At 36.7% G+C, this 72,089-nt stretch overlaps 1 pseudogene; it reads left to right on the top strand.

Annotated features, from left to right (window-relative positions):
• The first annotated feature begins 510 nt into the window (after positions 1-510).
• Positions 511-39,760, top strand: LOC149205406 (ubiquitin fusion degradation protein 1 B-like; annotated as a pseudogene).
• The last annotated feature ends 32,329 nt before the right edge of the window (positions 39,761-72,089 follow it).

Below are 72,089 nucleotides of genomic sequence, written 5' to 3' on the forward strand. Positions count from 1 at the left end.
CATCGTCGTAATGGACACCTAATAATTTTTCCCTATTTTTTGCTAAAATATTTACAACATATTGCAGAGGCGTTGCATATGGAAAAAAATCCAAAGACATGCTTAACCAACAATGAGCTCATCAAGTTAATTATAATTTATTCACTGCAAAAACATGGAAGCACATGAACTTGTTTATTGACAAAGTCACATGCACCAACCACCGAAACAGAGGAAAGTTAAAGTGAAGAACAAGAGGAAAGTGTTGAAACAACACCAGAAGATAGAGCAGTTACACCTCCTTGACCTTGTCGTAGAAACCCTAAGAGATGGAGTTCCATAAGAATGTCTGCTAGTACATCCATTGAAGGAAAAAGAACATGTACTAATGAACCTGCAGATATATCCAGTGGACAATATGAGGATAGTTATTATGGATGCCCTATTGAGGAAGAAGGGCATGAGGCAGAGACTGTTGAAACAAGGGAACCCAGAACAACACCAACTGAAGTAGGGGTTCCTCAAACATAAATGCCTGAGGAATCTAAGCAATTATCTGGAAAATCTACTCCCATACAAAATGTGGTGAAAAAGAGGAAATTGAAGAAGCCATTGGGTGGAAAGAATCTCGAGAAGAGAGTGCGGGTAATGGTTACACTATCAACTAAACCAGTATATGAGGAATGTATTGATACAACAGATTCAAAGGAGTCCAAGGGACAACAAAATGAAGAGAAAGAAGAATATTTTGTAAAAGAACATACCCTGACACCTGAAGTTCATGCTATTCCACCTGATTCAAAGGAACTCGAGTAACATCAGAAAGAGGATGAACTCAAAAAGGAACAAGAAGATGTCTCTTTACTAGGTAAGTCTGAAACTGACCTCCTTATTCAACAACCTGAAGTTCATGCTATTCCACCTGATTCAAAGGAACTCGAGTAACATCAGAAAGAGGATGAACTGAAAAAGGAACAAGAAGATGTCTCTTTACTAGGTAAGTCTGAAACTGACCTCCTTATTCAACAAATTAATAAATCGAAGGAGGAATAAAATGAGAATTTAAGGAAACATCTTACCATGGTTGAAGGACAACTTCAATGTAGAAAAAAAAATGGATTAGAAACCCTAGCAGAAGTGGTAGAAGTAATGCCACTTAGATTATGTAATGGATGTAAGCGAGTGCCGGAGGAAGAAAATTGTGAAAGACCAACCATTATTTTGGTTGGAATTCACGTTGGAGAGAAAGGTGAAGAACTCCAAACCATTGTTCCACAAGAACCTACTAAATATGTTGTTGTTACACAAGAACCAACAGTTGAAGCAGAGATGGATGGAGAAAAACAATGTGTTATTCCACAAGAACCTGTCTATGATGTTACTATTACATAAGGACCAATATATGAAACAGAGAAAACTGAAATAAAAATGTATGTTGCTCCACAACAACCTATCGATGATGTTGTTGTCACACAAGAATCAACCATCGAGATAGTGCAGCTAGTGGGGAAAGGGAATGAAGAGATGCTTCAGGAAACTGCTGAAATTGTCGTTGTAATAGTAACATAAACAACTTAGTTAAAAACTGCAGAGCCATTGAATTCAACATTTTGTATTGAGAAATTGGAGAACTGGAGGAAACTAACAATCTTGCTAAAAGTTGAAGCTATTCCTCTTAACACATTATAAGGAAGCTATTCAAAAAGAAATAAAGCAAGAATTGTTGCATGTGGAAGAATTGCAAAAGGAAGTACAATTGTTACAACAGGAAAATGAGTCAATGTATGAACTTGTTCGCAATATATTAGTTTACAAACCTCCTTCTCCATCCTATCCCCTTTTTTTACAAGAAAAGTGCTTCCTTTTTCAATTGACAACCCTCAAGGAGAAACAACCATATGAGGTAAGGGAAGCTTAATAATTTTTGGAAACTCTTCAGAAGGCCAATTTTTGAGAACAACATCTACTGTGTGAACTATATCTTGATGACTATGTTTGTTTTGGTGAAATATCTCTCAACCTCACACCATATGTTGGAGATGTCCAATTGAGATCCTCTGTGTATTTTGTGCAAAATCATGTTAGTTCGAAGGTTGCCCATGATACTGTAACAACTAATGAAGAAAGGGTGAAATTGATTATTCGAAATGATATAGGGTCTGTTGAAAGAGTCTTGAGGTTGTATAGAAAGATATGACAATATTTAGGCACCGAGAAGATGTTAATGGATTTCAGAAACAAGGTTTTGGAACATTGTCCTAGAAGCATAAGAGGGTTGATATTTCATGTATTGGATGGGAGCAGACTTAGATGGGATGCTTTCAGGAAGGTGTTGAAAACAGAAACAAGAAATGTTAAAAATAACATCAAGAAAGAAAATCCTAATTTAATTTGTCCTTGAATTAAGTTAGGAATTAAATTCTAATTCTAATTCTCATAGCAACTTGTAATAGTTAACTAAGTTAATTTGACTTAGTTGGCTCAGTTAATTGGAGTTGGGAGTCTATCTAGAATCATGTAGAGTTCTTCCTAAATTTTAGGGGCCTAGGTTGAGTTCTTTTGAGTTGTAATTATTTAATTAAGTTTAACTGAGTTAAATTTAGTTAAACTAGTTCCAACTGATGGAGGAATTAGTGGAAGATCCAGTAGTGGGGTGTAGCCAACACTACTCAACTAGTAAACTGAATATTCACTCATAATTAACTCATGCATGTCACCCAGTTGAGATTGGACTTCAGGGACAATGTACTATCAATTGTAAAATCATCTACATTAAACAGATGGTGCATGCAATCAGAAGAAGGCCTAAAATAAATCATTCCCTAATTAGAAAACTCACTAATTTTAACCATTCGAATTTCATTTAAAAGGAGGAATGAAGGCACAAGTTTAATAATTACTTTGGTGAGCACGAGTTGGTGAGACCAAGCAATAGGAAGCACAAGTTTGTGCGTGGAGCATGTGAGAGAAAGGTGTGCCAAGAGAAGCTTGTGCAGAGGTTGGTAGTGAGATAGATAGGGATAGTGCAGAGGTTGCTCGAGCTTGAGTAGAGCATTGTAATCTTCTCATATTTTCTGATTAATGAAATATACAGATAGCAGGGGTTTTTCGCTGTGGCTTTCCCCATAAAATTATTGTGTTATGTTTTATTGAATTATTTCTCTTATATGCTTCGTGATTTCATTAATCATTTATTGTTTCTGCTGATGAGTAGAGTAGATTCAACTCAATTGTTTTAGCATATTACAATTTGCAGTTTGAATCTACAAGGAATTTCTACATGGTATCAAAGCTGAAATCACTATAAAAGAGGAGAATATGAGTTTGTCTTTTACAAGAGAAATCAAATGCAGTATCATACATCAGAGCCAACATGATGTCGTTCTATGGATTGAGACTCGAATATGCCCTTGAGGATAGTTTGAACTATATTGCTTGGAAGGACAAGATGGAGGTAGTGTTGGAAGACAAATGGCTTAAGGAATTCATAGACAAAGATATTCCTAAGCCAGCTAATGCTCAAGATCTGATAGAGTGGAGAAAGTTTGTGGAAAAGGTGAGAAGGATTATTGTAGAAGGAGTTTGAGATCATATTATCTCGAACCTCCATGGAAAGGAAATTCCATTTGCAATGTGGAAGGCCTTGACGAAGCTGTTTCAAAACAACAGCGACCACATGATGATCGCACTGAAGGACAAGCTCAGAAAGATCAAGATGAAGAAGGGCAATATAATCTCGAAGTACTTGACCAAGTTCAACCAATGTTGGGATAAGCTTGGAAGTGTCGGTGTTACAATTGTTGAAGATGATATGGTGAGCCTAACACTTCTAGGCCTTCCCAAGAGCTAGCACAGTTAACAAGACTCAGTTAATGGGAGGGAGAAGCTACCAGAGTGGGAGTGTTTGTGGTCCGACTTGGTGCAAGAAGAGATTTGATGGAACACCAGAGATGGGACCTCATCCAAAGAAATGGAAGAGAACTTTGCATTAGTTAGAAAAGAAAATAAAGCTAAGGGAAAGAAGTCCCAAGGCAAGGAGGGTGACAAGAAGTACTTGTCAAACATCAAGTGTTTTCACTGTCACAACTTCGGGCACTATGCCACGAAATGCCCACAAAAGAAAATAAGGAAGAAGGAGCCTGTAGTAGCAGCAACATGTGAAGCTCTATCTTCACAATTCGAACTTGATTTCATGCTCATTGCATGCATGGAAATCACTGTAATGGGAAGTATGTGCTATCTCGACAGTGGTGCCTCGTTCCATATGAAGGGAAATAGAGATCTCTTCAGTGACTTGGAGGAGAAAGACCTCAAGTAAAACATAGATTTTGGAGATGATGGGAGGTATAACACGATAGACATCGGTATTGTTAATTTTCATAGAGATTTTTACTCCCCTCTCAGACTCACAAATGTGATGTATGTTCTAGGTGTTAGTTCCTTACAATTTCCTAGGCTAAAAAGGAGATCGAGAAGGGTAACCTCAAACCACTTCAACTCAATAGCTAGCCCTACTAAGCAAGAGAGGGATCTCTCAAAGTCTTTTATCAGTGAAATGAATTTAAAGCAAATAAGTTTTAGGCTAGATATGTATAATTGTTTGTGTGTTGGTGAAATTTAGAATTTAGGGTTTGCTGGACTAGGGTTTGGAGCCACAGATAGGTCTAGGTTGTAGGAGTGCAGAAGAAAATATGGAAAGGAGCTAGATACCAGAAGACCATGGTGTATTTGGAATATTGTCAATGTAGTATAGAAGAGAAAGTGTAGAAGAGACTAATGAGCATAAGTAAACATGAGTTCATTAGCTTTTAGAAGACATAAACATAACTATGAAAACCATATAAACAGAGCTTGAGATCAAGAATTCTGTCTATTTCACTGTAAGGCATCCATAGAAAGAAGAGATATCATGTAGATAAAGATGTTTTAACCATTAGAAAACAAATAAAAATAAGAAAAAACACCATGAACTCACTGGGCTAGAGTTCCTTAAAAATAGCTGCAACTGTCTCTGTATTCGCTGAGAAGATCATTACATGCAAGTCTCTTCCAAAAAAAGTCCAACCCTTCTCTATGAAAGAGAAATTATACATATAAACTCACTTAAGCCTCTTCCCCACCTTCAGGGGTCGAATTCCTAGGTGGTGGAACTGACTCCAAGATTATCTCAACCAACAGGTGAGAGTGAGAAGGTGAAACTCAAACACTTCTTGGAGAGTTTGTTTAGGAGTTTGCTTCCTTAATGAGGCCTATTAAACATAAAAAACAACTTATCATGTACATTTATTCATGCCTACATTACCTAGCCTTGAAACAAGTGCCATTACATTAAGAGTTTTGACTTTGACCAAGTCAAACTGAAAGCTAGACAATTTACATAGTGAAATTTACAATTAAAAAAACAAGAAATTGCACAAGCGTAGCACCAACTTTGAGTCCACTTTCAAGTGCTCTCCTGAGGTCCAAATGAAGATCTGAGAGAACTGTCAACTAGATTTTCAAGTCTAGTTTCCATAACACCTTGAATTTTTGAAAATGATCCATGGGAAGGCCTTCAAAAATCAAATATCCTAAGGTTGCTCTAGGAGTGCAACGCCTATCAAAAATAGGTCCAGAACACTGATTTTTGGCCACTTTTTTCCATTTTTCTCAAAATTTAGGCCTCCTCTGGAAAATTTGAAGAAATGGGTTTTGAGAGGAGGCCAAGAGATTTCCAAAAATGTAAATTTGTCCTGAATTGAGTGCTTGAGAAAGGCGCTGCGCTCCTAGAACTTTTGAATTTCTGAATTAGGCATCAAAATTTGCAAAAAACCAAAACTGATCATCATTTCCTCAAAATTGGCCAAGAGCTGTAAAATGATGCATCTTAAGCCCTCATAGATGCTTCAACAAGCATCTCCAAGCTTCCTTCATCTTTTTGGTCCTCTTGGGCTTCTTTGAGCTTGTTCTCCAGCTGCTTGACCTTGACATTACAAATCATGTTCTAAGCTTGGTAATGGTGTGCCATGTGCCTTAGCCACTGATTGTATCTATTTGATTTCTCTAGAAGCTTCTCCAAGTGGTCATTGACCCTGTTTAGTCAGTACTATTTGTCTTGACTGGCCTCTAAAGCAATTTTGTCATCTAGGTATAGCTCCTCATTTAGTAAGATGTGTTTTTCTTCTTCTTGTAATGCCTTCTTAAGCCCTTTAGTTCTTGGCCTTTTTCTCTTACCTTTTCCTTGTGTTCCTTCAGGCTCATTTGTCTCCATGACTGCTTTTCCCTTGCCGACTTTCTGCAATAGTTTGGTTTGCTCTTTCTCCATGATCAATTGTTTTGCTTTCAGTTGACTATTTTCCTGTTCTAGGAATGAGATGATGAACCTTGCTCTTGCCATGTTGACTGTGAGTTCCTTGATATGATAATCTTTGTCTTTGATCATCTGTTGCATGATTGAAGTCTCATTCTCTGCCTCCAAGTCAACCAACTCAAAATCATGCTCAACCATGTCCTTATCCTGCACTGATGGTCCCTGTTTTGCTGATGTAGAAGGCTTGGCCCCTTTCTCACCATGAGAAGCAAACACAAGCCTCTTTCCTCTCTTGTACATCCTAGTCACCTCAGGTTTAGGTGCTTTAGGAACCTCCTCTGATTTGTTTCATAACCCTACTTCCATAGGCTATGCTAATGCGTCTTGATGATGGCTTGGTGAAGTAATCTCATTTCATTTTTGAAACCCTAGATGATAGGAAAGGGGAAAAAACAGTGAGGGATGAGTGAAAAATGAAATGATGGGTAGGTGGAGTGGAAAAAATGGCAAGGGAAATTCTAGGAGGTGGATATGGACAATCAACAACTGATGAAGATGAAAGGAAGTGAAATCAAGGAACAATGTATCTTTGAAAGGGGAAAAATAGGGTTTCTAGGAAAACTGTCCAAATCCCATAGAAATGAGCTAGGGTTTCCCTTTTAGTGAAGTGATTCAATGTTTTGAAGTTGGTTTAGTGGTTCATGTAGCATATTAAACATGTTTAGAGGTGTAGGATGAGGTTTTACATGTTTAAAATCAAGAAAAATAAATGACCATCATCAACCCTAGCATCATTTCATGACAAATTAACTAGAAACCCTAAATGAAGAAATCTTTGGCTTGAATTCATATTGAAAAATAAAAAGGTGAGTAAGGTGATTTAATTACTTGTATATGGGATTAGGATTGCAAGAAAAAGGATGAGAAAGCTTAAAAATCCAATTTGGGTGAGTTTCGGGCAAATTTGAGCTACTATGGCTGAAGCGCAGCATAGTCTTCCTGTGCACAGTGTAGTGTCGCTAAGCGCAATGCCATGTTTCAAACCAATTTTGGAGTCCTTAAACTGCTCCAAATTGAGAACTTGATAGCTCATTGGAAATATATTGAAGTTTTTAAGATGGACTCCTCAAGCATGTAATTTGGACACTCCATCAGGGAGAAAAAACGATTTTCCCAAGGTCGCTCCAAAAACTTAGGTTGTCTCTGAAAAAAGCGTATCACCAACTTGCAGAGCACTTTTGGATACCTTCCACTAATACAAATCACAATCTGAAGGTACCATTGGAAAGCTTAGGATGTATGCTACACATTAGAGTCCTTAAGAACTACCAACACCTACTCCAAACCCCTGAAAAACTGCCTTGAAGTCAAGCTATCCAGAAGTGCATCAACTCTCTCGTAGCAAGTGTAGTTTCGGAATTTATTTCAAATAATAATACCGGTGCATAAACTGAAGGAGGTTTTTGTTCCTTTTTTCTATAATGGACAAAAACCTCTTTCACTTTTGTAAATTTATTCTCCATTTGGTCAGAAAAAGATTTTGAAGCAAACATGTCCATATGAGAAATGATGAGGCGAGGTAGTGTACTGGAACATTGTCTTATTTGAAATAAAACATTACCTTTACCTTTATTTTGATTTCCCTATGCTGCTAACTCCCTTTACCCACTGAATCAAATGATGGACGTGTTTTGTTTTGACATATGGTATCATGATGCCACATGGAGTGAAACCCTAGACCATGACCTAAAATGAGGAATTTAACCATTTCATGACCCAAGACACTTAAATGAAGATATGATACCTCGAAGAAGACAATGAGCATGACGAGTGATGAAGACCATGAGTAAGTGAAGGGAGCACCAATGACCTAGACATCAACAGTCAGTGACCAAATTTTTATTCGAAGATTCACTGAAATGAAAAAATTTGACTTGACACCCTAATAATACCTTGTAAGAGCATATTTGATCACCGGTGACAGGTTGAAATGGCTAACACTAACATTGGCTCTAGCTGGGGATGGAAGCTCCTTGGAGGTGTCAAGAACACCGTAGACCTAGTAGCCTTGTTCATTGGTCATGGAGTCAAAATGTAAAAGAACAAACTCAAACTGAAAACTCACTAACTAAATGAACTAACTTGACTATAAAAAACACACTGATTGAACTTACTTATGGCAGCAAACCATTGAGATTTGAGCGCTTCAAATCGTGATGATAACTGCCCACCTGCTGAAGATGTATATACAATCATGTGTAATGATCCCTCTAGTGTAAGCAATCGAGTAGATGACTACCTACTTGAATTTTTCTTGTACTTTCCTCGAGCAAGCGAAAAAAAAAAAGCTAGGCAACTCCAAGTATCCACTGAAGATGTACTCATGATTCATAAATACAAGAAAATTCATCTTTCCAGATGGCTGCAAAATATCAGTGTAAGGATCCTTAAAAATCTGAAATGTTACCTTGTCTTGAAATACAACAAAAATACAAGTACTCCTTTCATTTTGATCTGAAATAATACTTGGTTGTTGATCCACATGAAGGCATAGGGAAATATGACTTCTGCCACTTGAGTGTTGACTGTAAATTTCTCAAGCATGAGCAACTCTGATTCTATCTCTGGCATACTGTCTATCTCAGATTCATACTCTTCCATTTCATAGTCTAAATCATCCTTGAATAAAACACATTCTTCAATATTATTAAACAAGGCAACCCTATCCTTTTCACGAAAGAAAACAGTCTTTGTTAGCTGATCTCCTTGCAGGAAATCTACATGACAAATTGGCTTACTCACAACAACTTCATGTATAGTTTCATCAGTCTCATGACTGTCATCATTTAAATCCATATTTTCATTTTCAATAATGGAAGAAATTTCACTCACACATTCTTGACTTTGTGAGCCCTGCAAACCTGCCTTAACTTGGGCTATAACATGGTTTTTCAAGAGGTGATCTATTTCATCTTCAGACATGAGAACACTGAGTTTTATAGAGATCAACATTGGCTTGGTGATTTTCATTTAAAAGATCAGGAGTAGGCCTTTCTCTATTTTGATCCCAGTTTGTTTCATCCAAGGAGGAAACTACTGATTCTTGTTGGGAGGAAAAATCATAAAGAGCTTCTAATATATCGTCTTACATACATTCTTCATCCCCATATGAATTTTCAAGAAATTGAATAAAATTTTCAGAAATCTCACAACATTTATCCATCATTGATAAGGAAAAATTGCAGCTTTGATAATGTTGAAAGAAAACTGAATGAAAGTCCTTAGAGAATATAAACTAGCATATGGTAGACTCTCATACCATTTCCTCGCCATTTCCTCCAAGGTAGCCATGAAAATATTCATCAGACAATCTTCAGGAAACTTAGCCTTTAATCTGTGAATATGAAAATGAAATTTGACCAAATGCAAACTAGCATCTTCTCCATCCCGACCTTTAAACTTTGGCAGCCCTGTTTTCCAATCTATACAAGGAATTCGATTTGGAAAACCAGGAATATGAGCTCGATTCATAGGAGCATACCTTCGAGTAGTTGAATCCATCTTGAAAACAATTAAGACACCAAGAAGTTCTTCAAACTACCGGTTTTTTATCAGTGGAGTCGCCATGAAATTTCTGAACCTTTGGATTCTTCGACACTGGAGTCGCCAGGTGAAAGATGCACAACCTTTCTTATGTTTGATCACTGTTCACCATCAGCAATCAAATCTGATCCTTGTCGTTCTTTCCTAGGGAAGATATGATCTTTCGTTCCCTTGCAACGACGCCAAAAATGTTAGTCCCTTACAATTTCCTAGGCTAAAAAGGAGATCGAGAAGGGTAACCTCAAACCACTTCAGCTTAGTAGCAAGCCCTACTGAGCAAGAGAGGGATCTCTCAAAGTCTTTTATCAGTGAAATGGCTTTAAAGAAAATAAGTTGTAGGCTAGATATGTATAATTGTTTGTGTGTTGGTGAAATTTAGAATTTAGGGTTTGCTGGACTAGGGTTTGGAGCCACAAATAGGTCTAGGTTGTAGGAATGAAAAATCAAATATGGAAAGGAGCTAGATACCAGAAGACCATGGTGTATTTGGAATATTTTCAATGTAGTATAGAAGAGACTAATGAGCATAAGTAAACATGAGTTCATTAGCTTTAAGAAGACATAAACATGACCATGAAAACCATATAAACTAAGCTTGAGATTAAGAATTCTGTGTATTTCACTATAAGGCATCCATAGAAAGAAGAGATATCATGTAGATAAATATGTTTTAACCATTATAAAACAAATAAAAAGGAGAACAAACACCATGAACTCACTGGGCTAGAGTTCCTTAAAAATAGTTGCAAATGTCTCTATATTAGCTGAGAAGATCATTACATGCAAGCCTCCTCCACAAAAAGTCCAATCATTCTCTCTTAAAGAGAAATGATACATATAGACTCACTTAGACCTCTTCCCCACCTTTAGAAGTCGAATTCCTAGGTGGTGGAACTGACTCCAAGATTATCTCAACCAACAGGTGAGAGTGAGAAGGTGAAGCTCGAACACTTCTTAGAGAGTTTGTTTAGGCGTTTGCTTCTTTAATGAGGCCTATTAAACATAAAAAAACAACCTATCATCTACATTTATTCATGCCTACATCACCTAGCCTTGAAACAAGTGCCATTACATTAAGAGTTTTGACTTTGACCAAGTCAAACTGAAAGCTAGAAAATTTACACAGTGAAATTTACAATTAAAAACACAGGAAATTGTAGAAGCACAATGCTGACTTTGAGCCCACTTTCAGGTGCCTTCCCGAGGTCCAAATGAAGGTCTGAGAGAACGGTCAATTATCTTTTCAAGTCTAGTTTCCAGAACACCTTACATTTTTTAAAATGATCCATGGGAAGGCCTTCAAAAGTCAAATTTCCCAAGGTCGCTCTAGAACTGCAGCGCCTGTCAAAAAGAGGTCCGGAAAGCTGATTTTTGGTCACTTTTTTCCATTTTTTTCAAAATTTTGGCCTCCTCTGGAAAATATGAAGAAACGGGTTTTGAGAGGAGGCCAAGGGATTTCCAAAAATGTAAATTTTTCTTGAATTTAGTGCCTGAAGAAGAAGTGCAGCGCCAAGGCGCTGCGCTCCTGGAATTGTTGATTTTCTGAATTAGGCATCAAAATGTGCAAACAACCAAAACTGATCAAAATTTCCTCAAAATTGGCCAAGATCTATAAAATGATGCATGCTAAGCCCTCATAGATGCTTCAACAAGCATCTCCAAGTTTCCTTCATCTTTTTGGTCCTTTTGGGCTTCTTTGAGCTTGTTCTCCAACTGCTTGACCTTGACATTACAAGTCATGTTCTGAGCCTGGTAATGGTGTGCCATGTGCCTTACACGCTGATTGTATCTATTTGATTTCTCTAAAAGCTTATCCAAGTGCTAATTGACCCTATTTAGTCAGTATTCTTTGTCTTGACTGACCCCTAAAGCAATTCTGTCCTCTAGGTCTAGCTCCTCATTCAGTAAGATGTGTTTTTCTTCTTCTTGTAATGCCTTCTTAAGCCCTTTAGTTCTTGGCCTTTTTCTCTTACCTTTTCCATGTGTTCCTTTAGGCTCATTTATCTCCATGACTAATTTTCCCTTTCTGGCTTGCTGCAATAGTTTGGTTTGCTCTTTCTCCATGATCAATTGTTTTGCCTTCAGTTGACTATTTTCCTATTCTAGGATGAAATGTTGAACCTTGCTCTTGCCATGTTGACTGTGAGTTCCTTGATCTGATAACCTTTGTCTCTAATCATCTGCTGCATGATTGAAGTCTCATTCTTTGCCTCCAAGTTAACCAACTCAAAATCATGCTCAATCATGTCCTTATCCTGCACTGATGGTCCTTGTTTTGCTGATGTAGAAGGCGCGGTCCCTTTCTCACCATGAGAACCAAACACAAGCCTCTTTCCTCTCTTGTACATCCTAGTCACCTTAGGTTTAGGTGCTTTAGGAACCTCCTCTGATTTATTTGATAACCCTACTTACATAGGTTGTGCTAATGTGTCTTGGTGAAGTAATCTCATTTCATTTTTGAAACCCTAGATGATAGGAAAGGGGAAAAACAATAAGGGATGAGTGAAAAATGAAATGATGGGTAGGTGGAGTGGAAAAAATGGCAAGGGAAATTCTAGGAGGTGGATATGGATAGTGAACAACTGATGAAGATGAAAGGAAGTGAAATGATGGAACAATGTATTTGTGAAAGGGGAAAAACAGGGTTTCTAGGAAAACTGTCCAAATCCCATAGGAATGAGCTAGGGTTTTACTTTTAGTGAAGTGATTTAATCTTTTGAAGTTGGTTCAGTGATTCATGTAGCATATTAAACATGTGTAGAGCTGTAGGATGAGATTTTACATGTTTAAATCAAGAAAACTAACTGACCATCATCAACCCTCACATCATTTCATGACAAATTCACTAGAAACCCTAAATGAAGAAATATTTGGCTTGAATTCATCATGCAAAATAAAAAGGCGAGTAAGGTGATGTACTTGTATATGGGTTTAGGATTGCAAGAAAAAGGATGAGAAAACTTAAAAATCCAATTTGGGTGAGTTTCGGGAAATTTGAGCTACTTTGGCCCAAGCGCAGCATAGTCTTCCTCAACATAGTACAATGTATCTAATCACAACGCCATCTTCAAAACCACTTTTGGAGGCCTTAAAATGCTCCAAATTGAAAATTGATATCTTGTTGGAAAGATATTGAAGTCTGCTATAAGATGGACTCCTTAGGCATGTAACTTGGACACTCTATCGGGGAGAAAAATCGATTTTCCTAACATCGCTCCATAAACCCAGGATGTCTCTGACAAAAGCGTAGCGCCAACTTGCATAGCACTTTTGGATGCCTTCCACTAATCCAAATAATGATCTGAAGGTACCATTGGAAAGCTTAGGATGTCTGTTACACAATAGAGTCCTTAAGAACTACCAAAACCTACTCCAAATCCTTGAAAAACGGTCTTGAAGTCAAGCTTTCCAGAAGTGCCGCAACTTTCCCGAAGCAAGTGTATTTTGGGAATTTCTTTCAAATCATAATACTTGTGCATAAATTGAAGGAGGTTTTTGTTAATTTGACTATAATGGACAAAAACCTCTTTCAATTATGTAAAATTCTTCTCAATTTGGTCAAAAACATATTTTTAAGCAAACATGTCCCTGTGAGAAATGATTAGGTGAGGTAGTGTACTGGAACATTGTGTTATTTGAAATAAAACATTACCTTTACCTTTATTTTTCTTTCCCTAAGCTGCGAACTCCCTTTACCCACTGAATCAAATGATGGACATGTTTTTTTTTTGACATATGGTATCATGATGACACATGGAGTGAAACCCTAAACCGTGAACTAAAATGAGGAATTTAACCATTTCATGACCCAAGACACTTAAATGAAGATATGATACCTCGAAGAAGACAATGACCATGATGAGTGATGAAGACCATAAGTAAGTGAAGCGAGTAGCAATGACCTAGACATCAACAGCCAGTGACCAAATTTTTATTCGAAGATTCACTGAAATGACAAAAATTTGACTTGACACCCTAATAATACCTTGTAAGAGCATATTTGATCATTGGTGACAGGCTAAACTGACTGACACTAACACCAGGACTAAAAAGAATCTTATTTCCATCGTAGTATTGAAATACTGTGGCTATGATGTGATGTTTAGCAAAGGAAAGGTTTTCCTTAGACACATCACCACTGGACAGGTGAAACAGATCGATGTGTGAATCATGAACTTGTATGCACTTGAGGTACAAGATACATGCAAAGCCTTGAGGAGCAAGGCAAAGACTAGAGATTTGGTGGTTGAGAGGGAGCATGAATTACCTCTCAACATGCAACTTCAGAAGCAACCTCAACAAATTGTGCCATAATTGGAGAAGCAAAGAGGAGACCGAGTGGAGACATCCACTCAAGCAAAGACCTCGAGTAGGGTGAAATTACGAGCCAAGTGGGAAGAAGGAGCACATGTAGCGATACCTCCAGGTTTGAGGTGGGGCGATATGAAACATTAGTCCAATAGTTTCAGAAATTGGCCAAGGTCCATTGAGGTGTGTTTGTCTCATGGATCATTATGTTGCTAGGGGGACCCACAATATTTAATATCAGGGGGATCAATGTTAATAAGATACTGAGCAGTGCAGAGCAGTGTTGACAACAGAGCAAGAGGCTCATTAGCAGAGTCAACAACAACACAATTTTCCTAGTAGACAGTCGTAGACAAAGTTGATTCAATTTATTTTGTCTGGATGTTTTTTGGGTTGCAGATGTTGTAGTAGCAACAACAAGAGTGACAAGAGTTGCATGCATAACATTCCAAAGGTACCAGAGTGGGATAGAGTTGAATTCCTTTCTTGTTAAGAGGGAGTGTTGAAAATAGCAATAAGAAATGTTAAAAATAACATCAAAAAATAAAATCCCAATTTAATTTTGTCGTTGAATTAAATTATAATTATAATTCTCGTAGCAACTTGTAATAGTTAACTAAGTTAATTTGACTTTGTTAGCTCAGTTAATTCGAGTTGGGAGTCTATCTAGAGTCATGTAGAGTGGTTACTAAATTTTAGGGGCCTAGGTTGAGTTCTTTTGAGTTGTAATTATTTAATTCAGTTTAACTGAGTTAAATTCAATTAAACTAGTTCCAACTGATGGAGGAATTAGTGCGAGATATAGTAGTGGGGTGTAACCAACACTGCTCAACTAGTGAATTGAATATTCACTCATAATTAACTCATGCATGTCAGATAAGAGAAAGAACCAGTTGAGATTGGAGTTCAAGGACAATGTACTAGCAGTTGTAAAATAATCTAAATTAAACAGATGGTGCATGAAATCAGAAGAAGACCTAAAATAAATAATTCCTTAATTAGAAAACTCACTAATTTTAACCATTCGAATTTCCTTTAAAAGGAGGAATGAAGGCACCAGTTTAATAATTATTTTGGTGAGCACGAGTTGGTGAAACCAAGCAATAGGAAGCACAAGTTTGTGCATGGAGCTTGTGAGAGAAAGGTGTGCCAAGAGAAGCTTGTGCATAGGTTGGTAGTGAGATAGATAGAGATAGTGCAGAGGTTTCTTGGGCTTGAGCAAAGCATTGTAATCTTCTCATATTTTCTGATCAGTGCAATATATAGATAGCAGGGGTTTCTAGTTGTGGATTTCCCCTTAAAATTATTGTGTTATGTGTGATTGAATTCTTTCTCATATATGCTTCGTGATTTCATCGGTCATTTATTATTTCCGTTGATGAGTAGAGTAGATTCAAGTCAATTGTTTTAGCATATTACAATTTGTAGTTTGAATCTACAAGGGATTTCTACATAAGGAGTTAAGAGATGAGGACCCTTATTGTTTTCTGAATTTTAACCAGGCATTCTCTAGGGTCTTTAAGTATGTGGAGTGCATTAGAATATGTGGGACTAGTTGTCTTGGACTTAGGTTCAGATGTCCTTTTATTTGGCTCCCTACCTATTAGTATCAACATCCATATCATCTTACCAATATATTATGGGAAATGGAATCTGGTACTTTCTCGAGGCTATAGAGAAAATTAGAGGATACTGCAGGAGCCTACACTTTTTCAGAATTTCACTCTTAGCACATCAGGAACTAGTTACAAGGGTCTGCATGAGGACATGCATATACTTAAGTTTGGGGGAGATGTGTGGACGTGAAATTGACATCTTTTTGCACTCATTTTCCTACATTTTCTATACCCTTTTTTATTCTCGAGACCATACTATGCCACTGCAACAACCATTATCAATCTAGGTATGTAATTTGGCATGAGAACTACTGTTTTAGGTTGTTTTCCTCGTAAAACTGACAACTGGGATGTTACAAGGTTTGTGGTAAGTTGAGATGCTGTCAAGATTACGCTTTCCAGTTTTTCCTCACCAAGGACAAGACAAGGACTCACTGAGCATTGTTGTTACAGTGAAGATCTATATTGGACGTGCTGACCTCCTTCAATTAGTTATGAAGATCAATTTGGAAAGAATCTGGTCAAAGGATAGTTCAACTGTCAAAGGAGAAGTTTATGGACAACACATCTGAAACAATTAGAATTTTCGATTGATAGTTATTGTAATTTGGAAAAGATGTTACAACTTTGTCATAACCTTGGAAATTTTTAATATGTATTGTCAAATTAGATCACATGAGAATCGAGAGATTCTCATGATGATGTTATCATTGTCATATGAAATTATAAAGAAGTGTACTCTTTGCCTGCATGTGATGGACATATAGAAACATATAGACAATGATAGAGGGGGAGAGCACCAACATTGTAATATTGTATGTTTCATTAATGAAATCTCAATGATTTGTGGCGCCATACCTTTCTGTTGCCTAGCTTGTATGTTGTGTAGTGTATCAACCCCTGCTAGGAAAGAAAGGCCTTCCTTAGCAGGGATCACTAGTTAGGAAGGTAATGTAGTTGTTTGATTTATTTCCTCTTAGTTATAATTCATGTGTGATTGTTGTTACAATTATTATTAGTCTTTTTCATGCTTTAATGATTGCATAATTTTAACCTTTGTATTGTGTAACAACATAGGTCCTCGATCAGTCCCTTTGTTAGTGTGAAAGAAATTTAATTCCTAAAGTTTGATGGTGTGTTCATTTCATTTGAATGTGTGTTTCAACATTTGTTGAGAGAATGGTTTCTAGAGTGTTGTTGTTTTCTGAATAAGAGTGACAGTGTGACATAGTGGTTTTATTCTGCATTGTGTGTTTATTTCTTGAGAGTGTAACAACCAGTGTTGAATTGTTGAGAGTGTGATTACAATGATTGAGTTTGAAATCCATTAGCACTAGTCATCATTTTTCCTTGCATGTATTTGATGTAATAGCCTTGCAATAGAAAAACCTACTCGGATTGACAATTAATGTGAAGAGTTGGAACTATTGCTCTGAATTAAAAGGAAATTTGCTCTGCTCAACGACAAGCTGAAGCAAAAACTATACACAATTTTGACACAATGCAAGTTGAAGCAAAACTTGGAACGTTGTATGAAATCTAAAGAAAAAAAGTTTAAGGATCAAAGTAAACATATAATAATTCAAAAGTGTGTAAAATAATTAAATAAACAGTCTACAATATGAATCAATTAGATTTGCCAATAAATGAAGCCTTGGTGTGCGTTTTAGTGAAGTAAAACAATTTTGGCCTACTTCACAAAAATGCACGCCCAACCTTCATTACAAGGCCAAATTGAATGATTTAAATTGGAGAGTACTTTTTTAATCCTAATAAATAGTAATTTTGCACATATAAATTTATGTTGTGCAAGAATATGTCAAATTGGATCAATTTCATAGGATTAAAGTCCAGGTTTGTGTGCCTCAAGTAGAGGCACACCAGGACCTGCACTTAATTGTCTGTGCGATAATGATCATTCCAACGTAAATATAAAGCCATTTTATGCAACATATATTCATTTTCATAAAGGAAATGCAAGTCTTCCAGAATAGTAATTGGTCATATTTGCCAATGATTAAGAGTTAGAAAAAATATGCACTCTCAGGGCAAACCAATTACACTCTTGGTAATGAAATTTGAAATGAGACATGATTGGACAATTCTTAACCCTAGGATATAACCTTGTATCATGCCTTACAAATATCCTACATAACTATGTTTCCCACTTATACACAAATTTCACATAAGACAAGTCGAAGCAAAACTTAGAATGTTGGAAATATGAAGTATAAATATTTAAGCTCAAAGTAAATATATAACAATGTAAAAGTGTGTAAAATGATTAAATAAACAATCTAAAATTCTAATCAATCAGGTTCGCTAATAAATGAAGCTCGGGCATGCATTTTAGTGAAGCAAGGAAATTTTGGCATGCTTCATAGAAATGCACACCCAACCTTCATTTCAAGGCCAAATTGATGATTCAACTTGGAGAGTATTTTTTTACTTGTAGGAAATATTAATACAGTTAAATATTTTTATTTTTTTACATATATATTTATGTTGTTCAAGAATACTCCAAATTAAATGGATTTCATAGGTAAAAGATAGAGTTTGTGTGCCTCAAATAAATGCACACTAGGAATTTTTGGGAACACGGGGATGGACTAAGAAAAATCAAATTTGAATTTTGATAGTTGAAAATTGTATTTTCTTGGTTAAAACCCTATAATTAAGTAAGGTTGGATGGCCTTATTTTAGTATTAATTAGGTTTGAATGTTGCCAAGGGATAGATAAAGAGATAGAACCTAGGGTTTGCAAGGTCTATTCTAGGGTTTTTCTGTATTGTACATATTTTTTAGGGTTTTAAGTTTACGATTAGGTCAAGTGATCTATTTATAGTTTGAAGATAAATAGGTAAGGAGAATGGAGAAAAATGGGACTATTTATTATTTCTTGTTTGGCAATGAAGTCTAATTAGATCTAGGGTTTCAATGCCACTCATCAAGTGGAAAAGTCTTGAATAGGAATTCCCAACACAGATGAAAATGACGACTAGAATTCTAGGGTTTAAGAGAATGAAATTATGGGATTCACTATCAACTAGGGCCTTTCCACTAGCATTTAGTATTTAAGATCCACCCGGGTGCTAACATGCCATGATAATACCTCAAGAAAATACATAACATTTCAATGTTAAACAAATATTAAAATATGAAAACTTAAAACCAATCTAGAAAAACACATAGTACCTCATAAACTAAAAAATTTCATCACCATGAGCATCAATTCCACAACAATGCTTCTCTTCTTCGATAGTAGTATAATTCAAAACAAGAAAAAACAAAAGGTAAAAGAGAGTGAACTCCTTCCTCTTGTCACCAATGTGTTATGATTTACAAATTAGAAGTCTCTTCCTATTTATACATGACCTAAGAGACCTTTGAAATGTGTGGGGAACATGACTCCCCACATATCATGAAGTACATCCTCATAAAATTTTGGTGGACAATAACTCATCTTCATTAAATTTATGTTGTGCATGAAACTCCAAATTTGATTGATTTTATAGGGTAAAATATAGGGATTGTGTGCCTCAAATAAATGCACACCATGACTTGTAATTAACTAGCAGTGAAAAAATTATCATTCCATCCTAAAGATACAAAAATTGTCTACAACATATCATACTAATTATCCTAAAATAAATATTACTCACTAAAATCCATGTCCGCCAATGTAACAATTCATCATATCTGCCAATGATCAAATCGAAACAAATGTGCACTCTCGGGGAAAACCAATTATACTCTTCGTAATGAAATTTGAAATTGGACAATGCCTAATCTTATGATATATCCTTGCATCATGTCTAATAAATATCCTACATAACTATGTTTCCTACTTATACACAACTTTCACATAAGACAAGTCGAAGCAAAGCTTAAAACGCTGTATGAAATCTGAAGTATAAATATTTAAGCTCAAAATAAAGATATAAAAATGTAAAAGTGTGTAAAATGATTAAATAAGAAATATACAATTTTAATCAATCACATTGTCCAATAAATGAAGCATAAGTTTGCATTGTAGTGAAGCAAGACAACTTTGGCATGCTTCACAAACATGCATGCCCAACCTTCATTTCAAGGTCAAATTAAATTATTCAACGTGGAGAGTATTTTTTACTCATAGGTAACATTAATACAATTAAATATTTTTAATTTTTCACATATATGTTTGTGTTGTTCAAGAATACTCCAAATTGTATGGATTTCATAGGGTAAAAGGCAGGGTTTGTGTGCCTCAAATAAATACACACCAGGAATGTTTGGGAGCAAGGTGATGGACTAAGAAAAATCAAACTTGAATTTTAATAGTTGAAACGTGTAGTTTCTTAGTTAAAACCCTATAAGTAAGGTTGGATGACTTTATTTTAGTATTAATTAGATTTAAATGTTGCCAAGACATAGATAAATAGATATTACCTAGGGTTTTCAAGGTCTATTTAGGGTTTTTCTATATTGTATATATATATATTTTAGGGTTTTAAGTTTAATATGGTCAAGTGATTTAGGGTTTGAACATAAATAGGTAAGGAGAATGGAGACAAATAAGACTAGTTCTTATTTCTTGTTTGGCAATGAAGTCTAAGTAGATCTAGGGTTTCAATGCCACTCATCAATTAGAAAAGTACTAAAACAAATTCCCAACACACATGAAAATGGTCACTCGAATTCTAGGGTTTAAGAGAATGAATGAACTTATGGGATTCACTATCAACTAGGGCCTTTCTACTAGCATTTCATATTTAAGATTTGCTCGGGTGATAACATGCCATGATAATACATCAAGAAAATCCATAGCATTTCAATGTTAAATAAATATTAAAAGATGAAAACTCAAAACCAATCTCAGAACAACACATAGTATCTCATAAACCAACAAATTTAATTATCATGAGCACAAATTCCACAATAGTTCTACTCTTCCTCAATAGTGGTAGAATTCCAAACAAGAAAAAACAAAAGGTAAAAGAGAGTGAACTCCTTCCTCTTGTCACCAATGTGTTACAATTTACAAACTAAAATTATTGTCCTATTTATAATGACCTAAGAGATATTTGAAATGTGTGAGGAACATGACTCCCCACATAGCATGAAGTACATTCTCATTAAATTTGGGTGGACAATAACTTATGAATTTTTTGTTGTTCATGAATACTCAAAATTGGATTGATTTTATAGGGTAAAAGGAAGGGATTGTGTGCCTCAAATAAATGCACACTAGAACCTGTAATTAATTGGCAGTGCAACAATGATCATCCATATTAAAGATACAAACATTTTCTACGACATATGATACTTATTATCCTAAAAGAAATCTTACTCACTAAAATTCGAGTTTGTCAATGTAGCAATTCGTCATATCTTCCAATGTTTATGTCGAAACAAATGTGCACTTCCGGGCCAAACCAATTACACTTTTTGTAATGAAATTTGAAATGGGACATGATTGGACAATAATTAACCTTAGGATATAACTTTACATCATGTCTGACAAATATCCTACATAACCATGTTTCCCACTTATACACAACTTTCACATAAGGCAAGTCGAAGCAAAACTTAGAATGTTATATGAAATCTGAAGTATAAATATTTAAGCTCAAAGTAAAGATATAGCAATGTAAAAGTGTGTAAAGTGATTAAATAAACAATCTACAATTTTCATCAGTCAAATTGGCCAATAAATGAAGACTGAGCGTGCATTTTAAGTGAAGGCAGGCAATTTTGGCCCGCTTCACAAAAATGCACACCCAACCTTCATTTCAAAGCCAAATTGAATGATTCAACTTGGACAATATTTTTTAACTCATATGTAACATTAATACAATTATATATTTTTAATTTTTCACATATATGTTTGTGTTGTTCAAGAATACTCCAAATTGCATGGATTTCATAGGGTAAAGACAACGTTTGTGTGCCTCAAATAAATGCACACCATGAATGTTTGGGAACAAGGTGATGGACTAAGAAAAATAAAACTTGATATTTAATATTTAAAAGTTGTAGTTTCTTGGTTAAAACTCTATAAGTAAGGTTGAATGACCTTATTTTAGTAGTAATTAGTTTTAAACATTGCCAAGGGATAGACAAAGAGATAACACCTAGGGTTTGCAGAGTCTATTTTAGGGATTTTCTATACTGTACATATTTTTTAGGGTTTTAGGTTTAGGATTAGGTCAAGTGACCTAGTTAGGACATTTACTGTAAAAGGTCTCGGTGCCATTTTAATGCAAAAAGTAAATTTACTATCATTTATCAATAAGTAGTTGCATTATGGAAATCTGGTCAATTATACTTATGAGAAAGAAGTGATGACCATCTTACATGCCATAAAAATCTTACAACCTTATTTTTGAAAGTGTTATTTTTAATAAATTGTATCTTATATCTAAATATTAAATTTGAATTTTTAATTTTGTGTCTGAGAAAAAACACTAGCAAAGGAACAAATTTAAAGCATCCTATAAACAATTTTATTCACTTAATAACATTTTATTTTCTTTATAAAAGTTATTTACAGAAAAATAAAGAAATAAGTTTAAAAAACTCCTTTGCGTCTGCATTCCTCACGGTCTATTCAACATGCATTCCTCACAGTTTATTCAACGTGCATTCCTCATGGTTTATTCAACGCGCATTCTTGCATTCAACGTGCATTCAACTAGCGTGCCTTGAGCCCAAACAATGATGGCCTCAATTGAAATAGGGGTTTCCTCTTCCTCGTAAACAATTGACACATGAGGTTCCCAGGAGAAGTTCACAGTGAAAAAATTCAAAGAGTGTGTTGATCGATGGAGAGATGCAAATAATTTTCCACCATGTATCCTAGATATCCCGAGAAGAGCAGATGTTTATAAATTTATATTTGGACAATTCAATTTCCAAAATGATGAGATAGATGATGCCATAGAAAATTATGATGATAAAGCCATGGAATTAAAAATATTTGGGCATAGGATTAACTTGGTGATCTAGGTGGATATTGGTGGCCACCCACCTATTACACTTGGAGCCCCAACATTGTTTCTTTTAGTTTCCTTAATTGTAGCACAATTTACTATTTATAGCATTATTTTGGGTCTTAAACTTCTAGAGCCATTTTGAGGCCCTAAACAATGTTTTTTTGAAAAACAGGAAAATTACTAGTTTGTGGTCGAGGTTTATGATCAAAAGTTGTATTACTTGGATAGATATTTCTAATGAGGTATCGTATGCGTCAAATGAATATTGTATGCAAAAGTTACGACCCTAGGAAGTTGATGTACGAGTTTACCCCAACGGGGCCCACAAACTTTTGGCGCTTCATCTCCTAGGGTTAGGATTTTCTATTGTTTCTCAATAATAAATAGGTCTTCGAGCCTCATTGTAACACAATTTAGAAGGCTTGTAGCTGCCAAATCTATTCTCATAGATAAACTACCATCGCCCGAGCTAGTTTATTTCCATTCTTCATGTAAGAATTTTTAGTACTTTGTGATTAATGAATTGAAGTTATGTTTTCGTTTTAGCTTTGTGTTTCTGTTTATATATATGTTTCAATTTATTCCTTCATAAGTCCAAATCAGTGGTATCAGAGTGGTCTTCTATTTCTTTGTTTTTCTGTGTATGTCCCCAACGAGTTCGTGGTATAAAGAGTTGGGACTGAATTGGTTCATCCCTTGCAAGACCATACCCGACGACACCGATGATCTCCCATGGTGGAAGAAAAGAAAGACGAGGGAGCATGAGATCCTATCAAACTTTTTCTCGAAGAAGCCCTCGAGTGGCAAAGGAATGAGATGATGGAAAACTTTGCCCAGATCCTTCGATGAACGCCCACAAGCAACGCCTCTTCATTCAGTAGTCACTTTGGAGGTGCCACCCCCTTGAAGGTACAAGTTAACTTTGATATCCTTATATTAGAAGGTCAAATAGATGCAGATGTTGTAGATAAATAGTTGAATATGCCGAAAAGTTATTTTTTGATCCATAGTTTCCCCGACAGGGAAAATACTACTTTTTCACTGGTTAAGGCCGCCCCCATGTCAAGGACTGGTGGGAAAATTACTATGACAAAAGGGCCAAGGAACCCTCTCTATTTACAACTGCACCCTCTTGAATCTCTTTTCGAGATGTTGTCAAGGAACAATATTACCCTGTGGGGTGTAATGAGGACAAGTACATACAATGGACCACACTACGATAAAAAAGGCACCAAGATGTTCATGAGTGCACAAATATTTTTCATACCCTACGCATAAAGCTAGGTATCAAATACTTTGAGTGACATATGGTGCTCAAATACCACAATTGTTTGTATAAATACATTTAGGAAGAGATGGATATCCTGGACATCTCCTCACTTGGCGCAACATACCAATATGCTACCAAGATTGAACACAAAATAAGCACGACTTTGGATCCACGAATCAGAAGTAGGGAAAGAGCACCCCCAAACCACATAACAAGGATAAAGTCAAGGTGGAGTGACCCAAGAAAACCCATAGAAGTCGCAAGCAAAGAATCACACCATGAGAACGAAGAAGGAAACAAGAAAGTGGTGTGAGTTCCATAAGAGCCCCACTCACAACAAAAATGAGTGTCACCCCAAGAAGTCATTAGTGGTCAAGCTAAAAGCTTCTGAGTCTAATGCATGTTCTGATTTCGAGCCGAAACTCAACAAGGGGAATGAAAAATAGAAGCATATTATTGACGTAGAACCTAGTGCCACCGTTGCCACCATTAAGATCTAGAAGACCTAGCTCAAAGATCTGGAGGAGGGGGAGTGTCTCTTCCACTCAAAAATGTGGGTGAAGGGTTCTCCACCATAGTTCATTATCGACAACGATAGCCAAAATAAGATCATTTAGCAGAGGTTGTTAAGTGGTTGGGCCTACCGACCACATCACACCTACAACCATACATCATCGGGTGGCTCCACCAATGACGAGATCTTCGCGTCAGCCAACATTGCCACCTTCCATACAACATCAAGCCCTTCATGGATGAGGTACTATGTGATGTTTCTCCTCTTGAATTTTGTCATGTGTTCTTAGGCCAACCATATTTGTCGAAGCATCTATGAGTCCAGGCCTCACACTTTTATTATTAATTTGGGAAATAAGTTATACAAGATACCGAAGGTAGCCCTGCCAACCTCTATCTCTTTGATCTCTGCTAAGAAATGCAACAAGATAATCTCCTAGACTGATATTTTTTTTCTTTTTGATTCTATCTCAAAGTAAGGGGAAGATAGTGGCCACATCCATGGCCCCCAGGAAGGGTTCCCCCACACAATAGAAGCAGGTGGATAAGGTTGTGGAAGAATACAGGGACATCTTCTCCTCACCCAAAGGGGTACCTTTACACTGTTAGGTCAAGAATTCGATCGATATGACTCCGAGAGCACCTCTACCCAGTGGGGTGATATACTACCACTCCATGCTTGAAAATGAAGAAATATATTGGCAGATCTACGAGTTGCTACAAAAAGGACACATCTAACTAAGTTCCTCTCCTTGTGCGAGCTCGATTGTACTTGTACAAAAGAATGATGGAACTTGGAGGCTCTGCATTGATTATAGGGCACTAAGCAAAATCACTGTTAGGAACAGGTATCAAATCCCATGAATTGATGACCTTATCGACTGGATCAAGGGGGCCAAGTATTTCAACAAGATAGATTTGAAGTCTGACTATCACCAGGTTGCAATAAAACCCACAAATATATGGATGAATGCCTTCAAATATAAGAAAGGCCTTTTCAAGTGGTTGGTCATGCCTTTCAGGTTGAAAAATTCCCCTGCAAATTTTACGAGGTTGATGGATGACATATTGCAACCCTTCACCTACTCGTTTATGGTTGTATATCTGGATGTCGTCCTTGTCTTTAACAAGAGTTGGGAAGAACACCTGCAACACATTCGATAGGTCCTTCAAACTCTACGACAACATAAACTATGTGCCAACTTAGATAAATGCACCTTTGGCATGAGCCAGGTCCAATATCTAAGCTACATCATTGATGAGAAAGGCGTGCATGTGGATCTGGCTAAGATCCAAGTCATTTAGGATTGGCCAACCCTGACCACTCTAACAGAGCTTCACAACTTTTTGGGCCTTGCCAATTTTTATTAAAGGTTCGTGTTGGGATTCTCTCATATCACTCAACCTTTGAGTTAAGTTACGAATTGTGGAGCGAAAGAAAAGTTTTCCTGGTCCGAGTCCAAACAGAAGGCATTCGTTGAGATGAAGCACCGCCTATGATTTACACTGGTTCTCGCATTTCCAGAGCTACAACAATATTTAGAAATTGAGACATACACCTCTGACTATGCCATTGGTGTAGTTCTCACCCAGTAAGGGAATCCGGTGGCCTACCACAATGAGACACTTTTTGATACGATTCAAAAATACCCCACCTATGATAAAGAGATGTATTCTATCATGTAGGCATGTTGACAATGGAAACACTACATTCTATGGAAGTAGATGGCCATCCATACAGATCACCAACCTCTTCATTTCATATAGACTCAAGGGAAGTTAAAAAAACTAGGGACCAAGTTTAATAGAAGTTTCCCCTTCTCATGGAGGCACTCAACACAATGGGGACCATTGCTACCTGAGGGGGGAGGAATAATCCAGGTGGATATTGGTGGCTACCCACCTATTCCACTTGGACCCCTAATAAGAAAATTTGTAGCCCATAGCAAGGGTTTGCAATCGAAAGTCGTATTCCTTGGATATATTTTTCTAACAAGGTATCGTACACATAAAATGGAGATCATATGCTAAAGTTACAACCTTGGGAAGTTGATGTACAAATTTACCCCAACTGGGCCCACAAACTTTTGGTGCTTCATCTCTTAGGGTTAGGTTTTTCGATGTTTATGGTTTTCCATTATATCTCAATAATAAATAGGCCTTCGAGCCTCATTGTAATACAGTTCAAAAGGAATGTAGCCACCACATCTCTTCTTGGAGAAAAGCTATCATTTCCTGAGCTAGTTTATTTCCATTATGCGTGTAACAATTTTCAGTACTTTGTTGTTAATGAATTGAAGTTCTGTTTTCACTTTAGCTCTGTATTTCCATTATTATCTATATTTAATTTCCTTCCTTCATAAGTCTAGATCACCTAGACCCTGATCTGGTTACAGGAGTAACAAAAATTCCACGCAGAGGGGGAGAAATATTTAACTCCAATAAAACCCCTAAGCTAGAAAAGATTGAAATGACTAGTAAAATATGTGGGACAAAAATAGATTAAAAATACAAGATGTTCCCCAAGGACTATACAAATGCTTGATTCAAGTTGTCCTTAGGAAAAATACGAATCATCACAAGCTTGATATTTCCAGTGATTGCATGACGCTAGTTATTCATTGGGTTGAAGGCAAAACCTTAGATGTCCCTCATCTGTTGGTTAAAAAATTACATTATGCCTTGCAAGAAAGTAAAATTAAGAAGGTTAATTTTAGTTTCATAGGGACATTACAAAAAATTATTGATTTGTATCGACCCAATGTTCAAACAAGGCCTCTTAAAACTTACATTAGGAGATGAAAACCAAATAAAACCATTGAGGAAGAACCTAAACAAACTCCGGTTGAAGGTGTGGAAAATTTTGTTGATGTAGTTATCCATGTTGAAGATATAGTTTCTAGTGTTTTAGCAAACTTACATGTATTCATGGATGAAGATGAGGAGAAGGAAGGTATGGACCATTATATGGAAACATGTAATGGTTATTTTTCTATAATAGACATAATTCCTTCTAAACAGTTAGAACCTCAATATAATTTCCATTTTATGGGTGATTCAACATCTACATCTCCAAGTTTAAATGTGCACAATCCAACATACAATTTCGATAACATATTTGTTTTCTAACTATATGATAGAATGATACTTTCAAACAAGTTGCAATGGAGGATTCTTCCTGTATATATAGTTGGAAGGAAAAGTTTGAACTAAAGGATAAGGATATTGTTGAATGCACAAAGAAGATTGAAGCATTGCAATCAACAATTGTGCATTAAATACAAGAATAAATGAAAGACATAAACACCGTGGATAAAATTATTGATGAATTGCATAATCAATTATCCATAATGAGTGACAAAGGTATGAGGGAGATAGATGCACTACAAGCAAAGTTCAAAAAAGTTCAGGCTACATATGATGAACAAATTAGTGAACTTGAAGAGGAGTTGAGAAGAAGACCAGAGGTTCTCAATATACCTCCATTGGAAACTTCAAATACTTTTGAGACTAAATTAATCATGATATAAATTTATTAAATATTTAAAGGCTTAATTTACAAATAAATCTAAAGAGGACCAATAGAAGCATGAATCACAAGTTGAAGAATACAAGAAAATAGTGACTAAGTTGGAGAAAACCTGTGATAGGAAAGCTAATAAGTTGAAAGAGATATATCTTGAAATTATGCAGTTAGAACGAGAGATTAAAGAACTTGAAAAGGAAAAAGATTGGCATAGTAAAGAAAATGGTACTGATATTTGGGATAAAGGTAAGGGTAAGATTAAAGGTACAAGTCAAGATATAAGAGTAAAACAAATGTCTTCAATGGACTTAGATAAATCCTATCTAAAAGAACAAGTGAAGGCTTTAGAGGACATTATCTCAACAATGAATTTTGTGGGTTATTTGTATGCCTCACCACCACTTGTTGAATGATTGAAGAAGAAGGTAGTCGAGAGAGAAAAAATAATTATAGAGATACAAAACCAAATCATGAGCGTATGAAAAGAACAACATTTGGGATGTGACATGGAGATACAAAATTTGAAATCCCATATTTCTATTTGCAGCAACAATTACAGAGGGAAAAATAACAACATTCAACAAATCAACAAATCATCAACAATGAGCAACAATCGAGGGAAAAACAACTTGAGGATAAAGTACAACAACTCACTAGTGAATTGGAAAATTGTACATATCAATTGAAATCTACAAAGGAAGATATTGAAAGGAATGAAACTTAGCACAAGGATAAATATAGGAGGATTATGCAAGTATTGAACAGGCTAAACCAAGAAAAAACTAATTTGAGAGAAAATTATGAAAATAAAATTTGAGAGTTTCAACAAAAATCAAAGGATGTGTTTGTTGTAGCACCAGAACGATCACATGTCTCCACAGAAAGAAAGAGACACTCTTCTTCTCAACAGGAGGGCTCGTAGAATCCTCCTAAGCATCCTAGAGTTTTAGAATAACAATTTTTAGGTGTTTCATCTATGTAGACACATTTCAAGATGTAATATATAAATCATTATTTTTTGTTAATGTGCATTACATATCATTATATTTCTGTTAACGTGCATTTTTCAATAAATTGCTAATGTTTTTTGAGGACTTACTTTTATGTCTCCTTCATGGAGTTTCTATCTGGTTGTGGTCTCACTGAGATCTAGTTACTCTTTTATTTTTGGACAATGTAATAGACTTTTGTAAGATGATAACTTACTGAATTGAGAAATCGGTGCTATGAAATGTACTAAATTTCTAGCTGAAATACAAAATAATCTTCTTTCCATAGTAGAAAAAATTTACAATATGCTTAGTGCATTATATGGTAACATTTACCATAGGGTGCCTCAAAAGACAATCTGGGGGTCGCTGGAGTCGAAGGTGTAATTTTTAACCAAAATGGTAAAAAAATCTTGTCTTATGCCTAGGGGATTGACATTGCCTCAATTAATTTGGAATAGATGTGGGCTTCTTGGAAAGTTTTCTCCATCTCCAACATGATTTTAAGTTGGTTGTTGTAGTGGGAGACTCCAATCTTTTTTTTCCAAAGGAGAATCCAACTTCTATTAATAAGAAAATTGCATAAAGATTACATGATATACAAATTTAGCATTAAAAAAAAAAATAGTTGCATAATAAGATTGTATATATCAACATCACTAGGAATATAATCCACATATCCTTATCTCACTAGACAAAAGTGATAAAATAGTACAAAAATAAGGCTTCAAGTCTCAAGAAATTATCAACTCTAGCTCCAACATTCCAAAATATCAAGCAAAAGACATAATGTCTTTAATTAGTAAATAAACATTATACAATTTCAATCAACCATATTTCCCAAGAAAAGGAGCTCAAGCATGCATTTTAGTCAAGCAAGGCAAATTTAACCTGCTTGTCAGAAATGCACGCCTAACCTCCATTACAAAGCCAAATTAAATGATTGGACTTGGAGAGTATTTTTTTACTCATAAATTAAATTAATACAATTACATTTTTCTAATTTTTCCCATAGAAAAGAAATTTTATTAGGCTTAGTGAAATATTTCAATTTGTTTTATAATATAAATTAATGAACAAACTTTGCATACATTTAGCCTAATGGTTTGGATTTAAATTGTTTTACATATATGATATATGTAATTATATTTTTTAACAATTTCATATTTAATGTATTGTTATTCAATAGGCTCTTCATCCTAGTTCAATCTGAGTCTAATCAATAAGCTAACAACACCTCTAAACCATTATCAACCAATAAATGACCACTAATCATGATAAATCTTATCCAAATAATCCTAATTATTTCTGCCAACAATTCATACCAAAGTTTGAACACTTTAAGGATATTGCAATAGATAATTTCTATCGACACAAATAATACTGAAGCATTTCAAAGTTTCAGCCATAAAAAACATCATTTTTTAAACATGGATTACAAATAATTATGAAAATTTAGAAGTCTTGCTCATTAACATTATTGTCTGCAACAATGTCATTTAGTGTATCATTTCCAATGTTCATATGTTCTTTCAAGTATTTAATATTATGATCATCCTCATCTTGATCTACATCATCCTCACTGTCATTGAAATTTGATTATAGGCCATCTATATTGTTACTAGATGTATTTGGATCATCATTTTCTATACCATCCATATTGTTGTCTTTTATCACATCATCTAACTTTGGATTTTTGTATTCTTGTTCCTGAGCATAACCATCTTCAACATCATCATGGATGCCAATTTCTTCAATGTTCTCTTATTCCTCTCTCTCATTTTGTTGGTTGTCATTGTTCATCTAAATAACCACTAATGTATTGTCAAATACATGCCTTAATATTGAATCATAATGTATGACAAATATCCATTTCAGGTCCAAAATATCTTCATAGAAAAATACTTGCGCATGAACGACATACATATATTAGATCTATGTTATAACAATTTTATTGTTTAATAAACACACACACACACACATTCGTAATAAAATATGAATTAATAAATTAATGATCACTACTACTTCTTGTTTGAATTAAATAAATGCCTGCTCATAATGAATTGGTAGAACATAAGGCTCCTTATCATCTGATATGAACTTTACAGAATCTATAGAAAATAATCCACTATGGGTATCATGTCTCCATGTCCTCTCAAATGATTCATAAGATCTACACCTAAAAATACAACATTTAAAAGAGTGGTAATCCAACTCAATAATTTCTTGGATTTTCCCAACATATTGTAGATTCCCTTAAATAATATTCTTATCTTTTGAGCTTGATCAACTGGATTGCTTGAAATCAACCATGATGTCACAATCAAAGGATCGTCTCTTTACATCTACACTTTCTACACGATAATGTTGACCATATGCCCACATTGTAGGATATCTACTTGCATGTGAAAGACCATTTATTTCAGTGAAAACAAATATAATGATGAATATTAAAATAGCTAATAATGTCAAAACTGTAAGGAAATAACGTTCTTTAAAATTCTAAATGTACCTTTCTTTCACATCCTCTACACATGTTGATTTCATCTTCTTTTATATTTGAATCTATCCTTGCGTCTTCTATTCAATTTTGAATTTGTTCATTAATCCATTGTAGTGTGCAATATTTGCTCCATTCCCCAAGTAGATGAGTGGGAAGTGGAGTATTCCTTGGGTTCGATCTCTTCATAAAGTCCATGTGGTACATAATGAACTTGTCTTGTATAATACTTTCATCTACACCTATTACATGTCAACATGTTTATCTCAAACTCCAAATGTCATGCTGCATATTTGACAAATAAATTATAGAGTAAATTAATGGTTTTAAGGAAAAAAAACCACAATGATCATGAATTTACTTCCTAATTTCTACTTCAACACCATTAGATTGTGGTTTTTCTCCATCAATAATATTTGTTGCTTGTTCTTTATCCTAGAAGCGTGGCCCATCTTCAAACTCCTTAACAAGGAATTCAAATAGGAATAAAATGATTCATTCAATACATACCCTTTAGCCATGCAACCCTATGGATGTGCCCTTTTTCGGACATATCTTTTAAGAGTTTTCATATACATCTCAAAGAAAAGAATCCACCATGTTGATACAACACCCACCAATTCAATCATCAACTAGGTGTATAAGTAAATGGACTTGTAGGTCCATGAAACTTGTAGGGAGCTCATTCTCAAATACACATACAATTTCTGCAATTTTCTTCTTCCATTTTCGCACTTCACATTTGTGGATCTCTTTGGGGTCACCCACCTAATATAAGAATAAAAAATTAGTATGAACCTCTAATATGAAATTAGAAAAACATCTCAATCAATGAGAAGGTTCCAGCAATTAAAAATTGGAATTTCTGAGCAAATAAAATTGGATTGAGCAGATTTTTCTTCAACAAACTCTCCTCTCAAAATACTTTTGGAAATATTATAAATGACAGATTGCAGAATGTAACAAGGGGCTGCTCTCCTCTGCAATTTTAGACTTCTGAAAGCACTTCTGTAATAGGAATTTAGAGTTGTAGGAGAGAGGAGAGAAAATCTCAGATCTATGGATTATTGAGGATTTTTTCCTTTGTATCTTGAATTATGCATGATGGACAAAGTTTGCACTATTGTGGCTTTAGCTTTGAAATCAGAAGTTCAAGCAATGTAAATGACTGTTGGAGACCAGGGTCAAAGAAATGGATGCAATAAATTGGTATTTCTAATGCTACTGTTTCGAATATCAGTTTCGTTTTTATGGTAGCAGGAATGTGTCAATTTATTCATGTTTGTGTACTCTTGTCGATATGGGTAATTTATCTCAATGTTGTTATTATGTATTTTTTATCTTATGGATTAAATTCTGATTTCTAGGTAACTATTTACTCAGAAATCTACCTTATAAAACTCATTTATTGAATGGTAATGTATTGTGAACTATTTCCACGTATTATTGTTTAATTATTGGATTTACTTATTTGATAATCAATATCATTTTTGTGAACTACTTCCTGAGTGTTGTTGATTTATTATTGCAGTTAATAAGTCTCAAAAAGATGTGTTTTGGTATCCATAATGTCAGTTAATTGAACTACTTCATTAACTTGATATTCATTATAAACAAGACATATTTAAAATTCCAATACTTTAAATATCTTTCTCTTGGTTGGGTTAGATCTATATCTGCCTAATTAATATAGTATTAAGATTAGTTTATTTTACTTGCATTATAGAATAAGTTTGCATTTAGAGTAATTTCTACATTCTTTTAAGTCCTCTTCTCAAAGAGGCAAAATTTTAGTTGTGGCTTGGTTGAACCCAAATCAGCTTAAGGACCATTCTCTTGCCTGATCAACAAGAAGAAGTGATCTGATATCTTTGTCTATTGGTAGTTAAAAATACATCATAAACCAATAGCCATAAGGAGAAGGTAACTGGACCTAGTTAAACCAGTCGACGCCACCACACCAAACGGAAAAGGAGTTGCTTTAAGGTTTGGACCAGGTGGTTATCCCCCATTGTTGTTGCAGCGATTTTCGAGGCATCAACAGAACTACACAGTTTGGGAGATAACCAAGTACACTAAAAATTCTCAAGTCTGAGAAAAAGTGAAAATTTGTCATTTCCAAATTGCTACAGATTTTGACGGGAGCATCAAATAAGAAATATGAGATTTGTTGTGACCTCACCATCATTAGCACTATTAATGTATCCCATAAATATTTTTCTATTTCATGCTAAATTTTCCTCTGCAAGTATCAAAAGTTGTTGTCCGAGCTTAAAATGCACTAGTGAAGAAAATGCAAAATGGGGTAGAAGTAGCATATTCCACTACCATAACTTTCTTCTCAAAGTTCAAAATTGAGTATGGGAGAAGTAAAATGAAAGTTGTTCTGTAGGAGAATAAGATATAAAGTTTTATTTTTTTAATTATTCTTTTGGCCATTTTTTAAGGTTGTAGGAAAAAGATAGTTGGGCTCAATGAACCACACAATTATTCAATAAAGAAAATTTTCAAACCAATATTACCATTGCAAAGGAATTTCTAGTAGAGGTGCACACCAAATGTGATTATTAATCAATAAATATTATATATACTTCATGATGGTATTTGTATAGGTCTAAAGATGTACATTGAGGGTACAAAAGCATGGCAATAAACAATGCTTGAATACTTACCAATGGGGTAGTATTGGTTATGGGTAGGGACACTTAGGGAGAGTTTTATGGAAAGGAATGTTCATAAGGGATACAAATTCAATTGATGGGAAATTGTTAAGTTCTATTGTAGATTTGATTCTAGATTCAATGACAAAAGGTAAAGGGTATAATAATTTGTGTATTGATTAAAAAAAGGATGCACATAAGATACTTATTGTAGTTAGGGAAGGAATTGATTATGTTGGCCCAAAGGTCACACTAAGGGGTGAATCAGTGTGAGATCAATTTTTCCATTTCACGAATTTTCATAATCAAACAACCATATAGCAATGAATCATAAGCATCATATCATAAACTATAACAATGCATCATCAAGCTACCATCATATTAATAACACATCAAGAAGCCATCACATACCAATGAGACACAAGCTATTGCATGGAAACCCATATGGGAGAAAACCAGAAATCTTCTTCTTCTTTATCTTCAATTCATTACATAGATTTGCAATCTCTTACCTGTTGGAGGAAACTACCCCTAAGATATGCAAGTTTCCACTTACGATAGGCTACAACGTAATTAAGCCACCAACCTCTAAAATATGCAATCAATTGTGCATTGTATTCTACAACCTAATTGAGGGATCAACCTCGATGATGAGTGGCCATCAACCTCAATGATGGGTGGGCATCAACCTCAATGATGATCAGGCTCCAACCTGATTGAAGCTCTAACCTCGATAATGAGTGGGCTCCAACCTAATTGAGGCTCCAACCTCAATGGAGGCACCCACCTCCTTCTTCAACTTCTTGTGGACCTCTATTTCATATCATTTTCAAACTGGATCCATTGTTATCATCTATCACTGCATAAAAGTAAAATCTACAAAAAAAATAACAACCTGCAACCACTTTTATTGCAATCATTGTCATAACCTGCACCCATTGTCATTGTAATCAATCTCACAAACACTTCCACAAATTTTTATGTAAACCATTGTCACTAGTTGTCATATTGCTTCCCGTACTCTACTTTAGCTTATCCATCAATATGGTCACACATACCCCTTCTCAGAACCCTTGGTTACATCCATCTCTAATCCTTAATTGCCCAACTTCTTCCATAATCCAACTTGGGCCAATATTGACCCCAAAAACACATAAAATCCATATGAAACTGTATAATAAATTAAAGAAATATAAATTGAAGCTTCTACAAAAATTCCTTTTCCGTGTTCCCTTCTACAAATTGCCCGGATTCCGACACCGATGCGACAAAATGGCCTCTGTAGTTCTATTAATCATTCTACAAAATTGTATTATGGATGAAAGTAAAAAATAAACTAACTTTCGGGGGGTCGAACTTTTGACCATGGACACGTAATGCACATGTGCTGAAAACTGTGCTATTGGATGTTGCTTGTAATATTATATCCGTGTAGTTCTTTTGTTTCAAAAAAATTGACTCGAATAAGGTGGAGACCAGACCGTATGTGTCAACTCATGACGTGTCTGAATATTGTCCACTCCTCAGTCCAATGTGTCGGCGACCTAATTCCAAAGCATCTTATTGTGCAATTGTGCCAACACAAAACTCTGTCAATGTGGCCAATGGCCACCATACTATGCCCATGTGGCTCAGTCCATGGATTAGCCAAGGCTTCAACATGTCCATCCATGACCAATTACAATATGAGTCTGATCGAACCCCCTACTTGCAGTGAGTCTACATGGTAGCATCATACCTGTGTATTTTTCAGTTCCCAAGATATACCATGCAATGATTTACAACTTAGCTTGTGTGTCAATTCATCATATGCATTAAGAAAACCATAACTATGAACATGACCACCAACAAAACACGAACCATAATTTTTTTTTGTCAAGTATAGTGGGATCAACAAAAAAACTTGTCCTCCATCAAAATTACTTCCACCAAAACTAAACTTTCACCAACTTAGAATAGAAACAAATTCATCCAACCAAACCAAATCCACAAATGGGTTAAAGTGATAATACCAACCAAAGTTTCATCAGACTTCATTATCAAATCAAAATTTTGGAATAAGGTTTGTGAAATTGTGATTACTTGAATCCAAGCAAACTTAAAAGTATCTCCTTGGACATATTTGCAACATAACACTCGTTCTCGCTCAAGGGAAAACATAACAAGTTGAACCAGAACACCTACTAATCAATGGAGCTCCTTGGCACAAAACTAAAAATGAATTGTTGCACTTCCACACCTCTAACTCACGTTCGTATGCATATTTATAGATTATGTGGCGGTGCCATGGCTTGAAATTCAACCATATAACCAATGTTATAAATTTGGATCCGACCATTGGTGATTGGCTTTTAACCCCACATGACCACACCATGTGACCTAGTTCCTATGGTCACTGGTCATTTGCTTGATGTCATCGATCTATGTGGCAACCCATGAGGGGTGGCATGTGTCACCCCTTTTCAACCCTTTCACCAATTAAAGTGCACCAAATAAGCCTGCCACATGGAGGGCTCTAGTGACACCATATCATCATGTTGGCATCATCTGCTTGAGGCCACATCATCCAATCATGTGTTTCCATGTGGTATCTATGCTAAATGGTTGTCTATATCATTAGCGTTTTCCTTTCAGGATGTTCCACATGTCATTCCTTAGCCCATTGAATGTACTTTCCATGTCATTGTTAAACACGCACATGGCAGAGACAAAATAGGAAGGATAAACATGAGATTGTATCTATTATTTGACAATGATATACATTTATAGTACATTCGTGTGACAGTTGGGTTCCACATCCCAAGGTCTCTTGGACTCTCATGGCTATTCATATTCTACACCAACCCATAGAGGATTAGGTGTCCAACATTCCCCCCCTTAATCTGAATGGTTATGTATGAATCCAAGAAGAGAATTGTAATACAAAAAGTGAAAAAAATGCATGGAAACACTAGGCTGAATGTGCTCTCTGAAATGTTGGTATAAAGGGTGGTGGTTTAAGGATGACCACCAACACTGGAACACTTAGTGCAGTTCCCAGGACTCTTCCAAGTCTGTCATGAAGCTCAAGTCTTATGCTAGAGGAAGTGCTCCTGATGTTTTGAAAAGGAAAACCTTCAACCATGAAAGGGAGGTCTCACCCCACATAAAAGGGAGAACCTCAACCTGAAAAGGGAGATCTCAACCTATGATGGTTTAAGGATTACCAACAACTTTGGAATGCTTAATGCAATTCCTGAAACTCTTCTAAAACTGGCAAGAAGCTGAAGTCTTCTGCTAGAGGAAGTGTCCCCAATTCTTTGAAGAGGTATCACCGACTGAAGGCATGCTTAGGGGCATCTTTGTCTCTGGCTACAACTCTGAATCTGGTGTGGCAAGTTGTGGCTCAGGCTCACTTGATGTGGCTTTGAAGATTTGTAGATGACCATCATTTCCCCCCCTATCAAATACAAGATGAGATGATGGAGAAAAATCGACTGCAAGACTATTTAATACTCTAGAACAAGTTCGAACATATGAAATATCTTCTTGGTTGTTGATGCCCATTGCCAAGAAGCAACCCATCCAAGATGAATATTTGTTCTTGCAGGAGTTTTGTTTCTGAAGCATCTCTTTGAAGGATGACTAATTTTATGGCAATGCTTACATAGATGAAGATCAAACAGTGATCTTTCAGATGGCCAACTCGATCACAATGTTGGCATTTCACAATCTGTTGTTGTTGTTGTGGAAGAGGAGCAGAATCTAGAACAGCTGAAGGTGAACTGTCATGAAGGAATCCAGCACTCTGAAAATGAATGGGCTTTGAGTAATCTGGAATATGAAAGGACACGTCCTTCTCATATCCAAGACCCGTTATGTGCTTGTTATGGACAAGCTCTTCCCAAGGTCTGATGACCGACTTGGGAAGTGCAGACTGAATTTCTGCATCTACATGTACAACTATTGCTTCATTGGGTACTAAATCTGAATGAACTATAACATTATTGACTTCTTGCTGGTGGATTGCTGTCTCAATGTTCTAAACAGAAACAAGTTCAGAATGACAACTCCATTGTTGTAATTCTGCTTGCTATAGCTGAGATTCAAGATGAAAAAAATCAATCTTTTCTTGTGTATGTTGCAAGCAAGTTTGAATGTTAAAAAGAGTTTCCTTACTAACTTTTACCATCCCATCAATAGTGGAATAGATTAGACTATTCAATAACTGTAATGCATCATCAATTTTCTCCATTTCATAACAATGTTGCACGGATATCTCACACAATGCCAAATAACTGCGACTTTAAAGAATATAAACAATTCCCAATGCTTATGAACATTGAACTCTTTCGTTCCCAAAAATCCTCTAGCATATTCACTTTCAAAGCAGAAATGATGGCTATCAAAACTTCAACAACTATCGCACCATGTCATGGACATGACTGAATGCTCATATATATAAATGCTTTGAAGGGTACGAACCAATATTCTCTGAACTTGCCACTTTCTTCAAAGAAAACAATCTTCTCTCAATACTCATATAAATGTGACAATCATTAGAGATGTAGGCCTTCATGAAAATTCTGACTACTTTTGGAATAGTATTGAGAGATTGGTAAAGGATGAGTTATGCAAGTTTGTTCTTGCAATTTACTTAAATTTTGTTGCTTCGTTGTACTTGAATAGACTAAGTTGTTGTTGAAACCCAACAAGACATCCACATTACAGTCAGTCCTATGTTGGATAGTGGAACACGAGGCTGCTCCTTCATTGCATTCTAGCTACAAAGTTTCTCTTTCAATATAATGACCCAGCATTATGCTTCGACACGGTTGCTGATAGCTTAGCAATACAGATGTGAATTCCATTGTTCTGGCTTCTTTTATTGATAAGCCTCAGCTGGAAACTGGTGACAAAATTATAATGCCTCTGTTAGCTCTTGATCGTCTGGCATCTCTACACATAGATTATCCAATGCTTTTTTTTAGCTTCATACTCCAGTAACACAATAGTTTGAGGAACTTCTCCTGCTTGACCATAGGTGATGGTAGCTTATAACAACAAGAAATACTATATAGACATAGTCGAGGAAAAACCAGCTTCTGTCATAACTATTATTGAGACAGATTGTGAGGTGGATTTTGCTCCTCCTTTTGATTACAAAGAACCAGAAAGAGTTCCAGCCAAACCTGCTCCTTCTACAAGCACAACAGCATCTGAAGAGGAATCAAAAGATGTGGCAGAACCGAAATTTAGTCCCTTTACTGGAGTTGGAAGGCGTCTGGATGGGAAACCATTGACTTCCTCTGGGAGGTCAGAAACAATATCCCATCTTACAAACAATAAAACATCAGGGCCTGGTTCTTCTTTGGGTGCTTCACAACGCCATCCATCAAGAAGGATTGTATTTGGCTCAGGCACAAGTAATATTCTGGCTGATGCTTCTGATACTTCTAAGGCAACTGTGAAGGAGGTCAAATAGGAGGTACCAAAGGAAGAACCAAAGTTCCAGGCATTTACCGGTAAAAAATATTCATTGAAGGATTGAAAAGCTCCGCTTAAATGGTACAAAAGTCGGAAGTGGGTAGATGATAGACGTTTTTTTTTTGTTTCAAGTTGTTGTCAAAGCATTCTTCAACACATAAACAAGCATTCAACGTTTTCAATGCATGAAAAACAATTTCCCCACCGGTTGTTTGCAGGTTTGGTTCACAAGTTAGCTTCACCACATGTGTACACAAGCTCGCAAGGGTTTTAACCAGAATTTAAACAACTAATTCATTCACTAAAACAAACGCAGATATTCAACGCTCAAATATACCACATCTATTGCATTCTCAGATTGGTATCAACGTTGTTATCAAATTTTCATTCCACAGATTTCAGGGCTCAACGCACTCACATCAATTTTGGACCTGCGCTCACTGAGGATGTTTAACGCTGCTCCAAGGCTCCCAATTCATGGCAGGACAAATAGATCCTTCGACTTCGACCTCTGACAAAGCATTCACAGATCCAGAAATGTCAGTGCATCATTCATGGAGGAGAACGTTCCTGCCATCAAAATATCATCAAGAGGAGGCGTACAACGTAACTGTTATGACAACAAACAGTGGATAGCGAACTGTTATGACAACATAACTGTGAGTATTATGGAAGGCGTTATATATATAACATGACGGAGTTATATTATAGCGTCGTTGTGACGCCGTAATAGAGAGCCACGGGATATGAAGAGGCTGTATGAGAGATAGTGTTAAACGTAAACTACGACTATCAGGCCATACAATGGTAACCGAGAGATGTATATATGCAGTGATGGCGTAGGTATATATATGCAGCGATGGAGTTCAATGTAACCAAGATTCAATAGGTAATATAGCGGAGAAAGCAGGTTGGTAACACAACATTATATATTATGACAAAACTGCATAACCTGACAGGAGGCGAAATTTATGTATGCAGGTTCGAGACGTAACAACGATGCCACAAATGTAATAAATACCACCACGCTTCCATTGTGTAGGATATCATTCAACGCCAAGAGGCAACGGAGGCAACAGGAGTGTGGAGGAGATAAGTACATCAATGGGGTAATTGTACTAGACACTCGGGTATATAATAACAGGTCTAGTGGAAGGTATAATGACAGTTTCAGGAACAAGTCTTAGCCAGACTGTCGAAGAGCAGAAGTGCAGATCAGCATTAGAATATTTCTATAAATAGGGAGATGGCAGACAAATTCTGGAAAATCTGAAAATGCCCAGGCCTAACATATGCTCTGATACCATGTTAAACACACACATGGCAGAGACAAAATAGGAAGGATAAACATGAGATTGTATCTATTATTTGACAATGATATACATTTATAGTACATTCGTGTGACCATTGGGTTCCACATCCCAACGTCTCTTGGACTCTCATGGTTGTTCACATTCTACACCAACCCATAGAGGATTAGGTGTCCAACAATCATCAATTCTATCCAACAAACATATGCCGCGTGTCCTCATTCTATTAGGTTGATAGGATTGGTTTACTATTGTGTAGGTCGATCATCATCTATCATTCAATTTCTCATGGAATCATTTGATTAGTGGGAGATGTAGGCTCTTTAATAGGTTAAAGGTCATGCAAGTCTTGTTCAGATTTGTCATTGATCTGGTCAAGGTGTGGTGGATGGCCCGAGAGGTCCACACTCTTTAACATATCAATATTTTGGGTGTTTTACCTATAGTTTGGGTCTCCAACTAGGGTTGATATTCAAATGGATATAACTTCTAATATAGGAGGAGTTTTTCAAAGAAAGATATATTGTTGGAAATATATTGATGAGACCTACGCAATCATGCAGTTTGTAGGATCATTTGTACATCATAGTGGCATCAAAAACTAAAAATAGCTTCAAGCACCTTAAACTTCATGTGATGATATCCTATAAGAGATCTAATTGTCATATTTTGTCATAGAGTGTATTGTTGTTGTCTCATACATCCCCTTTGACATCAATGACAACACATGTGCAACATATTGTTATGTCTAGTTAATACATGAGCTAAGAAATGATGATAGGAGTGTAGAGTCAAAAGAGATCCTAGGTATTGGAATTGAATAGTATGCTATAAGAGAATGTTGAATAAGGGAATGAAAGATTGTTACATAAAGAACATATTTATGAAGACTATGACCAATATAATTGGTTATTATGCACAACCAAGCAACCATTACCCAATAAGAGGAATGGATTACTCCAATAGGTGAAGAGTGATGTGAGGATGCATAGGAGTATAAGGAAAAATTCTTAACTCCTCAATATAAAGAAAGGAAAGTTAAATTATGATGATTTTAATAATGGAAGTGAGGTGTTTCTCATTGGATGAGTGCATCATCTCTATGTGCAAATATATGACAATTAGAAGAGTTGCCATCTAGGAAAAAAAATATATATGTTCTGAAGGAATTTAGAGCAAGAAATTGGTGTGTGTTATTAGAGTTCTCAATGGAAGCACGTTGTGAGATATTAAAGCTCTTAGGGAGGGATGAAAACAATGAATGATAATTGTTGATGCATGAAGGGAATTCTAAGTGCATTCCAATTGTACAAAGGAGTGATAAATCAAGGAAGAATATAAGAATGATGTTATCCTAGAGTGAAAATATTAAGGAAGCACATGAGAAAAAATGAATATATATGCTTAGTGTCACTAAAAAATGGAAATTAATTTGTAAGAAGCCCATTTGAAGTTGGAAATGAACTAATTGCAATACTATGAACAATGGACACCCAAATGAAGTTACGATTGGGTGTAAAATAGAGTAATTTATATGAAGTTTAAAAGAGAATTAAATGCATCAATAGTGCATTGAGATGGGAAGTAATGAAGTCAAGGATAAAGACAACTTATCTAAAGGAAGAAGAGATTGGTTAATATATTTCAAGGATTGCAATAACAATGTTAAATTGGAATCATAGAAGATACAATGCCACAAGTGTTGAAATGTTCTGGCAAGGTAAAGATGGGTAAGATTGACCTAGAAAAGTAAGTAGATGATGAATATTCAAGGTCAATATATAATGGTTTGAAATGTAAAGTGGCCAAGTTTGGCTTGGCTAAAAGGTGCTCAAATAAGGGAGAAACAATGTGCAGATGAGTAGAGTAAGAGAACATAAGATTGTACAAGTCCGATGGGATATGAGGGATTTGAGGACAACCACATATAGCATAAGAAGCTACAAAATGTTGATGGAATTGTTGTAGTAGAAATGATGAACATGGCAATTAAAGCGGCCATGTTAATGAGGGGGGATTTCTTAACCCATCGTTTGTTAATTCAATATATATATCTCAAATCTATAAAGTGGATATGTCCAATGGTTAAAGCAAAACAATGATAGAAATGCTTGATCATATACAATATGCATACAAACTAGAGTGGTTTGCTAACTACATATGAACTAAATATGTGTGATAATTAATGTGGTAATGATGGTTGGTGTATCCAAGAAAAAAAAAATTAAAGCATGATTGAAGATGTTGATGTTCAAAGTTATTGTATATAATAACTAGCCATATAAAGAAAAATAAGCACGGTAAAATTTTGATCATGAGGTTTGGTGAAAGGGAATGTGGACCTCTATAAAATACCAACCAATCAAGTAGCATCAAACTAATTGATGTATGCCTTGTAAACATGAATTTGATATGGTTATGTTACAAAATAATGAAGGGAATTAGGTAAGAATTCTCGAAGTCAAAATTTGATATCGAATTGATATAGTTATATAATTTGAATGCATTTAGGTGGATGATATCCCACCTAGGGTGGCATAGAAGGCCATGAATATATAAAGGACGTTTAGTATTTGAATGCATTTATATGAAATAAAAAAGTACGACGTGTTTTATTCGTTGTGAGTTAATAACCAAGGCATGTTAGGAGATGTACTCCTACTATGGAAATGGAATACCAACAAAATTAAACATGTGCAAGGTCATAATGTGGATGGATATGGAAAATCTATAGCACTAGACAAGTGTCCAATGGTCTCCCTACTTATATTGGTGTCCAAGACTACACCCTTCTTGTCGATACTAAAGGGCAGTAAGGGGGTGTATCCTTGGTGTTGTGTTGAGCTAAAAAGAAAGATGTTCATATGATAATTAAGTGTTGGGGAGGTGGTTGGATGGTGTGTCAAGGTGTTGGCTAGACATTCCAATTTGTTATGATGGACTACAAGATAAAAGAATATGGAATTCTAACATCAATGCAAGGATGCATTGAGCATATATGTATGCATGAGTAGTGATGACAATGTGTAAATATAAATATGGACACATGCTTGTTGGTATATATGTTGATTTCATTTGTTGAATGCTTGCTAATATTATTTCTAATTGAAATTAATTGAAATTAATATGTTAATAGTTGAAATGATGGAATTGCTACTAACTCACGAATTTGAGATTATTTTAGGATTTATTGTAGAGGTGGTGAAAGAATTGCATGTTGTTGATGTGGATGGACTGCATGAAAATTCTACCATGGGAATAGAATTATGGAATAATGTTGATGGTTGGAAGACAGAAAACTTAGAAAGAAGGTTATTGAAAACTAGTGTGTACTACAAGTTATTGAATTAGAATTAAGCAGTGGATACCTACAAGTAAGTTGATACTCTCCTTGCATGTGAAAAACTTTGTAAGATGGATCACTCAAGGGACTATTTAGCAATGAAGGGGATGGATGAGCCTGAAAGGGTGAGTGCAACAATGAAGAGGCAACTTACATAAACGGAATTGTTGCAGAAAATGCATGTGATATGATTGTGGAAATAAATAATAAACGCATTTTTGGAATAACAATGAGAAAAATCATTTCCAAGTAGCCTTGTGAAACATAAAAGTATCCATGTAGATAATTATTGAATTAAGATTGCATATTTGTTTTTAGATACATACTTACAGTGTGGAGTTGAAAACTCCTATGAATAATATAATTATTGTGAAGTTGAGACTCTTGTGTATAATATAGTTTTTGCATAGAAAAAGATATAACATGTATGTATTTTGGATAACTATTATAGGAAAGACTAGAAAATGAAGACATGTAATGCATAACTGGAATGAAGAGCATTCTGGATTGTTTGATATTCCAAAGAGAAAAGAATGCAATATCAACTATATTCAAAGAGTACATTGGAAAACAAGGAAAAAATGCTCAGGAACAAAGGCATGGGACAAGAAAATGTCCAAAGGAGTTGGAGGATGCATTGTGGAAAGAATACCCACATTTAATTAATAGTTTGATGTAAGTAGAAAGAATTGTAAGAAATATATATATATATATATATATATATATATATATATATATATATATATATATATATATAGATAAGGGGAGGGAAATGTAGCACCCTATAAATGCATTGTAGTGTAAATATGTGGTTCAGGATGTGAGCCCAAAAAGTATGCCTAAGGGGAGAAATGTAAATAATGTACATGCAATTTATTAATTAAAAAAAATACATTGTTGGTTGTGAGGCAAGGGGGAATAAAATGATGAGGGCTTATGACTACATGAGAGAGGAATGAGAGGGGGCTAAGGGGCCAAATCTTGGAAGTGATAATATTTTATTATAAGCCAAGGTACCTTCGCTTATGCTAAAGACATATCAACCTTCAAATGGGTGGAAAGGTAGTTGGGAAATACTTCTTAGAGTCACAAGTGGCTAGTTGGATCCATGCATACTTATTCTCTACTTTTGTCAGTTGTCCAATTCAATCATTCATTCTCACCATCATTCTATCCAAGATTATAGGGTGGTACAAACTATAAGGGGGAGAGAAAAATATACAACAAAAGGTGGAAAATACCTTCATATAATTATATTGTAAAATTGCCCATGGAGAGTCCCTAGGAATCTTATCATTGATATTTCATAGCCAATATGTGTTGGAGCTTAGGAAAGAGGTGTAATAGCTCAAGGGACAACATTGCAAAGAAGGGGATCCACTATTTGGGTTGTGCATACTGAAGGGGAAAAAACGCTAGTGATTTAGGATGGTTGGTATGAGTAATAAGGTTGTGTATCAATAAAGAATTGGGTTGAGTTGTAGAGCTCATTAGTCTTTGTGGACTCATAGCCCCAGCATGGGGATGGCCTATTGTAGAAATCATGGTGCAACAATGCCTATGGTGTGGAGGAACATCCCACATCAATAGCTAGTTGTTATACTACCTTTATAAAAGATAATTGTTTTGGTTATGCTTTTTGTGATGTGTTATTGCTATGCAATTATTGTTAAGAAAATAGTGAATGTCAATGATTTATAAGTTATTACAAATATCCAATGGGTTTTTGTGAATTACATGTAATTGAGATACTATTCAAATGTCTATTTTTTTATTATATGCCATGATATAATAGTGTGTGGTAGCACATATGTATGGTATGGTGTAGTGAAGGAAATTTGTGAGAAATTATAGTGCCCCTCCATCCTAATGAGCACAAGTACATCACAGGTGGTATCCATTATTTCAATCTTAGGGGTAAGCTCTTTCAAATGTCTTCTTTGGGAGTTGTACTCGTCTCTGTTATCTTTATAGTAGACTGAAAGCTATTAATAAATAATATAACATTATAAATTGATATGTTAATAATCTAATTCTTGAGTCCATTTAGAGTTTTTCCTTTCAAATATTAACTTTTTTGATAATCTTTTATTGATGTTGATCTCCATACATTTACATGCATACATAAAAATATTACAGTTGTTGTTACTTTTTTTATTTAAATTTATCAAAGTCGTGAGCTTGCTTAATATGCAATAAGTTAGAAAACAAGAGTATAGGCTAATTTCTTGTCATTTGGTAAATAAGGTGTATATAAAATTTGATAAGGTCATCATTGCAAATGGGTTTCTTAATTATTTATATTTATAGTGTAACAAATTCATCTAATACATATATAACATATTTGTAGTTTTTCTTTGATGGTACCTCATATGTAGCACCCTCCTCCCACATTTACCTAAGTTAACCAGTCCGCTAGGGTAAACATGTGATGAGAGACTATTATGATCTGATTCAACTCCCCATGTACAATTAAGGAAGTGGAACTAACATAACACAACCAATATGACCTTCTTGATCTTCAACCAGAGTTGGGAAGAGCACCTCCAACATATTCAGCAGGTCCTTCAAACTGTGCGCCAATATAAGTTGTGTGCTAACTTGGAGAAATGCACCTTTGGCTTGACCCAAGTTCAATATCTGGGGTATATCATTGATGAGAAGGGTGTACATGTGGACCCATCCAAGATACAAGTCATTCAGGATTTGTCAGCCCCAACCACTCTAATAGAGCTCTACAGTTTTTTAGGTCTTTCCAATTTCTACCATAGGTTCGTGTTGGGGTTCTCTCATATCACTTGGCCTTTAAGTCAAGTCACCAAGGGCAGAGCGAAAGCAAAGTTTTTTTGGTTGGAAACCCAAAAACAAGCGTTCTTTGAGTTGAAGAATCACCTCTGTTATGCACAAGTTCCTACATTACCAGACCTACAAAAACCATTTGAGATTGAGACAGATGCCTTCGACTATGCTATTGGTGTGGTTCTTACTCATCATGGGCATCCAGTGGCTTACCACAGTGAGACACTTTCAAACACAGTCAGAAAGTACCCCACTTGTGACAAAGAAATGTATTCTACTGTGCAGGCCTGTCGTCAATCGAAGCATTACATTCTGCGGAAGGAAATGATCATCCATATAGACCACTGATCTCTACAGTTCATACAAACACAAGGGAAGTTGCAGAAGGATCGCCATTATAAATGGTCCACCTATTTGCAACAGTTCCACTTGAACATTAAGTATAAGAAGGGCTGCATCAATGATGTTGTTTATTGCCTCACCCAACCACCAGTAATGGCGCTGATCATTATGCTCGACTCCTATGGGCACGAGACATTGAGGTGGCCGCATCTTTACAAGAGCGATCCAAAATTCGATAGCATATACCAGACACTCCTGGAAGGGAAGCAAGTTCCAATTTTTCACCTTCAGGATGCACTGTTATGACACCTGGGACACATCTGTGTTCCTTCAAGTGAATGTGCCAAGATGATTTGGAAGGCACACTACAGACGGGTCGTTGGACATTTTGGAGTAGAGAAAACAGTGGCGATATTGTAGAATTATTTTTATTGGCCAAAACTTCGTCAGGATGTTGGGAGGTACATTAGATCTTGCACCGCCTGCGCCATTGCCAAACCAACAATCAAGAAGCAAGGCCTGTATACTCCTCTACCTACTCCTAGACGATCATGGGAATCTATCTCCATGGTTTACATGTCGGGTCTTCCTTCTACAAAGCACGATAAAGATTGAAATTTCATGGTTGTCGACAAATTCTCTAAGATGACCATCATGACAGCCTACAAGAAGAGTATCACAGCAGAGGCCGCTACTAAGCTCTTCTTTGAGTGAGTTTGGGTACACTTTGGGATCCCACAGTCCATTGTCTTAGATCGGGATAGCATATTCTTGAGTGCATTTTGGTCAAGTCTTTGGCGAATGCTAGATACAAAACTTACTAAGTCCACGGCTTTCCATCCCCAAATTGATGGCCAAATAGAGGTTTTCAACAGGACGATCATACACATTTTGCGCATGTACAACTCAAAGAATCCATGCACGTGGGATGTAAGTCTCCCCTAGGTCCAATACAACTACAACAGAGCTCTCCACAGCTCAACAGGTCATAACCCCTTTTAGGTAGAGCTAAGATTTCAGCCATTATGCCCCATTGATGTGGTCATACCATTTGCAGACACTCAAGTAGATTTGGCTCACGTTTAGTCTAAAGCTGAAAGGGCTAACAAGTTCATTGAGTGCATTCAACACATCAGCCAACAGGTCCATGATATATTGGCAGAGCCAATGTTAAGTACAAGCAGCAACATGATCAGCATCGAGTGTCGCACACGTTCCACGTGTGCGACAAAGTTTGCCTACATTTACAGAGGGAGTGCCTTGTTGGACCCCACCGCGAGCTCCACCCGCTCCGATATGGGCCATACACCATCACCAAGGTCATTGGTGATAATTCCTTCCAGCCCAACATCCCACCTTTCCTTGGTCTACACCCAGTGTTCAATGTAGATCGCCTTCGGCTATACTTTCCACCATTGTTGGACACATATGACATTGCAGAACAACTCATACCAACAGAGCTCAACCTGGACTGCATGGAACAGACCACAACTGATCAGATCATGGACACACAAATCAAGAACACTCACCAACAAAGGACACATCTATATCTAGTTGTCAAAGCAGGCCAACTCCTTCACCAAGGCAAGTGGTTCACAAGGGACCAAGTTCAACAAAAATTTCTTCACCTCATGGAGGCTCTACGCGTAATGGGTACCATTGCTTCCTAAGGGGGGAGCAATGATCTAGGTGGATATTGGATTTTGGGGTTAGGGTTTTGGTTTTTTAGTGTTTTCTCATGTTTTCCAATAATAAATAGGCCCTTGAGCCTCATTGTAACACAGTTTAGAGGCATGTAGCCACCACATCTCTTCTCAGAGATAAGCTACCATCACCCAAGCTATCTTATTTCCATTTTGTTTGTAAGCATAGTTCAGTATTTTTCTATTAATGAAATGAAGTGTTTTTTAGTTGCATCTCTATGTTTATGATTATATCTATAAGTTATTGTGTTCCTGTTTAATTTTGGATCAATTGGATCACTTATTAACATATGCAAAATGCAACCAAGTCTGGGACTTCCATGAACCACCCGATCATAGATTAGGTTGAACCAAATCTCTCTTTCAACTCACACCCCCATGCCATGTTCCAAGCATGAATGTGGGATCTCATGGAACACATCCAACAAAACCAAACCAGGGCTTATAGAGGCCAAACCCCCTCAACCCTCAACCAGTGATTCCACCTCACAATCGAACATCACCAACCATCACCAGATTGGTCCCTACCTAAGTTGTCTAGGGCTCTAGAGCGTTTATTCTAACCAGGGCTTCCAAGACTAGTAACTCAACCCACAACTGTTGTCAGGCTTTCAATGCGTTTGTCCAACCAAGGCTTCCGGGGCTAGTAACTCAACTCACCAAGGGATTCTAGAGCATTTGTTCGACTAAGGCTTCCAGGATTACTAACTCAATCCAAGTTGTTACAGGTATTCTAGAGTGTTTGTTCAACCAAGGCTTCTAGGAACTAATAACTCAACCCATAGCCAAAGGAACATAAGAACCAACCAGAAAACAAAGATAAAACCCACAACACCATGGCTATCCAGGAAATGGCAAGGCTAGAAAATCCACCATCAGTCCAGGAAATCCTCCATGCCAATGGCATATCATAACCAATAAACCACATGCATATGCCATGCATGCCAAAACTAGCAAGGAAACCATACATGCAACTTAGTACTTGCAAGCAAAACATGTTGTACTTGTTGATCCCAATGTCCTCTTATGCTTTCTTGCTCTTCCTTTGCCTTCTTTTTCCAAAACTCCAAGTATGCCACGCTCCTCCAAGAATGCTCCAAGAAAACTCTAAGTGTCCAAGAATATGAGAGAGAGAGAGTAGAATAGAGAGCTCCAAGCTAAAACTGACAAAAGTCTAAGAAAAAGCCACCAACTGATCCTCAAAATATTTTTAGTTAATGAGGTCTCTATTTTCTTCAATTTTCCATTATTTTCCTTCATTTTCCTCTTCACATGCAACCTATGACCTTTCACCTTCCTTTTCTCCATATTTCCTTTATTTTCATAAATAAAATGTCAATAAATGTCTCATGTCTTTCCAAAGTCTTTGCTATTTCCTTTTCCAATTTCCCTTAGCCATAATAAACCAAATGAACACCCATTAGGATGTTTTTGCCACCATTCAACTTGGATTATGTGTCCCATAACCTTGGTCTTATATTTTTGTACATTATTTTTTTAACCGGGGTTGTTACATCATAATCATAATAATGCAAATAAATTTATAAGTAGAATGTGTTATCTCAAAGGAAATAGCAAAACTCATGATTTTTGAAGTAGATATAGAAATTTTAAAATCCCATTATGAAAATCTTTTCTTTTTTTAACCATGGTGAATTTGGAGTAATCTTGGCAAGACCCAAGATCAAACCTGGCAGTTCCGCTATAACACCAGCACCAAGAGTATACCAGGAATTTATTCCTTAGCAAGAGTCAGGATTCGACGAGGGTGGGGGACTGTTGGGTCTCAGTTTTGTCTTATTTTTTATCTATTTCTCTCACGCTGTCGATTGGCTAAATTATTATTTTCGAAGAGTATTTGTTACTTCTTTGTTTTATCAAGATTAAAATAGCATTAATGAGAGTTTAATTAAGTCTTGAATGTTGCAGGATTAAAACCGATTTTATTATACTTTGGGATGTGCCTGCACCATTGCACTTACCTGCTTGCACCATGCAATGGATTCCTACACCATTTACCTGCTTGCACTCCGAAGAATTCCTAGACTGCACTCACATTCTTTGTACCTCTACTCAAACCCTCCAGCTCATGCGGCTCGAATTTTGGCAAATGTTATTAGCAATCCTATGATAATCTTTATGATATCTCTGCGCATTATGGATTGTTGTAGAAAAGGGACTATTTTCACTAGTTATAAACCTCTGAGTACCCGGCTCGACACACTATAGCATGGTCATATATTTCATATCGAAGTAGTTGCTACCGGGGTCACTATTGCAGCGTTTTGTAGATGGCGAAGATGAATTTAGGAATAATAGGCTTAAGCTTATTCCATCTGTTCCAAGGGTTCCTGGATTGTCAGGTAGAGTGTTGGAAAATAAAGGTTGATCTCAAAGGCTTCGAGTCTTTGGCTTTACCTGAATTAGAGATCAAAGAAGATATTGGTCTCTTTATCATCGATCAGGTTGGTAAGATGGAGCTATTTAGTACATCATTATTTCCAGTTGTTTTATGTGTTCTTGACTCAAACATCCAATTTCTAGCCTCCATACTAGTGCCAAAGTTTGGACGTGACATACCTGAAGTGGCAAGCATTAGGAATCGTAAAGATGTCTTTCTACACAAGGTAAAAGACTGAGTACTGGTGAGGAGGGACTACTGTGGCGACATTTCTTCATCTGATGTCGAACGATTCTTCTCCAAACTCATCAAAAAAGAGGGTGATCATGCATCTCACCATCTGGTGGTTCACGACAATGGAATTACTTACATGTTCATTCAACATAACAATGTTTATTTGTGCAGACCAATTGGTAGTTGGTTTTCTTGAGAAGTTCGAAGAGGGTGGAGAGATTATCCTTGGTAGTGTAGATCCTGATCATTTCTAGGGTAAACGCACTTATGGGGGACTTCCTCATAGGTGGTCAATAAATAGGATTTTATAGTGGGGGTTGTGCTGCCATTATGGATTCCGGAACCTCTCTGGTTGCTGGTCCCTCAGGGATTGTGGCACAAACCAATGAAGCTATTGGTTCCTCAAGGCTTGCTAGCCAAGAATGTAAAAGTGTAGTCTCACAATATGGATATTTAATAATGGAGCTTTTGATGACACAGACAAATCCTGAAAAGGTATGTTACAAAATAGGCTTATGCTCATTTGATTGTAGCAGGGATGTAAGTATGCGAATTGCTAGTGTTCTCGAGAGAGATAACGAGGCAACATTGGCGAGGGTTCTATAGCTCAATGTATTATTGGTTTCATGGGATTAGATGTTCCCCCTCCAATGGGACCTATATTGATTCTTGGAGATGTATTCATGGGTGTCTACCATACCGTGTTTGATTTTGGTAACATAAGAGTGGGCTTTACATAAGCATATTGAATCATTGAATTCAAGAACCTTCATAAAACTTCATGATTCTGGTAGAGGTCCTAAAATATACACTAAAAGCATTGCCAGATAGCAGTGATGAATATGGTGATCATTCTGGATTCGGTGCTCTTTATGGTTACGATAAGTATGGGTCAATATGAAGCTGATCGAAGGAGATATGCGTCGAATCCTGATGCCAACCTATGAGCAGCTCACGCAAGGAGGAAATTAGTTAAGCCAAATCGCACCTCAACAACCACTCTAGGAAAAGAGGAACGTTTCACAAGAATCGTTCCCTCTTTCAATATTTAGTTGCAAAACTAATTCTTAATTTGGCAGATTGTTAAAACTAATAATCTTCCCTCCTGTATTTTAATCGGCTGTTGAAAAGCCCAGATTGTAAATCGATGCATATATAATAGATTACCTGGATCGACAAGGAGTCAGTTTTTAGTGAGGAATTAATCAAGAGAGCTTGAGAGATAGGCACAGGGACTGAAGGAAGCACAGAAGGGAGGAGAAGTTATCCCGATGTAGCAACACACGAATTATAGTTTTGGATCGCTTCTCCTATTTGTTGGAGCTAAGCCGATGTCTACTTGATGTAAAAGACTGTGTTTTTTTAGGAATTAATTAAAGCAATTTTTATCCATGCTTTGTCTATTCATTTATTGCATCTAATGATTCTGATTACTATGTGATCCAGGTTAAGCTAGGGTGTGAGCTGGTTGGGTTGGCCGCCAGACTAGCTCGACACATCTCTACATTTCTTAAATTAATTAGCATTTAGATTATTAATTATTGTGTAACACTTTTAGTCTCGTTTCCTTCTTTAATTTAATGCTATTTAAATTGCTGCAAATTATTCCTTTACAAACTATTTCAATTGCTGCATCGTTAACCATATTTGCACCTAAAATCTTTTAAATAACAATTGCATCCTTCAGATTACTCGAACTTACAATATTGGCTTATGCTTCAACATCTTGCCTTTACAAGTTTTAAAGAATCCTCTGCTCTGGTCGAGAATCAACGGGCTTGTGCTTTGATCGGTTTCACTTTATGCATTTGAATATTTATGAAATGGTGAAATAATTTAATCATTAACTCGTGCATCATTAAGCAGTGATCACATATAAGTTTATACTATATAAAGTTGTGATTCTTATGACACAAAGCCAACATGTATAAAATGATAATATTTAATTAGTATTGTAGTTTCCTTTGTAGAAAATCTGATGGTAGGTTAACCCGATAATGCAATATAAATAAAAGCATAATACAATAACCTACTTCTACTATCAATTTGTGAAAGCTTAAAGATCAAGCTGAACAATATAACCAAAAGAAGAAGAATCAATAGCACAATACACATGAAAATACTTTGGGGAAAGCCTCAGCTAAAAAACCCCGCACTATTGTATTATCATACATGGTGTAAATACATAGGAATTATACAAAGCCTTAGCTCTCATAGCTAGCCAGCGCTCAGTACAATCCTCATAGATGCTCACAGGAAATCTTGGCTTCTTTCCAGCCTTCCTCTCTGCCCTCCAAGCTCCTATTTCCTTATGTTGTTCCTTGTGGATGATCTCCTCTTACCAAGTGGGAAAACTCTCACACACTCTTCAAAACTGCGCAATCCTCAAGGATTAATCCTTGACTTCATGCATGAGTTTTCTCCAAGATAAAACACATGCAACTGATAGTACATTGTCCTTGACATTAATCTCAACTGGGTCTTTCTCGAAATAGACATGCATGAGTTTCTGATGAAGGAATCTTCAGTTAACTAGAGTAGCACTAGTTGAGTGCATTAATGCATCAATTAACTGTTAACTCACTATTAGTTCCTCAAATAGTTTGCAACTAATTTAACTGGAATTAACTCAGTAAACTAAGTTAACTAATTACAACTCAAATATAACTCAATCTTATCTCCTTAATTTAAGGGATAACTCTTGCATGACTTCATAAAGACAGCTAACTTGAATTTCTCCAACTAATTAATTTAAAATAAATTAATTAATTATTTCCAAGTAGTTGTTAAGACTAAATTCAATTTTAATTCACAATTTAATTCAAGGACAAATTAAATTGGAGTATTCTTGTTGCCATATTTCTACATCCTTTAACTTCTGGACAGTTTGCAAGATTTATTTTCAGGACAAGGAAGGCGAGAAATTCATATTAATTCAATTTCTTTCATGAGTCTATTTACACAATAAATTTCCTTGTTATGTTGCTAATGCTTTCAAGTTAGCCTTACGCAGAATTAGTGCAGATAGAATGAGTGCAAGCAGAATGGTTTTGAATTGATTTTGAATTTATTCCAGCATTTACCGTCTTTTTGTTATTATGTCGGCACTTCTTTATTTCTAGTTTAGATTTCCCTTCTGTTCGCCTGTAATTAGAATTTCCTTTCGCATTCATTGCTTTTATTTCCCGCACAATTTAATTGTTTGGATTGGTGTTTTCTCGAATTCTCTTTTAGTGCAGAATTTCATTTATTGATGGGATTAATACATAAGATAGACTAGCATTTGTTTTGCAGGTTGCCAGGGGCTTTCTCTGGCATTTCCAGTGTTGCGTCTCGAAGTTCACGAACTTTACAGATTGACAAATTAAATGTTGGTAAATTTATAAGCCCTATACTGCACCCAACACTTTGGCGGCGTTGTTGGGGAGGCACTCAGGGGATTGATCTTGGTTATCTGCCACATTTGTTTTTTCCTTCCCCTAGTTTCTCTTGCAATTTTATGTTCTTTGAATTTATTCCTTTCCTACACTGTTGCTTTTAGGTTTCTCATTTTCTCTCATGTTGTAAGAACTCCCCACCCTACACACACACATATATATACACCATTCATGTGCTAATGAATGTACTAGTTGGCTTGTTAAAAACAGGAAAATGGTCCCAATCAAAGGAAACACTCCTAGAACTTGGAGGGGGAACATTCGAAGAAACCGGAATGCCCCCTATACCAAAAGACTCTCTACTAGAGATCAAACAGACTCTTTTGTTAGGTACTTCACCCCCCAAAAGAGGAGTGTAATCGGCCAGCGATTTCACTGGCTCTACCACATTATCAACCAATGGTTGATGGGATTGATGAGAAACCATATCAGATCTAGGAGTAGAAGTACTTTCAGACTGGACCATATCCTTTGAACCTCTGGAATACCAGGGCATAAATGAGTAATATGGTCTCCCTTGCATATCTTACAAGGGAACTTAGGTTTAAAACTTCTACGTCCAGGTTTCTTATCAACCTCAATTCCGCCAACATGACTAGCAGTGGTTTGCGGAGAGTCCTGAACATGACTTGCAGAGGTCGGTGACTCTTTGCTAGTATGAATCGCAGTGACTAGACTCATGCCCCCAGCATGACTTGCAGCGGCTAAAGACTCATCTCCAACATGACAGGCAGAGGTTGAGGATGAAGTGCTAGTGTGACTTGCAGTGACTAGACTTGTGCCCCCAGCATGACTTGCAGCGGCTAAAGGCTCATCTCCAACATGAGTGGGAGACGTTGAGGATGAAGTGCTAGTGTGACTTGCAGTGACTAGACTTGTGCCCACAGCATGACTTGCAGCGGCTGAAGGCTCATCTCCAACATGATTAGCAGACGTTGAGGATGAAGTGCTAGTGTGACTTGCACTGACTAGACTTGTGCCCCTAGCATGACTTGCACCGGCTGAAGGCTCATCTCCAACATGACTGGCAGAGGTTGAGGATGAAGGGATAGAATTATTCTTCTTCTTTGACTTCCTCTTTCTCCTTTTTTTAGATTTCTTGTTACAAGAAGGAGGAGAAGAAGGAATCCCAGATTTCTCTTTGAAAGAAGATGAACAATTAGCACCCATGTGATGCCCCTAAAATAAAGAATTCATCTGAGAAGCTTCAAGAGCATTTGGAATATTCGGAGTGGACCACAGCCAAACGGGTAGTCCAACATTCAACCCAGGAATATTCAAAGTGGCCATCAAGGGAGTACCAACGTTTCCAAAGAAAGGAAAAGCACAAGGATCTCCTTTTGGAAGGGTACCTTGGTTGGCTTCCACAGGAATATTAGCCATATCAAACTGATCCACGGAGCCTTCCCTTACAGGAATGTAGAAATAACTTTTCAAGGAATATGGATAAGCAATCAAAACCTTTTCCCTTGAGGAGGCAACTCCAAAACTTCTGAAAGAATGACCAAAAGCCTTTCAAGATCGGTAGAGTGGTAATCCAGTCACTCAGAACACAACGTCCAAACGTGACTAGACAAAAATACCTAAAGCCAACTATATACAAGGAGCAAAGATCACTCACTAAAAATTCCCTAAAAGATATCAGCCAATCAAACAACTTTCGAGTATTTCTGCTCCGGGTGATTAGGACCGGACACCAAAGTACAAGAAAGTGGAGTAAGTGGTCTTCCGAAGATAGTCTGGGATAATGACGGCCCAGTCCTATCAGCGAAGGTAACAGAGGAAGTTACGCTGACCTCCTAACAACAACCTGCGCTGGTGCAAGCCCCCAAGCTTCACAAGGGTGCCCTCTAGTAGTACCGTTGAGAGCGATGCAATGTCGACCTCAGGTGCCACGGGATTCCCCTCCGCAGCCACCTATGTAGATCCCTAGGAGTAGTAACTATGGATACCAACTCGTCGCAGAAGCCAGGTAAGTTCAAACAAGTAGGAGAGGGGGTATCTCTCTTCCATGTCTTCATAGACCCTCGTGCTTAACTCCCAGATCCTGAGCTTTCTTGGTCTTCCTAACGCTATTCGATTTTCACTCACTATTCAAACTCCTATGTTTGACAGTTTAAATGGCCTTGGAGAGTTAACTCTCCACTCGCCTAATCCAAGGCCCTAAAATCCTAAAACTTGTTGGTGTATCTAACTTGATAATAAAAAGTTTTAGTGAATTTTAATTAGCGCTTGATTTTAAAATAGGTTGTTCTTTCAGTCACGAGATAAGCGGCAGTGAAACTAGTGGTGTTTTGACGCAAAAGAAATTAATAAAAACCAAACTACATGCAAATGCATTTGTTTTCGTTTTTCGATGAAAAGAAATCTCTACAAGGTTCAGAGGAAATTCAAATAAAACAAATTTTTCTTTTCTTTTCTTTAATTCACGCTTCACACTCACAACAGTTAACAAAGCTATGGATGCCTAAAAAGATGTGCAAATCTATCCTAATGCAGCAAATATATGTTGATGCAAGATTCAAAACTACTATAAAATCAAGAAATGAAAGTTGCTTGCTCATCAATTTTTATTTTGCCACTTAAAATGTTTAGGTGGAATATGAGATGCTACCATTCATTTCGTCTAAACACTAAAAACAAGTTTCAAGACAAACAAAAAGCACTTTCATTCACTAACAGGAAACCAACTCAAAACAAAGTTCAAGAAAGCAAAACTAAGTTTTTCAAAAAGTTTTCTTCACAAGCAAAAACAAAAATGTCTTTTCAAAAATGCTCTCAACAAGACTGAAACTTTGTGATTGAAGAATAGGCAACAAACACTTTTGCAAGTTGACACCACACAATGGATGAAAACTCAACAAAAATAAATGTGTTTAAAGATGCTCTTAACAATCAAAAGCAGCAATGAAAGCTTTGGCAACAAAGACCAAAAGATAAAAAAGACAAATTTCAAGAAAGTGTCAATCAACAACTTTCATGAAACAAAAAGTGGATGGTCACAAAAAGCGGTTTTGTCAAGCAAACACAAAAGGTCACCAAAAACAAGATTTAACACAAAGATTGAGATCAATCTTCCTGCCCTGATGAATCAGAGCAGCCAAGATTCCTAGCAAGAAATCTTGCATGCTTAAGGGAAAAACGAAGACGCTTGCAAAAACAAAAACAAGTCCAACACTTCTTACAATCAGAGAGAAATTTGGAATCAGATGCTTGCTGTAAAACTAACAACTAACACTGGAAAGCGACTATTTAAGACCGAATCAAACTAGCAGACAGACCTTCAGAGACAAAAAGATTTAAAAAATCTTGAAAATTGCAAGATATACGCGACTGTACTGATGTACAGATTGCATGTATACACGATTGTGCCTAAGGAAACCTGCGTATACGAGGGTTCACTTAAGGAAACATGCGTATATACGCCTTTGTAAGCAAGAAAAATAGCGTATATAAAAGATTTCAAGAAAAAATAAAAAACAGACTGAAGAAACTGACCAAACTTGCAATTCAAAAACAGACCACATAGAAACAGAAAACCAACAGGCAGTTGAGCCCTGATTGGCTTGAAAACACCCAAACTAGGAAAAACAATGATGTTGTCCCCAACGGAGTCGCCAATTCTGTTAAGGGAAATGTTCCCCTAGGGCTTTTGGGTGAAACCCTAGCAGACTGAAAGTTGTCTATACAAACAAACACACATTCCACACAGCCATTATGCTAATATAAGCAGATTCTATGATAAGGGGCGTACCTGAGGTCCTACGTTTGAGAAGTTCCTTCCGGGGTGCAAACCCTTCTTGGAGTTCCTTTTGCTCCTTTGACCTGCAAAACAACCAATTCAAGAATGTACAACAGTATATGGACTAAACCTTATAAAGAAACCATCTTCATATTATAAAGAAAGGTAGTTAGTTATGAAATTTAAACAACCATTCACATATGAATTCTAACATGAATATCACAAACATGAAGAAGATTTATATCAGGAACAAAGACATGTGTTTCTTTTATTATAGACAAATAAAGTACAGAAAAGAACAATTTCACCTGAGTCTTCCTTTCGCAGGCTCCAAGCGAAGCCTTCCTCCGGATTCGTCCAGTATCAAGCCTTTAACAAACTCCTTCCATGACTTGCTCCATGATATCACAAGTGGTAAATGGACATCAACACACAAGGAAACAAGGGTTTCCTGTAGAAATGGGGGAAGTGCAGGAGGCACAAGGATCTTAAGACCTGGTCAGGGAAATCTTAGCATAATAACCCTTCTCTCTCTTCTCTCCTCCCTTAGGCCTTCCCATTGAAGCCTTTTTATACTTCTCCCAAAGTAGTTTTTTAGTTGGGAGTTGGTTGGGAATAGTTGGGCCACGGGCACTAACAGGTGATCAGCAGGTAAAACCCGCGATCTCCATCCAAAATTAAGGAGTTTTATATTTTTTTAAGTGTTTTAATACATATACGGGGGTTGTGTATACACCTACCCGTGTATACACGCGTTTAACTCAGGGCAATGTCACGTATAAGGAAAAAAACATTGTTTTTTAAATTTTTGGACCAGGTCTGGATGGAGGGGTTTCCCTAGGCCATGAGTGCAGCATCACAAATCATAAGAGTGAGATTTGGAGCTATAACACAAACATATCTCATCCTTGCCTCTAGCGGTCGAGATCACATGTTTAGGAGCTGATCCAACTAATTCTAAACTGAGAACTAGAAACTAGGCAACATAACAGCATGTCTCTAGAAACAAGGGAACTGATTCATGCAGTTTCAAACAACCTTTAAACTAATGAATCTACCTCTACCAGTGAAAATATAACATATTTACATCATGATCCATCAATTTTCATCAAATTACATCACAAATTTTCCATTAGGAAAGTGAAAAAGTCAAACTAGGCAAAACTGGGCGAAAAACAGAGCAAAACTTGGTCAAACTGGGAATTTTTCCTCTATGCGCCGCGCCTGATTCTCTATGCGTAGCGCCTGTTTGGGCCCACTTTTGGAGGCCTTCCCGATGTCCAAATTCACTTCAAGTGTTCTTTTTGGAAATATTATTGAGTCTATTTTCCAAACCAATTGGAATTTTTCAATTTGGAGTTCATTTGCCCTGTCAAAAATCAAATCTCCCAAGACTGGTCAAAATGTGCAAAATGAGGCTTCCTCAAGGCAGATTGTTGTTGCAGTCAACTTGTGAAGGTCTTCCTCAACCCCAAATTGAGCTCATGATAGCTCATTGGAAAGCACTTTGTGTCTAGTTATCATTTGACTCATCAAGAAAGTCATTTGGCCAACCAAGCTAGGAGAAAACTTGATTTTCCCAAGGTCACTGCAGAGGTATATCAATTCTCCTGAGGCAATTGTATTTTTGACATTTCTCTAAAACCATGACATCTGTGAAAAAAGTGAAGGATTTTTTTCTTCCTTGGCCTATTTTGAACAAAAACCTCTCTCATTTTCCCAAATTCATATTTTCTTGCTCAGAAACATCATTGGAGTAAAACCTATCTCGATGTGTGGAACAAGGGATTTGTCGAAATGAAGCGAAATGAAGGGGATAAGGGGCTTCTAAATTCTTGAGAAAATTTTTGGAAGTAGGGAGGGATGTTAGGAAGTAGGGGAAAGTGGAATTTCAAAGATTGAGTGATGGGAGGAGGTCCAAAAGGGCAAAACATAGGCCTAGCCTAGAAAATTGTCAAGTTGTAGCAAGAAACTAGGGTTTGTGCGAAAATGAGGAATTTGGGGGATCTCAGTGATGGGAAGTGTCTAATAAGGTACATTAAGGATAGGGGAAGGTGTATGAACATCTGGATACAAGCTTTTCTAATGATTTGACCATCCAATAGAAATTACCTTCAAAACCCTAAGAGAGGGAAATGAACCTTACCTGGGCGCAACTGAAGCATGAACAAGGTGTAAAATGACCCATTGGAACCTGACATGATGATGAAAACCCTCTGAATGATGGTACACTCATCTGAATGGTGACATGGACCGACATTTGGACAACTTTGAAAGGAGTAAAAGCAAACCCTAGACCTAATACCTAGTGACCAAATTTTACTTGAAGACTCACTAAAATGACAAAATTTGACCTTGACACCTTAAAATCACTTTGTAAGAGCATGTTTGATCACTGGAGGAAGGCTGCAAAGACTGACACTAACATTGGCTCCAATGGGGATGGTAGCTCCTTGGAGGTGCCAAGAACGGCAGATCTTTGGGAGAGCAGACCAGTGCCTTATCCATTGGGCAATGGAGTCAAAAACTCAAGCTGAAATGCATGATTGAAAACTGACAACTTGATGACACAAACTAACTCTCACTCAACTAAAAACTAACTCGACACTTAAACACAACCGACAAACTGGAAATGATGCTCAATATGAAGCTTATTCAATACAACCTACTCTAGTTGTTCCATTCATCACCTGATCAAGTGAAATGAAACAACCAATGCAACCAAGTAAGTATTTCGGCTGCTGTTTGAATTCTCCGCAAGTGCTCGCTTATGAACAAAAAGAGAGAACTACTGAAAGGCAACTCCCATGAAAACTTAGAAACAGATTTGTTGAATACTATTGATTCTCTATCTGACTCCAAAAACATTGCATAAGGATCTTGAAATTCATGCACACTAGGACTTAGCTCATCTAATCGATTACTTCTCTTTTCCTCATACCATGAATGCAAACTTTCATCTGAGCTTTGTGATGAGACTCCTGCTAAAAATGACAAAGAAACCGGTTGTTGGATCAAGTTTATATCAGCACACATTTCAAGCTCACATGTAGTCAATGGAGAAGGACTTGGACTGCAGACATCATCCAACACATCAGCTATTGGATCGTGAAAAACTTGAAAAGACTGTTGCAACCCATTTTCTATTGTTTCCGATGAGATTACATGATTTTCTACAGGCTGCTCATTTGATGATATACTATGCAAAATTCCCTTCAAAAACTGAAATGATTCAAAACAAAAAGGTATGGAATCATCTTGCATCATCTGATCATATGTGCCAGCTTCCAAGTCTTCATTTGCAACTTTACAATCAATGGCATTCGGGGGCTGTAAATCTAGATATGAGAAGTCCTGAACAAGGTCTTCATTGCTCTCAAGATGGTCCAAATCAAGACCTTGTCGATAGTTGATTTCTGATTGCATGAATGTTGTCTCTGATGAAGTAAAACGAAGCAAAACAAAAAGGCAAATATCCTTCACTTACTTCAAAATTTGCTGCACTTTCCTCGTCACTGTCATAGCTGATATGCATCGGCTGATCACTGTATTTGAGCTGTTGAAATTGAACTTCTTCCTCCAACAAACTAGATGTTGATTTGTCTACAAGATTAGCTTCTGTTTGGAGAACATAATCATCATCATCATACTGATCAAACTGAGGCAAATCATCAGCATTAAACACATCATCAAGCATACATGTCATATCAACAGATCTCTCTTCTCCAAGATGATCTATAAAACAATCATTATCAGATCTATGACAACTGAGATAAGAAACAAAATGTTTTGGATCAGCAACTTGTTCTTCTTCAATCAGCGAGCCATGGGCTTGAACATCATAATCATTCCTTGTAGTGATCTTCTGCATCATCTCTTCCACTGCACTTACCAAAATTTCAAGCTTTAGCTCTAGAGATGTTGATTCCTCCGGATATATGTTTTTCATCTCTTCTTCCTTCAACTTTGCAAGATTCCTTTCTCTCAGCGGAAACTCCATTTCTGGATCAAAGGCACCCGGGTAGTGCAAGAGAGCGGATCCAAGAGGAGGTATTATATTAACCGACATTGAAAAATAAACTTGGTTAAATCTAGCAGAAAATTGTTGTATTGTCTCCCCTGGCAATCTTTTTAGCTGGTTATACTCTTCTATAATCAAGAAAGGGTTATGTCTGATCACCCACCTGTCAAGGAAAACTTTGACAAAATGTTGGAGATCTGAGATGCTCGCATCAGGCAGGGTTTTGAACCAACTCTTGACTTTGCCTTTCAAAGAAAGAGCAAAAAGCCTAATACTTACATCTTCTTCATCAACTTCAAAAAGGTCAAGACAAGAATCAAAATTCAGAACATGTCTCTCAGCAGTGATGTTGTTGCGTTCACCATCAAATCTTGGTAGATATAAGTCATGATTTTTAGGGAAAGCATGGAATATAGGAGGTAAAATCAAAGGCTTGTATTGATCTGGAATTTTACAAGGTATAGAGGTATGTACAAATGCTGCAGAATCAGTCTTGGTCTCTTGAGGTTCATTAGTTTGAAGATGGTCATCACAAGATTCGGAAGAAAGGTCTTGATCAAGCTCAAAGGCATGCAAATCTTTGGTATTCACAATCTTCAAAGGGAAGGAATCAAATGCAGGCCGAGGATCTTTTCTCAAATACAATATACTTTGCAAAGCCTTCTTGACATTCTCGGGAAAAGAGAAGAAATAATTTATGACAAAGAACAAAATGTCTTGGATGAAATTCCAACTTGAATACCTGATCTTTCCATATTGTCCTTTCATGTTTATCCTGGCTGGGTGCATCCTCAAGTGGAGTCTTTGGATTTGATCTCGAAAATGATTTGGAATCACCAGGTGAATGATTTCAGCCTTTCCAGTGTCTGATCGTTGTCCACCATCAATAATCAGATCTAAACTTGATACATGTTACTGGGGCAATTTTCAAGTTAGATGTTTCCGTTTATAAAACTAGACCGGAGATTGACTGAAGCAGCTTTTATCTACTTTCGCTAATGCAAAGCAAAAGCGTTTCGAAGGCTACCTGGCTAATCTTCAGGCTCCGTCTATAGTTTATAAAATGAAGAACACTAACAAACAAACAATTTCTTCCCCAGTATGGTCGCCACTATGTTAGTGCCTAGATTTACCTCAGGCTGAAAAGGTAGGATCCAGGGCCAACATCAAACCACGCTCAGCCTGGTAGCTAGCCCTACCAGGTCAGGAGAGGGCTCTCTTCGGGTCAATCTCAGCAAATAATGATCGATGAAGGCTTGAGATGATTGAAATATCTTCTGATCTTAGGCTAGGTATAACTACAAAAGTGTTTGATTGAATAAAAATATTATTTTTTGGCTCAGATGAAAAGATGGCTTTTGGGTGAGGGGATTGAGGCTCAGTCCTGCAGAGATCTCAATGGGGCAAGGTAGGCAATCATTTTAGAACTTAAATTTGAATGAGATGGAAGGAATAGACAGCTGAGGTGTTGAAGAGGGCAAGAGCAATCATGGATCCTCCCCAAATAGCTGAAAACATCAAATAACTAAAGCAAACTTCAAGTAGAGCACTGCACTTTCAATGGATTCTACTTACGCTCTTGTTGGTTTAGTTCAGAAGAAATAAGATAGAGAATGGCATACATAACACATAAGAAAATTCACAATTACAAAAAAAAGCATTGTACCAAGACAATTTTCCACATGAATCCCAAAGAGTGTTGCAAATCCTGGTCTCAATTCCTTAGCCAAAATGAAAGTATGAGTGTACAATGAAGTTCTTTTCTTTTTCAAGAGTCCAACCATGCTAATGACTGAAAAAAACATAATATAGAAAAAGATAGCTCATCCTTGCCTCTAGGGGTCGAGCTCACATGTTTAGGAGCTGATCCAACTGATTCTAAACTGAGAACTAGAAACTAGGCAACATAACAGCATGCCTCTAGAAACAAGGGAACTAATTCATGTAGTTTCAAACAACCTTTAAACTGATGAACCTACCTCTACAAGTGAAAATATAACATATTTACATCATGATCCATCAATTTTCATCAAATTACATCACAAATTTGCCATTAGGAAAGTGAAAAAGTCAAAATAGGAAAAACTGGGCGAAAAACAGAGCAAAACATAGCCAAACTCGGAATTTTTCCTCTATGCGCCGTCCCTGATTCTCTATGCATAGCGCCTGTTTGGACCCACTTTTTGAGGCCTTCCCGATGTCAAAATTCACTCCAAGTGTGCTTGTTGGAAATATTATTGAGTCTATTTTCCAACCCAATTGGAATTTTTCAATTTGGAGTTCATTTGACCTATCAAAAATCAAATCTCCCAAGACTGGTCAAAATGTGCAAAATGAGGCTGCCTCAAGGAAGAATGTTGTTGCAGTCAACTTTTGAAGGTCTTCCTCAACCCCAAATTGATCTCATGATAGCTCATTGGAAAGCACTTTGTGTCTAGTTATCATTTGACTCACCAAGCAAGTCATTTGGCCAACCAATTCTCCTGAGGCAATTGTATTTTTGACATTTCTCTAAAACCATGACACATGTGCAAAACGTGAAGGAGTTTTTTCTTCCTTGACCTATTGTGGACAAAAACCTCTCTCATTTTTCCCAAATTCATCTTTTCTTGCTCAGAAACATCATTGGAGTAAAACCTATCTCGATGTGTGGAACAAGGGATTTGTCGAAATGAAGCGAAATGAAGGGGATAAGGGCTTCTAAATTCTTGAGAAAATTTTTTGAAGTAGGGAGGGATGTTAGGAAGTAGGGGAAAGTGGAATTTCAAATATTGAGAGAAGGGAGGAGGTCCAAAAGGGCAAAACACAGGCCTAGCCTAGAAAATTGTCAAGTTGTAGCAAGAAACTAGGGTTTGTGCGAAAATGAGGAATTCGGGGGACCTCAGTGATGGGAAGTGTCTAATAAGTTACATTAAGGATAGGGGAAGGTGTATGAACATCTGGATACAAGTTTTGCTAATGATTTGACCATCCAAGATAAATTACCTTCAAAACCCTAGGAGAGGGAAATGAACCTTACCTAGGCGCAACTGAAGCATGAACAAGGTGTAGAATGACCCATTGGAACCTGACATGATGATGACAACCCTCTGAATGATGGTACACTCATTTGAATGGTGACATGGACCAACATTTGGACAACTTTGAAAGGAGTAAAAGCAAACCCTAGACCTAATACCTAGTGACCAAATTTTACTGGAAGACTCACTAAAATGACAAAATTTGACCTTGACACCTTAAAATCACTTTGTAAGAGCATGTTTGATCACTGGAGGAAGGCTGCAAAGTCTGACACTAACATTGAGCAGGCTCATCAACATGTTTATAATCCTGCAATTTCATGGCAAACTTTTAATCCTCCTCTAATCGAAGATCCTACTTCATGGTTGCATTGGCCCTCTCCTTAGCCCTCATCCTCGAGCCAGATATCTCCATGGCCTTAAGAATCATTTGGATCCTTCTCTCGAGGGCAATCTCCCATGCAAATTCAATCATATGAGCACCAACAACAACCACAATTTCTTTCCAATGCACCATTAAGTTATCCTCCCCCATGGTCCCAACCACATGTGCAACCTTACCCTAGCCTTAATCCATACCCTACCCCTTATCCTAATCCTTACCCTACTCCTTATCCTTACCCATACCCTAGCTCTCATTCAAACCCTAATTCGTACCCTAACCTTAGTCCATACCCTTATCCATACCCTAGACCTAACCCTAGTCCAAACCCTAATCCCAATCAAAACCCAAGCCTTAGTCCAAGCATTAACCAAAACCCTAACCAAACCATATCATAAACCCTAATCTAAACCATGAGGTTTCACAACAATTTCAAACACCTATTCTTCCCATTGAACAAAATGCTACATCTTCCATGTTTGGAAAGGGAATGAATGTGGAAACTTCCCCCATTACCGTAGAACATCCCCCCGAGGAAGTTATCATTCAAAGACCACCAAAGGAGAAATATTTCATTGGAACTTGTTCTGAAAATGTTATTGAAACTCGAAAACCTATAATCTCTTTCAACCATTCTTTTCAATATGAAAATCAAATATTTGAGCCTGAATTTGAGGGATTTATCTTTTGTCTTTCACCGGATTCTTTGTGCCTCCAGGAAAGTGACTATCAAACTGTGGAAGTCTTGCATCAATTGGAGAATCATACATATGTGGATTCCATTGAATCCTGGTTTCGAGTAGTCATCAAGCCACTCTATTTCCTCTTCATTCGGAAACTCTTGGTACCATGTCAATTGAAGCAATTGGTTTCTCACGCTTTGGTATGTCTTGAATTCTATTCTTTAAAACTAAATGTGAGTATAATCAGCATTTTGTTACGCACATGGCTTCGTTGGAAGTATGCCTTCACTTAAAGGTGATATTTCTTTCTTTAAAAATAGGGTAGGGTAATATGAGAATAATGAATAAAGATGTTTAACAACACTCTTGAACTTGTGATTCCCTAAAAGCACAACTTTTTGAAATTCCTATTATCATGCACTCTCATGGTAAGACTTGTCATAAGAACTTTACACTTAATGCCTCATATTTTAAAGTGAATTTGATTGTTGATCAACATGTCAGTCAGGGATATTGTTTTAAGTTACATGTAATACTTTTTACTATTCTAACAAACTATCATCCAAAAAATCTTTTCAAATTCCTCTTCGAAGGGACCAGTGAAAAACCTCCTATGGTGGACTACTCCTACAAAACTATAATAAGCTTTCATAAAGAACCCTGACATGATCAACTCAAGGAATATTTTTGGTCATTATCCAAGATGTTTTTGTAAATAAGTTCTTAGGGTAGCATGACCAACCAGTAAAGAATAGTAATTAAAAACTTTTCATGCCATCCTGCACTCTTAAGGAGTATATTTGCTTCCTCACCTATTAAGTAACCCATATGAGGTTAATCATAATCAGAGTTTTTTTATAAAAACATAAATGAATTAATTTAGGGATAGGAGGTCTCATTGCGAACTGACCTACTGTGATCATGGGTCCTAAGGAGAATGACATTACCGCATTGGTCACCAAGCCAGGGTAATGGCTTTCAGTTGAAAAACTAGAAGACGAGAGGTCTCATCGCGAGCCAGCTTGTTCATTCTTGTTAGTTCTCGTGAATGGCACTATCGATAGTTGGTTACCAAGCTAGGACAACGACCTTCAATTAACTTCTAAAAAGAGAAAAAGTAAAATGTTCTTAAATGAATCTGAATCTATATCTAATAGGTAGGACAAAATCATTTCAAAAGGTTAAAAGGTACCCCTGTCGAGGCTATAGACACCTGTTGGCAGTAGGGCCATGCTTGTGGTATTAAAGTTAGTTTTACACTATGATTTACTTGGTTGTTTTTTCCTTTCCCTGAACTCACTATTAATCTCTTTGAGAATGGCTTTAAAATCCTTCTGTTGTTATACCTTGGAGTTCTATCTTTTTGGAATGATTTTTATGGACGTGGGACCCTTAGTGCAAGTAATTCACTGTGCCCAGACAAGATGAGCTTCAAATATACATGGATAATGGTAAAATGGTCATTGTGGGAAGGTATTAGTATGTCTACTTTTAACACCATGGCTTTTAAATCATGTCACTCATATTTACAATGAGTATTTTAAAGTGTAACTTCTGATAAGGGATGCCTCTGAGATATTCTTTTGCAAATTTTAAAATTTATATATTTTATTCAAGTAATAACACCATCCTTGCAATTTAGTTTTTCCATGGCATCTTTTGTTTTATATTCTCTTGAAATTAGTTTAAGCAAATAAAGAGCCTAGCAGACACTCTGTTCTTAAAGAAAGCTTTAACTAGCTCAGGAAGTGTGATCAAGAAAAATTGCAGGAACAACATTTTGAATGCCTACAAATGTTTCTAATTTTGTTTTCTTGCAAAGAAATAACAATACCATATTTCCTTGCATGAGGACATGCAAGATGGTCAGCATGGGGGGATGTTGGGTCTCAGTTTTGTCTTATTTTTTATCTATTTCTATCATGTTGTCGATTGGCTAAATGATTATTTTCGAAGAGTATTTGTTACATCTTTGTTTTATCAAGATTAAAATAGCATTAATGAGAGTTTAATTAAGGCTTGTATGTTGCAAGATTAAAACTGGTTTTATTATACTTTGGGACGTGTCTGCACCATTGCACTTACCTGCTTGCACCATGCAATGGATTCCTACACCATTTACCTACTTGCACTCCCAAGAATTCCTGGACTGCACTCACATTCTTTGTACCTCTACTCAAACCCTCCAGTTCATGGGGCTCGAATTGTGGCAAATGTTATTAGCAATCCTATGATAATATTTCTGCTATCTCTGCGCATTATGGATTGCTGCAGGAAAGGGACTCTTTTCACTAGTTATAAACCTCCGAGTACCCAGCTCGACACACTATAGAATGGTCATATATTTCATATCAAAGCAGTTGCTACCGGGGTCACTATTGCAGCGTTTTGTATATGGCGATGATGAATTTAGGAATAGCAGGCTAAAGCTTATTCCATCTGTTCCAAAGGGTTCCTGGATTGTCAAATAGAGTGTTGGAAAATAAAGGTTGATGTGAAAGGCTTCGAGTCTTTGGCTTTACCTGAATTAGAGATCAAATAAGATATTGTTCTCTTTATCATTAATGAGGTTGGTAAGATGGATCTATTCAGTACATCATTCCTTCCATCTATTTTATGTGTTCTTGACTCAAACATCCCAATTCTAACCTCCATACCGGTGCTAAAGTTTGGACACAACATACCTGAAGTGGCAAGCATTAGGAATCTGGTGTGGAGGGACTACCGTGTTGACGTTTCTTCATCTAACGCCGAACGATTCTTCTCCAAACTCATCGAAAAAAAGGGTGATCCTGGATCTCACCATCCAGTGGTTCACGACAATGGAATTACTTACATGTTCATTCAACATAACAATGTTTATTTGTGCAGACTAATTGGTAGCTGGTTTTCTTAAGAATTTTGAAGAGGGCGGAGAGATTGTCTTTGGTGGTGTAGATCCCGGTCATTTCCAGGGTAAATGCACTTATGGGGGACTTCCTCATAGGTGGTCAATATACATGATTTTGCAGTCGAAGTTGTGTTGCCATTGTGGATTCCGAAACCTCTCTGCTTGCTGGTCTGGTGGGGATTGTGGCACAAATCAATGAAGCTATTGGTTCCTTAGGGCTTGCTAGCTAGGAATGTAAAAGTATAGTCTCGAAATATGGATATTTAATAATGGAGCTTTTGATGACATAGACAAATCCTAAAAATGTCTATTCCAAAATAGGCTTATGCTCATTTGATGGTAGCAGGGATGTCACTATGTGAATTGCTAGTGTTCTCGAGAGAGATAATGAGGCAACGTTGGCAATGGTTCTGTAGCTCAATGTATTAGTGGTTTCATGGGATTAGATGTTCCCCCTCCAATGGGACCTATATAGATTCTTGGAGATGTATTCATGGGTGTCTACCATACTATGTTTGATTTTGGTAACATGAGAGTGGGCTTTACAGAAGCAGCTTGAATCATTGAATTCAAGAACCTTTATAAAACTTCATGATTCTGATAGAGGTCTTGAAATGTACACTAAAATCATCGCCAGATAATAGTGATGAATATGGTGATCATTCTGGATTCGGTGCTCTTTATGGTTATGATAAGTCTGAGTCAATACGAAGCTGATCGAAGAAGATATGCGCTGAATCCTGATGCCAACCTGTGAGAAGCTCACGCAAGGAGGAAATCGGTTAAGCCAAATATCACCTCAACATCCACTCCAAGAAAAGAGGAACGATTCACCATAATCATTCCCTCTTTCAATATTTAGTTGCAAAACTAATTCTTAATTCGGTAGATTGTTAAAACTAATAATCTTCCCTCCTGTATTTTAATCAGTTGTTGAAAAGCCTAGATTGTAAATGGATGACCAGGAGTGAAAAGGAGTTAGTTTTTAGTGAGGAATCGATCAAGAGAGCTTGCGAGATAGGCACAGGGATTGAAGGAAGCGCAGAAGGGAGGAGAAGTTGTCCCAATGTAGCAACATGTTGATTCTAGTTGTGGATCGCTTCTCATGTTTGCTGGAGTTAAGACGATGTCTACTTGATGTAAAAAGATTGTGTTTTTTTAGGAATTAATTGAAGCAATTTTATCCATGCTTTGTCTATTCATTTATTGCATCTAATGATTCTGATTACTATGTGAACCAAGTTAAGCTAGGGTGTAAGCTGGCTGGGTTGGCCGCCAGACCAGCTCGACACCGCTCTACAGTTCTTAAATTAATTAGCATTTAGATTATTATTTACAATGTAACACTTTCAGTCTCGTTTCCTTCTTCAAGTGAATGTTATTTAAATTGCTAAAAATTGTTCCTTTACAAACTATTTCAATTGTTGCATCGCTAATCATATTTTCATCTAAAATATTTTAAATAATGATTGCATTCTTCATATTACCTGAACTTACAATATTGGCTTATGCTGCAACATCCTGCCTTCACAAGTTTTAAAGAATCCTATGCTCTAGTCAAGAATCAACGCGTTTGTGCTTTGATCAGTTTCACTTTATGCATTTGAATAATATGAAATGGTGAAATCATTTAATCATTAACTCATGGATCATTAAACCATCCGCATGGAAGACTAATCGTGCACCCTTGCTGCTGCACTGCTGCTCCGTGTGACTTACCTAGTTCTCACCCTGCACGCATCCGCCTCTCAATGGCCCCTTGTTGTTGAGACTACAGAGAAAATGGACCCTCCAGATGAGGGTGATCCACCTCAAGAACGAAAACAGGGAAATGAAGATGTAGCCAATGCATTTGCCTCTCTTATAGTTGCAACAAGACCTCCAAGAATCAAGCCAAAAGTAAACAAGTTTGTCAAAAAACTGGAAGACATCCCAGAAATTTCTCTTCCACCTACCCTCCCGCACAGAGCAGCACTATCTCTTGTTGAACACGGCCTAGTTGGACAATTCACTGGGCTATGGCCATCAACCAAATCGGTTCAGAAATGGGTTGAAAGAAACTGGAGCTCAACAATTAATGGGAAAA

This window comes from Pinus tabuliformis, chromosome 1_2, assembly GCF_031772625.1.
Source record: "Pinus tabuliformis cultivar Carrire ecotype Pingquan chromosome 1_2, CPIR1, whole genome shotgun sequence".
Classification (NCBI taxonomy): domain Eukaryota; kingdom Viridiplantae; phylum Streptophyta; class Pinopsida; order Pinales; family Pinaceae; genus Pinus; species Pinus tabuliformis.